The 53,823-nt window shown below is 38.0% G+C and overlaps 2 protein-coding genes across 2 annotated transcripts; one reads left to right on the top strand and one right to left on the bottom strand.

Moving 5' to 3' along the window:
* Positions 1 to 12,921: 12,921 nt before the first annotated feature.
* Positions 12,922 to 17,894, bottom strand: LOC121415633. The gene is made up of 3 exons (XM_041608921.1): positions 17,785 to 17,894; positions 14,345 to 17,091; positions 12,922 to 13,728 (listed from the first exon to the last, which is right to left on the bottom strand). The coding sequence occupies exons 1-3, from the start codon at positions 17,840 to 17,842 to the stop codon at positions 13,210 to 13,212; spliced, it is 3,324 nt and encodes a 1,107-aa protein (XP_041464855.1). The 5' UTR covers positions 17,843 to 17,894; the 3' UTR covers positions 12,922 to 13,209.
* An 11,174-nt stretch (positions 17,895 to 29,068) lies between these two features.
* Positions 29,069 to 53,237, top strand: LOC121415632 (SURP and G-patch domain-containing protein 1-like). The gene is made up of 12 exons (XM_041608920.1): positions 29,069 to 29,193; positions 33,164 to 33,456; positions 34,035 to 34,363; positions 34,929 to 35,114; positions 37,589 to 37,712; positions 44,086 to 44,186; positions 46,113 to 46,411; positions 48,828 to 48,999; positions 49,999 to 50,166; positions 50,813 to 50,897; positions 51,808 to 51,943; positions 52,630 to 53,237. Exons 2-12 carry the CDS (start codon positions 33,218 to 33,220, stop codon positions 52,654 to 52,656), a joined length of 1,866 nt encoding a protein of 621 aa, XP_041464854.1. The 5' UTR covers positions 29,069 to 29,193; positions 33,164 to 33,217; the 3' UTR covers positions 52,657 to 53,237.
* The last annotated feature ends 586 nt before the right edge of the window (positions 53,238 to 53,823 follow it).

Here is a 53,823-nt window from a genome sequence, read left to right as displayed (position 1 = left end):
GATGAAATGATATATACATATATAGACATCTATATGTGTGTGTGTGTGTGTGTGTAAAGTTATACATGTACAACAGCTTTTGGCAACTCTTTTTTATTTAAATATGGTAAAGAAATGGATGAAGAGAACAATGGTAGGCGTAGCTTAAATCAAGGTTCCCCAGAGCTATCTACCCTTTGGAAAAATTGGTGATGCCGAAAAAAATGTCTCTGCCGGGAATCGAACCCGGGCCCCAGCTTTGAACGCCGGTGCCGTAACCACTAGACCACAGAGACGGTTAGTAGCTAGGGCGAGCCCGATCCGATTGACCGTCAGATAGACAGATTTTCGACACTACAGTATACCAATTATATATTCCTCTGTCGGGTGAAGGTGAGTTTTGAACAATGACAAGCCGCCATGCCTCAGCTGGATCAAAGCTATTGCTTCGATACAGTACACATATGGGAGAAGAAATACAAATGTGTAAAGTTATACATGTACAACAGCTTTTGGCAACTCTTTTTTATTTAAATATTGTAAAGAAATGGATGAAGAGAACAATGGTAGGCGTAGCTTAAATCAAGGTTCCCCAGAGCTATCTACCCTTCTCTTCATCCATTTCTTTACAATATTTAAATAAAAAAGAGTTGCCAAAAGCTGTTGTACATGTGTCACTTTACACATTTGTATTTCTTCTCCCATATGTGTACTGTATCGAAGCAATAGCTTTGATCCAGCTGAGGCATGGCGGCTTGTCATTGTTCAAAACTCACCTTCACCCGACAGAGGAATATATAATTGGTATAGTGTCGAAAATCTGTCTATCTGACGGTCAATCGGATCGGGCTCGCCCTAGCTACTAACCGTCTCTGCGGTCTAGTGGTTACGGCACCGGCGTTCAAAGCTGGGGGCCCGGGTTCGATTCCCGGCAGAGACATTTTTTTCGGCATCACCAATTTTTCCAAAGGGTAGATAGCTCTGGGGAACCTTGATTTAAGCTACGCCTACCATTGTTCTCTTCATCCATTTCTTTACAATATATATATATATATATATATATATATACATATATATGTGTGTGTGTGTATAATCTGTATGAAATAAAAAATAACTAAACATTTATCCTATGTGTTCATATTTGTGATAATGTAAATAAAGATGGCTAATTTGTAATGAAAACATGGAGGTTTCATAATTTCAGTCTTAAGTAAGGTCATGGAGAATGTATTTAGGGTTCAGAGGTCAATAACTCATTCCAAAATATCAGTGGAAATTGTTTAAAAAAGGTGATAACCAAATAACACTTCTTCATATACTGCGATACATTTCCAAAAGCAATGAAAAAAAATGAAATGGATTATACAATTTGAAATTTGATGCATCATAATATCTAAATCAATGTTGTCGTGTCTTTTTCTCTCCAGCGATAGTTCATTCATCTTATTAGCTTAATCTTCTGAAAATGGATAGGATAGGTCTAAATCTCATGTCACAGCTTGCATCATCTTAGAGCATTTCCAAACAGCAGAGGGATGACGATGAAGATGAAATGAAGGCCATCATTAGAGGTGCAGCTTTTGTCATAGTAAATGGCATGTATGAATTCCTGTATTATTATCAATTACCTCTCATTGCGAGCTGCCAGAATCTCTTGAGATGCTAATGCTGCATGACAAAACTTCATATCTGCTCTCTAGCTGCCGTAGGTCACCCATGATGCTAAGTCTACTAGGTATCAGTTTTTACAAGGATCATGTATTTGGTCCCGAACAACTGATTGTTATCATGCATAGTAATGAAATTCAAAAGGAGATAATAGCTTACAAGTACACATCCATTGACCTAACAACACTCCTACAGCACCACTTCCAGTTCTTGAGGATCAAGCTGTGCAACATATCAGTAATAATATAGATCCTGGTATGTTATCCATTGACAGAACATTAGGCTTTCATTGAATGGGCCAGATCAAAATCCTGAAAATGTCAGAAGGTTTCCAAAAGTTTGATTACTCTTTGCTGAAGCTGAGACACTTAACTTCATTTACTTTGACCATAGAGCTATTGTAATAGCTCCATGCTATGACAAAACCTGCCGCTCTAATGATTGCCTTATTTAAATTCTTCATCATTGTCCCTGGCTATATGAAAATGTTCTTGGATGAAGCCTTTCTTTTCCATTTACAGATTAAGTTATAGTATATGGTATTGATTGTAGCATTTGAGGTTAGTGAAATATTGCTACAGAGAAATTAGTACCTTGATTTAGATTTATAAATGCATATCTAAATGCTGCTACTTTAGACAACTTCACCATTTCAAATTATTTCATACATGTTTTTTTTTTACACTTTTGGCAATGCGTTACTACAGTATATATTACAGAGTGCTATTGATTTCAATTCCACCTCGAACTTGTATTTTGACATCATCATTGGTCCAGGAATCAACTATTCAATTTCTGTTCATTTTCCACGCAGGTGAGTCTTTTTCCCATCAAAATCACTATATACCTACATGCCACAATCAAGTTATCGACATATTTACTTAAATTTCCAGCAGTTTTTTACAAAGTTCATTGACCTCTAACCCCTAAATACATTTTTCATGGCCATTATTTATCCTTATTTCAAAGCGAAATTATTAAACATCCAAGTTTTCATTACAAATAGCCATCTTTCTTTCTATTATTCACAAAATATGTGAATATAATGGATTAATTTCTTTTTTTTGGGGGGGGATCATAAATGGATATATCAATATTTATTAACTTTGACCTTTGACATTGGATATCAAAGGTGAAGGATAATTCTTTAATATTATTTTGTGCCTTTTTATCTTCTTGCAAAAATTGCTTTTTGACACCAAAATCACCAACATGCAGCGTACGTTTTATCTCAGAGATCCCATTATACGATATATAACCTCTGTAAAAAGGTCATTGACCTTTGACCTTGAACTTTATGGATTAATATGCATTCTGGGTACTTTATTTCATTTTATTTGATCTTCCTGTAAGAAACTCTGCATGTTGACACCAAGATCACTAACCTGCGCCTTTTCATCTCAGAGATACCATTATACCGTATATGGTATATAATGTAAAAAAGGTCATTGACCTTTGAAAGGTTTTGACCTTGAATTTCATTGGTGAATGAGCATTGTATGTACTTAATTTGATTTTATTTGGTCTTCTTGTAAGAGTCCGTGCATTTTGACACTAAGATCATCAACCTGCGCCTTTTCATCTCAGAGATACCATTATATCGTATATGGTATATAATGTAAAAAAGGTCAATGACCTTTGAAAGGCTTTGACCTTGAAAATTTTCGTTTAATGTGCATTCTGGGTACCTAATTTCATTTTATTTGATATTGTGGTATTATTTGTGCATTTTGACACCATTATCACCAACCTGCGCCTTTCCATCTCAGAGATACCATTATACAGTATATATGAAAAGATCTTTGACCTTGAAAAAAAGCACTTTCCCCAACCCGTATTCCTCCTAACTTTTTTTTGGTAAATGTTGACACCCATACCTACTCAAATCAGTCAAAAAAACATTTCCAATAATTTTATTCCAGATGGTTACTAATTACGGGATACTATCTCTCTCGCAAAGAAAGACATAACTTTTTATAAAAGCAAGTGGCACGAAGCGACGTATTACAGTGATAACAATATTGTTTGAAAATCAATTTCTTGCATAATGCACGCGGGTATATTCAGGGCAAAATATAAGGTATGTTTCACTGAGGGACATGTTCGTCAAAAGACGCGATAAGTGTATATTCGATAAGTGTTTGTTCGAAATCTAAGTCGTAATCTTACACGCTCTAATTAAAATGTCCTAGCGACGCCCGTACCTTTCGCGTTGATTGCAAACCAATATTCTTTAGTTATCAAATTATTCTTTTGAAGGGATACATCTTTGTCTTATGGTTGAGCCATTCTAGGAATTAAAGTAAATTCTAGGACCATTATCTATATAGTGATACATATTTCTGCCCTATTTCTGATCGATCTATATATTAAAGGTGCCGTGGCCGAATGGTCTAACGCGCTTGGTTATACATGGAAAAGTCCGGGGTTCGATCCCCGGCGCGGCAGCTATGCCCGTGAGCAGGGCGTTTAATCTACAATGCTCTTTTAGCATGCTTTCAAATAAATGGAAATGCTATATGCATTATTGGTAACTAGGTGTGAACATGTTTTTTTTAAATAAATGAAAATAAAAGGTCAAGTCCACCTCAGAAAAATGTTGATTGTAATCAACAGAGAAAAATCAGACAAGCACAATGCTGAAAATTTCATCAAAATCGGATGTAAAGTAAGAAAGTTATGATATTTCAAAGTTTCGCATATTTTTCACAAAATAGTTATATGAACAAGCCAGTTACATCCAATTGAGAGAGTCGATGATGTCACTCACTATTTCTTTTGTTTTTTATTGTTTGAATTATACAATATTTCAATTTTTACGAATTTGACAATTAGGACCTCCTTGAAGCACAAAATGTTAAAATAATGGAATTCCACATGTTCAGGGAGGAATGAAACTTCATTTCACATGACAATGACAAGAAAATCAAAATATTTCATATTTCATATAATAAAATACAAAAGAAATAGTGAGTGCCCAGTGAGCAAAATATATGGGGCCCATATGGGTTACTTGTGGGCTAATCTGGGCTAAAAATGTGGGCCCCATATGGGTTGCCCATGTGGGCTATGTATGGGCCCATATGGGCACATCTGGGCGCCATGTGTTTTTTGCACCGTATACCCCGTCTGGGGCCATATGGGCCAGGGTTTTGCGTGGGGTAAATATGGGCAGGCCCACATCGTACCCAGTAAACCATATGGGGCCCATTTGGGCTATGTATTGGCCCATATGGGCCCCACTTTGCCAATCTGGGACCCATATGTTCACCCTATGTGGGGCCCATTTGGGCCAAGTGGGTTTAGTGTGGGTTGAATATGTGCAGGCCCACATTGCTCCCATATGGGCCCCATATGAAAACAATACTGTGTTTCATCAATTAAAAAAATTACATTAATTTGTGTCTTTAAGGTGACTTTACAACCCAATACTCTAATCCCTATCATATCCTATAATCATACATGATATTCTAACCCTAAATCCTACTCCTATCCAAATTTTATCCTAATTCTATCCTACACCTAACCACTGAATCTTGTTATTGACTTCTATATATATACAGCGAGTTTGCTATACTTGACAGGCAATGGTTAATAACTATTTTGAATATTTAACCTTGAAAATTTTGTCCTGAAATTAAATGTTTCGATTTTTAATTTTATAGTGATAAATTACATACTTTTCTGAAACTTTTTACGTTGGAATCCTTGCATAAACAGAAACATTTCAATTGTTGTAGCTGTTTTAGCTAAAATTTTGGTCATTTACTGTTGTAATGAATATTCATGACTGCAGTCTAGATCGATCGATCCAGTGATATGCCCATCTCCAGCCCAGCTGATATTCATCTGGTATGGGCCTAGATATATCCCAGATGGGTCCCACATAATTTAGCCCATCTGGGTCCCACTTGGAAATGCCCATCTCCAGCCCAGATGATATTCATCTGGGCCCGTATTCCATAAACGAGATAAGCATGCTTAAGTCAAAAAATCTAAGCATTTTGTCTTATTTTCTGTCTAAGATAAAATTCTTAGCCAAAACGCGTATTCCATAAAGAATTGGCTAAGAATTTTGTCTTAGAATTTGGCTAAGAGGTTTTGCGCAACTAAGACAGATATAGGATGAATGGCTAAGTAACTTTTCTTAAAAATGCAGATTCTGTATTCCATAAATACAACATGGCTAAGAATTTAGCCCTAACTTTAAGACAGCTGTGAGTTGTCTTAATTGTATTAGTTTCAAGGTAATTCAGCCAACAAAATTTTAGAATTTATACCTATATTGCATTTCGAGCTCCTGCCTCATTTTTTAAACCGATTTTCATGAAACTTTGAACACACATTGGTCTTCAGGTAAGGAGGTGGAAGATGTTTTTCTTTTTCAGAAATTGTGTTGCCATGGTAACAGTATATTATGGCCAAAATTTTGCCGTTTAAAATACTTCATTAATTTTCTACCAATTCTCATGAAAGTTGGCTCACACATTGGATTTGAGGAAAAGATGTGCAAGACACATTTATGCAAGTGTCGGAAATTGCGTTTCCATGGTAACGGTATATATTGGCAAAAATTTTGTATAAATCTTGCTGTTCTAACTACTTCCTCAGTTTTTAACCAATTTTCATTAAATGTGGCACAAACATTAGTCTTGATGTGAAGATGTGCAAAACGTATTTTATGCCTACATAAAAAATTGTGTTGCCATGGTAACAAAAAAATACCAAAAATAAATGAAAATCTTTTGATTGAAATACTTTATCAGATTTCAACTGGTCTATTCTCCTAAAAACTTGGCATACACATTAGTCTTGAGTTGAAGCTGTCTAAGACAAATTTTTGCCTGTATTAAAAATCGTGTTGTCATGGTAACGAAATATTATATTGACAAACAATACATATGAAAAGTAATATATGGGACTGAAACACAAAAAACTGTGCAAGTCACTCGGTTTGGGATTGAAATGTTTTGGTAATTAACAAAAATATAGATAAGCTGAATTAAAAATTCTTACCATATTTGTGTGATGAAAGCTCTTCTGTTACTACAATAGTTGTAATTAGTTTCAATAAAATCCAAATATTTAAGAAAAAACAACTTTAGTCACATTTTTGCAAGTTTGTTGCAGTGACCTCTGCAGCAATTTATCATTAAGGAGGTCACTGAAGGTCATAGAATTTGAGACTTTGGCTTAGCCATATCGCCTGACTTGAGACAAATGTCTTAAAGTTTATAGAATATCGTTAGGGAAGATTTCTTAGACAAGCAAAATGCTAAGACAAATTGCTAAGACTTAAGCAAAAAGCTTATCTTGTTTATGGAATACGGGCCCTGGTACATATTGTTGTGTTGGGGTTGGATCTTATGCACTTTTGCTTTCAACCAGACGAATGAGACGAAGCAATGCAAAGCCTATACAGTTCATATATACATTTATTGAAGATGATAAGTAAGTTGATGATGACAAATACATGAGTAAGTCTCATGGTGACTATACTCTCTAAACTCCATTCTCTAATCTATCTGTATGCTGGAACAATCTGTAAAGTAATCTGCATTCTCTAACCAATCTGCATTCTGTAATAATTTATAACCAATCTCTACTCTGATTTGGGTTCAGAAATGAATAACCCCTTATATATTGGTCTGGTCTAGACTCTTTACAACCAAACAGGTGTTGGTTAACCTTGGACGCTTGACCAAAACAATCTGTACGTCTGGATTACTCTGAATTGGGGGAGTTGACCTTTTAGGGAGAACATGAAATGTTGTGAATAAGAAACCCGTAAAATGTGTGTGCGTCAGAAGTTTAGCTGGAAGAAGAATGAGTAATACTTTCTAATGAAAGTTGGAGCTGGTATACTTCCTGTAGAAGTATTGATCATACTTGATATAATATTGAATATGTGAGATATGTCTTATCATCACATAACAATATGGACCCAGATATAACCCAGATGGGCCCCACATATTTTAGCCCACCTGGGTCCCACTTGGAAATGCCCATCTCCAGCCCAGATGATATTCATCTGGTACATATGGGCCCAGATACATCCCAGATGGGTCCCATATATGTTTGCCCATCTGGGTCCCACTTGAAAATGCCCATCTCCAGCCAAGATGGTATTCATCTGGCACATATGGGCCCAGATATATCCCAGATAGGTCCCACATATTTTAGCCCATCTGGGTCCCACTTTGAAAAGCCCATCTCTAGCCCAGATGATATTCATCTGGTACATATGGGCCCAGATTTAACCCAGATGGGTCCCACATATTTTAGCCCATCTGTGTCCCACTTGGAAATGCCCATCTCTAGCCCCGATGATATTCATCTGGTACATATTGGCCCAAATACATCCCAGATGGGTCCCATATATGTTTGCCCATCTAGGTTACACTTGAAAATGCCCATCTCCAGGCCAGATGATATTCATCTGGTCCATATGGGCCCAGATTTAACCCAGATGGGTCCCACATATGTTTGCCAATCTGGGTCTCATTTGAAAATGCCCATCTCCAGGCCAGATGATATTCATCTGGTACATATGGGCCCAGATATAACCCAGTGTGGCCCAATGTGGACCTACCCACTTCTAGCCCATATGGTTTCCATATGGGCCATATGGGTCCCAGATAACCCACATTGGACCCATATGGGGCCCAGATATTTTGCTATCTGGGTAATTATGCCACTTCGCCCATATAGATACCACATGGGGCCCACATGGTTTTATTATGTGGGTTCTAGGTGGGAAACCCATATAGGCCCCATATGGGTTTAATATGTTTCTATCTGGGCTCAGTCGATCCATAATTATGCCACTTCGCCCATATAGATACCACATGGGGCCCATATGGTTTTATTATCTGGGTTCTAGGTGGGAAAACCCATATGGACCCAATATGGTTTGTATATGTTTCTATCTGGGCACGTTCGATCCATAATTATGCCACTTCGCGCATATAGATAACTCATGGGGCCCATATGGTTTTATTATGTGGGTTCTAGGTGGGAAAACCCATATGGGCCCCATATGGGTTTAATATGTTTCTATCTGGGCTCAGTCGATCCATAATTATGCCACTTCGCCCATATAGATACCACATGGGGCCCATATGGTTTTATTATCTGGGTTCTAGGTGGGGAAACCCATATGGGCCCCATCTGGGTTTTATATGTTTCTATCTGGGCTCAGTCTATCCATAATTATGCCACTTCGCCCATATAGATACCACATGGGGCCCATATGGTTTTATTATGTGGGTTCTAGGTTGGGAAACTCATATGGGCCCCATCTGGGTTTTATATGTTTCTATCTGGGCTCGGTCAACCCTGAAATAAGACCACATCGCCCATATAGATACCACATGGGGCCCATATGGTTTTTCTTATTTGGTTTATAGGTGGAACAAACCATATGGGCCACATATGGGTTTTACATTGTACACATGGGCCCCAGTAGGCCAACATGATTCCCATATGGGCCCCAGATACTTTGCTATCTGGGTGATGTCATCAGTTCCCCATTTGCATACTGACAGAGATCATGTGCATATAACTGTTTTGTGAAATGAAGCGAAACTTTAAAATGCCATAACTTTTTTATTTTACATCCGATTTTGATGAAATTTTCAGTGTTATGCTTGTTGAAATTCTCTCTTTTTATTCAAATCAAGTTTTTGTTGGGATGGACTTGTCCTTTAAGTAAACAATGTCTCATGAAGGTCCTTGCAAAACGTTTACGAAGTGAGATATGAAGGGGTTTTATTATTTCTTATCATGCATTTTGGTTATCGAGTTGTAGAAAAGCATTGATAACAAAACAATTCAAATAAGTAAATGGATTTGCCCTTTCATCTTATCGGAAATCGTCCTTCACATATCTTTACCTAGGCCCCTGAAACACATACGTTGGGTTTGCGCATGTCCATGGTTTGAGGCGGACTCCGACGCCGGCTTTGGAGCCGCCTTCACGCCAGACTCTGCAATTTGGAGACGCCTCGAGATCATGGTCCTAGGTCCCCCCCCCCCGGGCTGCCACGTAAAATCAAAAGTAATGTCATTTGACGCCAATCCCCCAAATTGCCTTCATATTACAGTGACCCCCCCCCCCCTTTCATTCATTATTTTGGTAGTGACACATTTTTCTCTTCGTGTCACATTTTTCAGGGCCAAAATTATCTTCGATTAGGGGTGAAGCCCCCCCCCCCACATTATTTTTTGCTCGTCAAATTTCTCGGTCGAACCCCCTCCTTGGAAAAAAGCTAGATCCGCCCCTTGGATATGGGGAATTAAATGTGTTACGATACTGCAACAAATAACAAGTAAAATTAAAGTTTAATTTCCTCTTTTTTTATTACAGGAAATAATTAAGTTTACACAAACGAATCATAAATAATAATAGTCTTACGTCACTTGAAATCAGTTCTGGTGTTATTCAAAATTTATGGTCCAAATGATAAAATCCCAGTTGGCTGGCGAAAATTCACAATGATGGCGATGATGAAACTGATGTTGAGGCACGATGAATAACAAGAGTCACTGTAACGAGTTGAAATGTCCGTGAAGACGATGTTGATGATGATTAACAGTCAAATCCAGCAAATCATGGGTTGAAAAGCGTTCATTAAACAGGTTGATGATCTCGATGAGAACTGAGAATTCCTCTCTCGAAATAACAGCAGACAGTTCATTGATGGTGCGCAAATAATTCCACAGAAGATAATTATTCCAGGTGTCTGCTCTGGCATAAAGTCTGGCGCGAAACTCTTAGCTCTGATCTGATCTGGTGAAGTGATCTGGTATGATATGATGTGATGATGTCCTTGAAGAATCTGCCAGCTTTATATACTAATTACAACTATTCTAGATCATTCTGAAATTCACTATTCTAGAGGCTTGTATATAGTATTCACTATTATGGAAGGTTCTAGTATTGTCTTTTAAAAAAACATTCTCCTTTCAGGAGCAATCACACTCTGGAAGACTCTTGAATGACCTCATTGAAATCAACAACATAGCTAATTCTATTGTTTGGCAGTCTCTCTTCACAAATAACAATAATCCTTGGCCTTTAAATAGGCAGAGGCCTGCTTAACAAAAGCTTTTACAAACTTGTTGTGGAATGTTCTTGATCATTCCAAAATATTCTTAAAGGGGGATATTACTAAATAACTGAATGTAATTGCTTGTACAATTCTTCTTAAATGTAACAAATGCATTAAAGAAAATCGCAAGCAAAATCACTAAATGTAGTTTATACACCCTTTGCGTTCATTATACATCGTAGAGCGATCCATCCGTGTCGTTTGAAGCATTTTATGTAACAGTCACCATTGTAATTATTGATTTTGTACAGGTACTGCATATACTGTTTTGATTTTTAAACCGTACATAAGAAACAAACCAAACATATCATAAGCTACTACCATACATCACAAGCGAACGACAAAATGCGGGGAGTACAAAAACACGATTCAACGCATTAAACAACACAGAGAAAATCACAGGTAAAGGTAATTCATCAACTTTTCTTTATTTAATTCCCCACCACCATGTTTTATTAATTCATAAATTTCAAAAATACACAATTCATTCCATAATAAAATGACCAGCGAGCATTGCCCTGGGAAGTGGAGGGGGGATGGGTGCGGAGGAGGGTGCTAGGAACCACCATATTTTTCTCGGGGTGCTGAGTATGTTATACACCAAAGTCAGCACCCCATGGGAATCAGGTCAGAGTATGCTCAAATGTTAGAAAATATGTGACCAAATTATCTTCCCCCCCCCTTTTTTTTTTGGGGGGGGGGGGACCAGCACCCGCTCTTAACAACTCGTTCCCCGGGGGGACTTACATTGACGAGTGGATACCATGCGCGACCAAAAAAACACGTAAAAAATAATGTCTTTTTCCTTTTTCACGATAGGGCACGTTACGTACGTAACGTGATAAGGGTGTCAAAAACACAAAATAATGAGAAAAGGGTATCTATTTCGCTAAGAAAATTACGTGTTTAGGGTCGAATTTGCGGGGATGATAAAACAAAATTAAAATGTTTTATAAAGGATGTCCCTTTTGCTCCAACACTTCGTGTTTAGAGTCTGATTTGCGCGAGGTGTAGAAGGTGGGTCGTACTAAACCAAAAGGGGCAAAGCCGACGACCGAAAGGACCAACTATAAAACATTCCTGTACTTGTTTAGGGGTTCATTTCAGGGAATATTTGCCAAGAGTATCGTTTTTTTCCAATACTTGTTAAGGGTTGGGTTTCACACGCCAATACTTGTTAAGGGGTGCATTTTCAGAATATGGAAATTACGTGTTTAGGGTGCTTTTCGAGACCCCATGGTCGCGAATGGTATCCACTCGTGAATGGAAGTGGCCCCCCCCCCCGGACTCGTTCCCAAGCCCCTGTAAGCGAGTGAAGAATCCAGGGGGAATACCAAGCATGAATGTAATACATCCCAGCAAACTCGATAGGAGAGGGGAACTGAGACCCCTTACTCTACGTAGATCACATTATGATAATATAAATGAAAATATACACAAATAGTTTCTGTAAGAGTATGTTGTTTTTTCACGTCTGCATTCGTGTCTGTGTAATGATATAGCTATAATGCGCAGTCTGACATTGGTGTCTGTGTAATCATTCGTTTCCGTAGACATGATAGACCCAATGATGTAGCACTAAAGCGCCGTCTGACATTTGTGTCCGTGTAGAGAGGAATTCGTGGAGGAATTCGGCTCGTTTTCAGAAGTTCGAACGGCCGAATACCCTTTGCAACAAAAATTCATTCGGGTCACCTTTGGGATGTATATTCAGATGGCATTCGGTTTGATTAGGGGAGGCATTCAGAATATGCTGGGCAAATTCGGTCCGAACTTTGCACATTTGGCCATAATCATTCCGATTCGAGTCGTCATTCGGCTGTTGGGCCACATTCGCCTTGATTCTAGGCACCTTCGGTTCAATTCTTGCCACTATTCGGGTGGCATTCGGCTTTATTCGGGATGGCCAAAATTGATTCGTGTCAATTCTTGGCGTTTCAGCGCTGAATCGGGACTTATTCTGGACCAATTTGCCTCTATTCGGGGAGCTTCCTGAATCAGAGATGAATGAGAACCGAATCCACCGAAGCCATCCGAATCAGGCCACATTCGGGCAAAATCGGCCAGAATTTATTTGGAAGAAATCGGTTCTGGTGTAACCCTAGTATAGCTTAATCGAGCGTCGTCTGACATTCGTGTCTGTGTAATGATGCAGCAATAAAGCGCCGTCTGGCACGTAATTCTGTGTAATGAAATAACAATAAAGCGTCGTCTGACATTCGTGTCTGTGTTAAAAAGCGCCGTCCGACATTCTTTTCTCTACATGTTGCCATTACGATTAGAGTCTCATCCTGCTTGTACGTTCTCTCAATTTATAAATGTGTAGCCCAATGATACAATGAAACTGCGTCGAAGCACGCAACATCCCCACCACAACATAATTACTCAGTCTTTCTTAAATGTCCGGCCACATTATTTTTATGGATCCCAATTCCCAAACCTGTTTGACCTACATCTTTCTTCCAAACTTCGCTGTCAGCTCATCCATGAGTTGACTGGACATTGGAATCGGTATGTCTTTTCGTGCCGAAGTGGAGGGAGGCGGGGACTCGAAGACCGGCATCGGTTTTTCATAGGCCGAGGAATCTGCCTCAATCAGGTCTGGATTCACATCACGTACAGAATAGCTAGATGAAGTCTCTGTCATAGAGATGGACGTACCCGGAGTTCCCTTCTTCGTGGACGACACAGAAGACAAGGTCCGTGTTGATTCGGAAGTTTTGATGGATGACGATTGTTCTGCCGACAGGGATCGCAAAAACTGACATGGGCAGGTGAATGAGGCACAAGGGTTGCACGAGCATGAGTCTTGCCACATCTTAAAGACACGCTTGTTACAGATGAAAGCGATAAAGATGTAGACTCCTTGGAGAGAGTTGAGGATGATGAAGATATACCAGAGAGCTGTAACGTTGGCAAAGGCAGCAATGAAACCAAAGATCCATGTGAATCCAAGTAGTGTTGACATCTGCGGTAAGATGGGAAAATAAGCAAACGTTTACATGGAGTTAATAGGGCAGTGACAGCGCTTCATGGAACAGTGGATTTGCTATTCCCTCTGATTTTTCAAGCAGAGACAAAGTGTGGTGAAGAGAGGGGGAAGAATCAGAAGTAGAAGAGCATAAAAAGAAAGGTGTGGTCATATACCTAATTCTCCAGCAACCGTTCTTTATTTCGGTAAAAGAACGTCTCTGGTGTTGGGGCATCCATTCACATTATCATGAGTTACGGCTTATTACTCAGAACACTACTACTGTGACTTCGGTTAATGCTAATGCTACAGTTTGAATCTGTAGATTGTATTTCTTGCAGTCGTTGGTTTATCTGGGATTGTGCGTTTTCTATATAGAAGTGAGTTTTTGTTTACAATATGTCTCTAAGTCCAAATGTCCGGTTATTACAGCTCTAATCAATAGTAAATGTTTTTGCCATACCGATAAGAATTTTAGACTTTACGCGATTTTTTTCATTAATCTTAAATACTTAGCGATTTTCATGTTAATTTCCCCCATTTGTATCGAACGAGACGTCGCTAAGTCAACGTGGAATTAAAGTAAGATTAACAACACGTGAAGCAATCATACCTTCAGATAGACAACACCTTCAGTCGTCAGCTTCGATGACTTTCTCTTCGTGGTTTGGTTTGTCCTTTTACGAAGACCAGCAACAACGAGAGCAAAGAGAATTCCATTAAGGATCAGACTAAGGGCCATGGGTACACCAAACACATAGAGGTTCATGAAGCCATTACCAATCCAGCAGGATTTGATTGTACCGTAAGTCAGTGCAACATGGGGCAACTTACAGAGGTGCACTATCACACAGGGTATGACTATGAGCAATGGTGATCCCCACGCAAAGACAAGAAACACTACCAGTAGTCTCTGACCTTCGGATGTTTTCTTGACCTTTTGAGTTAGTCCAAACCTGCGATAGAGGTCAAATGCAAGGGCCATTGAATGTGCAAAGACGACAAGCCACAGGTAGTGTCCGAGTACGGCAAAGCATGTGCACGAGATTGGGTTCGATTTCGCCATACCACTGAAGAGCAACATTAACTGTGCCAATGTCAAGGAAACGCATGTACTCATTACTAACTGACTACAAACAGATTTTCGAAGGCTTCCAAACTTGACGTAGGTGACAAAGGTAAACACAAGACAAGCAATCGACAGAAGACAACCAATAAAACTTGTTATCGACTGCCCTTTTGAAAATGTTATTAGGTAATATTCACGGGTGGTGTTTCCAGTACTGTCTAGGAAGGAACAGACTTGAATGGAGTCGTTGTTCGCCAATTTGTAATCGTCTTGATCAAAAACAATACCGAGTGGTTTATACAAAACTGAACCATTTTTTAAGATGACAAAATCATCGACCTCTAACGTTATCATCGCACATCGTGACGCGTTCTCACGCATACAAACATAAAGCTCTGCATCTACATTGCTGGAATTATCAGAATACCATCGAAATCTTTGAGTCAAGAGAGAATCTTCAATCGCGTAAGAGGTATTAGTCTCGCTCACCCAAAAAATTGTCCTTGAAGAATAACCCATAATCTGAAATTCATTAAACCGGATAGAGTTGTTACATATCTGATCTCCTCTTCTAACACATCCTACTTGCACATTGACTTCTGATAAACGGCATGTCAGGTCTCCCGAATTCCCAGTCCCTGGGACAACCCACTGGACCATCTTAGATGGTTGTCTGAACGGCACAAAGCCCAGCATGGGCAAATCAAAAGTGAGAGTGACAACTTGTAAGCAGATTCCCATACGAGAAGAGCTCTCATTCCTCCACGTCGCGCTTACCTCTCGAACTTTAATATTTGGGGAATGGTTGCTATGTAGGGTGAACCACGACACTGATTCATTTGCAATGGGCCACGAAGGGCCACAGAACGATTTTCCTACGACTTCATGCTCGCAACTCACTATGGCAGTAGAAGGTATTAGACTCTCATTCAAACATCTCATGTCACCTTTGGTTGAATCGACGATACATGATCTATCTAAAAGTTTATAGCCTGTAGGGCAGGAGAGTTCAATACACATTTGCAGAGATGGGTCAAAGACCTGTGTGTTGTTGCAAGCTACTGGCACTATTTCTTGTAAGGATGGCGCTTCATGAAGTGACGTAAAATCAATCAAAACTGATATAGGGGGTAAGGGGTGTACTGAAGACTCCTCCCCGGACTCCTCGATGAATGTATCTACCCACAGAGGGTCAAAGTCTGTAGAAGGCGGAGCCTGGGGTGGAGCCTGGGGCGGAGCCTGGGGCGGAGCCTGGGGTGGAGCCTGGGGTGGAGCCTGGGGCGGAGCCTGGGGCGGAGCATAACCGCCACCAAAGGTGTCAAGAATGCTTAGAAAAGAATCATTTGCATTTTCCCAAATTATATCTGTTATATTGACTTGTGAAATCTGGCTGTACTTGGCATTCTCTTGAACCTGCGTAGTCAATGGCTCCCTGATGGAGACTGTCTGCTGATGATCTGTACAAGGTATTACTTCACCCACTGATGAATGAAGTATGGATATATTGTACTGGTCAGACGTGTTATCACATAGAAAACAGTGAGGATTTCTGTATATACTGCCATCTTGGAGAGAAATGAACGTTGCTACATAGGAACGACAAGCACGTTGGATAGCAAATGAGGCTTCTCCGTCATCGGTTTTCCGACAAGTACCAAACTCTGTGACGGAACATACTCTCACATCCGGTAGACCAGATGTTGGAGGCACGAAGAACCAATCAGTACAATTCTTCATCAATATTGTAACACGCTCTTGAAAGGTCGCATTTGGGGGTATCTCCGGGACTTGAGTGCTACATTCCACAAAGAAAGACCAAGGAATGACATCATGGAGATTTATCCTGTTACATTTAGCACAGTATGGATTCTTGAAACTAATGGATGACACGAAAGATACAGGAGCTAGGGTGAAGAAGTCAGACTCAGTTGCAAATCCTTCGCAGTATTCCTGTACCAAGGCGTTGTTCCAGTCTGATGCACACTTGTCGATCATCAGAAACGCTGTATCGTTGCCCGAAGAATATGAGTGAGGAGGGATCATACAAGCCAGCTGATCAGAATCGATATTCTCGGTTGCATTGGCAAACTGGCTAAGAGGAGATGCATTGGTGCACGTTATCAGGAAATCGGGACAACAATCGTTGAAGAAGAAACAAGGCGGATCACAATGGCATGTAACATCCGAGGGAGGGTTGACTGAAGTGCATCCACTTTGTGGGTTACAGAGAGAGTTGGACTCGCAAACAGGGACGGTCAAGCCTTCTATTGTGACGTTTACGAATCCTTCTTCTGTTAGGGATAAAAAGACAAAATGAATTATTAATAAAAACTTATCATTATAAGCATACAAAATGCTTAAACTAATACCGCTTCAATTTAAAGATTTAAGTCTGTCTCAAGCTTGGGTTAGAGTTCAATATTACAACAGTGTGGTGCCAGTTTATATATATATATATATATCTTTTCGTCTGATAACTCTTTGTGAAAATCTGAATTTTAGAGATCTTGTATCTCTAAAATTCAGATTTTCACAAGAAGTTGGCCTTTAAACACTTCTCTTACAATTCTATTTAGAAACTGCATATCAGAAAGCTATAGAGACAAAAAATCGTATCTTTTAACAGAGGCAGTGCCAGGTAATTTTATGGAAGTCAAGTAGCACTCATGTTTTTCGATTGAATTATTCATTATTATATAGTTTCCAGACGAAAATGAATTATTTAAATGAAGAGAAATTAAATGAAATCACTATGACATGGTGATACAAAACTATAGCAAGTATCAATGAAAAAATTCCCCTTAAAGTATAGAATACATTTTTATTGTCTTCTATCTCGTGACCTGCATGGCTCTAGATTCACATTAATAAAATGCAGGATTGACTAATGCATTTTACTTTCAAATTCAATGCAATATGATATCGAAATTCTTAATGAGTACTTTAAGATGTTTTGAAATCTATAGTGATGACCTGGAACTCACCGCTGGGTATAAAAAACACCACTAGGAGCAAGAACCCTAGACAAACCTTTGCTGCCATGTTGAATCGAAGAATGAAATAATTTGAATGTTCTTGAATATATCGATATGATCTTGTCAAAGAACATACTCTAAAATATAATGAGGAAGCAGTGAACAGTCGCTTTTTTATATCTACTTCTCACCTCTGACAAAGGAAGGGATTTTTACTTCATGTTCCCCGTTCATTGTCTGGAAAAGAAAGGAGCCGGCACTGAAGTAAAAAATAATAATACAGATCTAACCCAAGATATTCAGAGCGAGTGTGCAATATGAAAAGAACTATGAAAACATTTCACACGGATCGATCCCTACAACCACACAATCAATCATTACCGCCAAGATATTTCGTTTCTTATAAACGCGCGCTCGTTCCAGGTGTCCATTTTTCATGTATTTCGTAACTGCACGAAATAAGTGTATAGTCCCCGGTTTTACTGTATTCATGGAAATAGATTTCATATTTTGATTTATTATACTTAATAGTTTCATTGTGTGACTTTGTGTTTACAATCATCTACTTATGCATTTGCTTTTATTCATTTATTTATTTATTCATTTATTAAAACATCTTTATACAGGTAAAATGTTCAGATAAAATACACTGTTTTTCAACATACGGTCCTGTTACATAAAAATATCAAACAACAATAAAAATGCATACAAACTTAAAATACTGGGTATGCTTAATTTGCAATAAAAGTTGCACAAAAAATAGAGCAGGAAGATAAAGAGAGGTAAAATAGAGATAGTGTGGTTAAGTATATGGCAGAAATAGAGGGGGAGAGAGAGAGAGAAAGAGAGAGAGGGGAAAGGAAGGAGTGCAACAACATAATACAGAATTAACTATACAATTAACTCTAAAATAAGATATGGATGAAAAATCAGTCTACTGTCAATTTAAAAAACACTTGTTTTTGTACGACCTCTTGAAATGTAGGAGGTTAGAAATATTCTGGAGTTCATTTTGCAAGGAGTTCCATGTCTTTATTGCACTAAATTTAAAGGATTGCTTGAAACGTTTAATATTTGGCTTAGGTAATACAGCATTCAGTGAATCAGCATTACGTGTATACATTCCATGTCTATCAATAAATATAGTTCAATATCATTACAGAGTCTAATAGGGGCAATCCATGTATACATTGGTAAGCTAAAATACATTAAAAAAATAATCCCTCCTTGTATCAAAAGATTGCCATTTCAGTTTCTTCATTAAATCTGTACAACTAATAGAAAAATCATATTCTTTCATTACAATACGTGTATGGCAAGCCGTTTGTACCATAAAGGCGATAAACCGAGTTTATCGCCGATAAACTCGGTTTTTCGGTCGATAAACAGAATTTATCGACCTATCGACCGAAAAACCAAGTTTTTCACCGATAAACTCAGTTTTTCGGCGATAAACTCAGACTCGATAAACTTAGTTTATCGCCGAAAAACTAAGTTTATCGCTGATAAACTTAGTTTATCGCCGAAAAACTAAGTTTATCGCTGATAAACTTAGTTTTTCGCTCGATAAACTCAGTTTTTCGATTAACTCGGTTTGTCGAGCGAAAAACTCAGTTTATAGAATGGGCGCTAATGCTTTCGTCCCTGAAAAAGAATATGAATTTGGAGATATCCATTACAAAAGAATTCTTTAAATGCAGTACCCCTCATTTGCAAGTGCTCCATATCTCAATGAAATTTCCTTTGCAAGTGGTGTCTGAAATCAGAAAATACTTGGAAAGTTCCAATTCTTAAAACAGTTGGAACAAGTAGTGGTTATTTTTATATAATTTCTTTTTTCCCCATTAATTAGTCCTCCAGACTATTTTAGATGAAAATCACAATTTTTCTGGGAACAAGGTAACATAACGTTTTTGACAATTAACTGTCAGTAACTGTAAGTTAAAGCTAACTTGAGCTTATTTCGTTTTATACCTTAATGAAAATCAATCAAATTATGAAACTATTTTTCTTTAACCTTATCTCCACTGGGGAGGGGGTCAAATTGACCCCCCCCCTGTACAAAATTTTCCACTTTCACCCAACTGCCGCTGATTGCGTGGCAATTTTCAGTGACTTCTTCTGGGGAAGTATCCCGCATCTTTTGAAACAAATTTTGCGAAAATTTGACCACAGGTCACGGTCACGTGACATTTCATAGGCGCATGTCAGACTAAATTTGACAAAAACCTGCATTTTCCATACGTTTGTGTGCAAAACAGCATTTCAATCTTCTGAGTTATCGCTCGATAAACTATCGAAAAACTAAGTTTATCGAGTGATAAACTCTGTTTATCAAGTGAAAAACTTAGTTTATCGCGAAAAACTCTGTTTATCGGCCATGTAGTGGGCGATAATTTAGTTTTTCGCCGATAAACAGAGTTTATCTCGATAAACTCTGTTTATCACTCGATAAACTTAGTTTATCAAGAAAAACTCTGTTTATCGGCGATAAACTAAGTTTTTCGACGATAAACAGAGTTTCTCGCGATAAACACAGTTTATCACTGTCTTGATTATCACCGATAAACTCAGTTTTTCGGCGATAAACTCAGTTTATCAAGTGATAAACTGATTTTTTTTTTATAAACATAGTTTATCGAAATAGCTCTGTTTATCGCTGAAAAACTCTGTTTATCGCCGATAAACAGAGTTTATCTCGATAAACTCAGTTTATTACTTGATTAACTTAGATTCGAGAAAAACTCTGTTTATCGGCGATAAACTTAGTTTTTTGACGATAAACAGAGTTTCTCGCGATAAACTCAGTTTATCACTTGATAAACTGAGTTTATCGGTGAAAACTTAGTTTTTCGGTCGACAAACTCTGTTTATCGACCATAAACTCGGTTTATCGCCTTTATGGTACAAACGGCTTGCCATATACGTGCCGCTCGCCTTTGCAGTCTTATATTTTTCAATGAACAATAACCCCAAACGGAACGAGCATAATCTATACATGGCTGAATAGCTGTTTTATAAAGTATTAAGTAAATCTGGTTTAAGAGTTGAACTTAAATGTCTTAAAGCATGTAACTTAAATGATATTGATCTATATACAAAGATGTTTGACATGAACATTCCATATGAGATTATTATCAACCTCAACACCTCTAAATATCTTACAGAATTGGCTTGTTTAATTGAGTTGCTCACCATTAAGGTTTTTATCCAATTTTCCTCTGTTTTTAATAACGAGTTGAAATAAGCATAATACTTGTTTTAGTAATATTGATCTTTAAACAATTGTCATTATACCTTTTATCAATTTCATGTAAACATACCTGTAAATCGCGTTGAATATTACTTAACTTAGAATCGGAAATATACAAAATAACATCATAAGCAAAAATATTACAAACAGCAGTCGAAATGCATTGTACAATATCATTTATAAATTCAAAAAATAAATCCGGGCCTAACAAGTACTCCCCCTGTGGAATCCCAACTGTTAAATCAATAGGGTTTGACTGTTTACCATGACATCTAATTGCTTCCGGTTTGTTAAGTAACTTTTGAACCACAAAAAATTCTGTACCAAATATCCCATACTTTTCTAGTTTAAATAACAACATTTCATGATTAATTGTGTCAAAACATTTAGATATATTTAAAAAACAAGCGCCTACCATTTTGTGATTATTAAGTGCATCATACCAGCCATCTCTAACACGATGGAGACAAGTTACTGTATAGAGTGATGTTTTAAAAAAGAAGACTGATCAGAAGTTATCAAATCATTGTCAATTAAATAAGAATGAAGACATTTTCCCATAATTTTGGCAAGATGGCATACAACTGAAATCGGTCTGTAATTTGAACATGAATCCTTTGACCCCTTTCTTTTATAAATAGGTGTTACTCTTGAATACTCTCAGTCATCAAATACGATTCAAATTTTTTAAGAGTAATTAAAAATACAAGTCAACGACGAAAGTATGACAGATGGTGATATATTAAGAAGTTTACTATCAAAATCTAAAATGTCGAAGTTGCTGCTGCAACTAAGATTAGATAAAAGCTTGAAAACCTCACTCTCGGATATAATTTTCATATCAAAAGTATGAATACATTTTGGGTTCTTCCAATTCAGTAGTTTGCATTGATTAAAAGAATTAGTAATATTTTGTCCAACATTAGCAAAGTATTCGTTTAGGTTTTCAGGACTTAGGTCATTATGAACAGAGTTTGCAGCTGAATTACCAGTAATAGCCATATTACGTTCTTTCCGAAGCTTTTTAGAGTCATTTTTAAACTAAGATGAGATTTCAATAAAGTATTTCTTTTTTTGCTTCACGAATAGACGAGAGAAATTTATTTCTGACTTTACGATATTCATCTTTAAAGTCATCGTTATCATCAGATTTGTCTTTAAGGTAGTCGCGTTTATATATAAGTTCGAGAATATCATTAGTCATCCAAGGATTATATCTATTCTTTATACTTCTTTAATAGGAGCGTGTTGATTACATATTGATAACAATGCTTCCTTCCATTTGAACCATATCTGATCATTAATAACTAAATTGTCATAATCAATACCATTAAAATTGCATAAAATATCATTAAGAAAAGGAGATTGATCAAATTGTTTGAAATCTCTAAACCTGATTGTTTTATGTTGCAGTTAATTCATGAACATCAAAGTTAATGCAAGTAAAGATTAAATAATGGTCGCTCAACCCAATTTTAGCAACATCACATAAAACATGTAGGTCAGGTATTGTAAAAATCAGATCAATACATTTAGAAGACCAAGATGTAGTACGTGTTGGTTTGGTTAATATTTGTGTAAGAGAACGTTCAACAGTAGGCCCTATATAATGGATTGTCAAAAAGTGCATCACCAAATTGATAATCGATATTGAAATCACCCAAAATTGTTATTTCTTTGTCTTCCTTAGTCACATCCGAAAGAAAGTCTGAAAAGTGAGTGTAAAAAATATCAGCAGCATCGGGAGGGCGGTATATACAGCATATAAATGAATTATGTTTCTTTAAAGTTAATTCAAGTAAAACAGTTAGTGGCGATATCTTTTCTTTCAATTACATGCACAGAGTCTTTAACAAAAATGCATACGCCACCCCCACGTCTAGCTTCTCGATCACACCTAGAAACTGTATACCCTTGAATAACGATTTCATTATCTGCAATGTTTGTGTTTAACCAAGATTCAGATAAACAAAGAACATCCAAATTTAATTTTGATACTAGAAATCGTATTTCTTCAATTTTAGGAACGAGACTCCTGCAATTAATGTAAGCGAATGTGAGCCCATTGAATTTCTTCGAACGATCGCTACAAATATCATATTCATTTTTACTGTTTGGGACCTTGGCAATAACTTGAGGTTTGTTTACATGCCGTCTAAAATCATTAGCACTGGCACTCTCTTCTTGGCCAGGGGCGGATCCAGCTTTCGCCAATAGGGGGGGGGGGGCGAAAATATTTTCATTAACATTTTTCTCGATTGGCCGCTATAAGCTGATTTTTTTTTCAGGGGTAGTCCTAATTAACTAAAGACTGAATTTTTAAGAACATGTTAATGTTTATTGTAAAAAAAAAACAAGATAAGGTATCTCATGTGGTCGAGCGCGAAGCTCGAGCTCACATTCTTTGATATTTTATGTCCTTAGACCGGAAGATTCTGAGGAAATTTTATAATTATGAAAAAAAGACAATGCAACTAAACAATGCGAGCGCGAAGCGCGAGCCAAAATTTTATTATAGTAATGTGAAAAGGGACTCAGTTAGGACTGTTCTTTGGTGATTAATGAGGAGGATAAAGTATCACCAATCAAATAATGAGAGTGCGAAGCGCGAGCTCAAAATTTTTGATATTCCGACCTGAGAACTGGACAGTCTAAGCGCGTTTGTATTTGAATAAAAAACAAGCTGTGTGTTCACAAACATTTAAACAATACGAGCGCAAAGCACGAGGTTGATTTTGTTTATATACTGACATAATAAAGAAGCATTTTGACAAATTTTGGTAAGAATTTTTTAAAGAGGATAGGTTACTCACAAATCACACAATGCGAACAATTTGTGTAAATCAAACAAAATAATGAAAGCTTGATGTGCGAGCTAAAATATTGTGTGCAAATTGATTTCAGAACTGGATATATAAGTGCCATTAATCGTCTTGAATGAAATTCATTCACAGGCAATGTGAGCGCGAAGCGCGAGCGAAAATTTTAATATAAAGTAAAGTCTATTTTCCAATCCTTCCCCTCACCGTTTTCTTGTTTCCTTTTGGGTCGGGCCGACCATTACGAGGCTGTAAATTACACATCATGGGTATGATACCTCTTTTTTTTTTTTTACTTTTCTTTCTGTTTTTCATAGTTTCTATTTAGTTAAAGAGTACACTTTTTCTGCAGGTTGTCATAGGGGGGGGGGGCGGGACCGGCTCGGCCCCCTCCTTGATCCGCGCCTGCAGCTTGATCTTTATTCCAAACGTGCACAATCATGATCGCATGCAAAATAATGCACGAACTGCATTTTTCATGATTTACAAAACATGATCGAACAGAGTATCCCATTTTTAGGTCTGAAATCTCGAATATTTTTTGCATCAATTGTTTAGTTCTATGATACCGTTTATTTCAATAAGTGGTAAGAATGTCATTGGTCGGAATTATGTCAAAAAAAAATCAGCTCGCATTTCATGCTCGCATTATCGAAAAGTTGAAATATGTGTGATCTTACTAACACCAAATCATCCTTAACAGGTCCCTTTTTGATCAAGCCAGAACCCATATTAAAACTTTCTACTCGCGCTTCGCGCTCACAGTAATTTACATACGCATCTTGTTCATGTTCACAAACATTGCCCAGAATATTTGATTTTTAGGACAAAATACATTAGATTCCAAAAAAATTCTAATTCAAATAGGGCTTATGAGATTATTAAATTTTTAAATATTGTTTTATAAGAATAAAGCTATATGACGGTTAGGACATCGGCGTCCCCCCTCCCCACCAATTTTTCACGACCAAGAAAATGGGGAAAAATAAGAAAGATAAAGTGTGAAATATAGGCCTATAATTTTTCAAATGTTATGTCAAAATCTATCACAAACTTTGATTTTTTTTAATTTACATGTGAAAATATTTGCTCCGAAGCTTCTTATTAACTTAACTCGATATTCCGTATCAAGTCCCCTCTTTTCGTCTCATTACGCCACTGAGACAACCCCTTCAAAGAAACAAACAAAAATCAACTTTGAGCGGTCGATCGGGGAAAATTTGGGTGAAAAAAATTCGGCCCCCTCCCTATTGGCGGGAGTTGTACGCCCCTGCTATTGACGGCATTTGTACATTACAAATTTTAATTGTACCTCTCAATAGGGGGAGAGGGGTACGGGCCAGCTGCCCCGCCCCCCCCCCCTGGATGCGCGTTTCCGTTTTACACCCTGGCGAAGGCATTTTCCGGAAAAGTAGCTAAAAAGCGACTAGTGAAGAGTCTACGTCTACGTTTGTTTACATTATCAGCTGGGCGCGCGATCCAAAGTCCGCACCGAATGCAGCTGCATGAGCTTATACTTTCCAGGTTCGATCATTTGCCTTGCCGACTTGCTGATGTCTGTCTTTCTCTCTATCTGTCTATATATCTATCTCTCAAATTCTATCTCTATCTATCTATGTAACTGCAGTATATATCTATCTAATAATCTTCTCTGTCTCTCTCATTCTTTATCTAACATCTATCTATCTCAAATCTCTCTATCCATCCATCTGTCTGTCTTTCTCTATTTTTTATCTCTCTCTACCTACCTATGTAACTACAGTATCTATCTGTTAATTTGTCGCTCTTCTCTCTCATTCTTGATCTATCTGACATCTATCTATCTCTCAAATTCTCTATCTATCTCTCTATCCATCTGTCTGTCTTTCTCTATTTCTCTCTATCTATTTATCTATCTATTTTTTAAACTTATCTATCTGTTAATTTGTTAATATTCTTTGTCTCTCTCCCTCTTTATCTATCTAACATCTATCTATCTCTATCTATCCATCTGTCTGTCTTTCTCTACTTCTCTCTATCTATCTATCTATGTATCTATCTATCTGTTAATTTGTCTATCTTCTCTTTCTCTCTCATTCTTTATCTTTCTATCTATCTAACATCTATCTATCTGTCTCTCAAATTCTCTATCTCTCTCCCCCTCGAGCATTTTCTCTCTTTCTCTTTGTCCGTCCATATTTCTATCTACAACATCTCTCTCTCTCTCTCTCTTTCTATCTATCTATCCACCTCTCTCTCTCTCTCTATTTCTATCTATCTATCTATCTGTCTATCTTGTCTCTATTTATTTATCAGTCTTCTATCTATCTTTCGGCAGCTTCTAAGTGTATCAATCCATCAAACTTCAATTTGTCTTTCCATTATAAGTATCTGTTTATTTTGATTTTGTCTGTCATTCTATTCATTTAGTTAATAATTTATTTTTATAAAAAAAAACTATCATAAACAACGCGACTGCAAAAGCATGTTCGGATTTCACTCCTGACTGCCGCTCTTTCTGTACATGAAGTGCCGAGGAACTCTGTGCTCTGATCAGTAACTGTGCAAATTGCATGCGGTGGTGGACTCGCCTGTGTCGCACGCTGCATGCAACCAGCGACGTGTGTAGACTCTTCACTAGTCGCTTTTTGGCTACTTTTCCGGAAAATGCCTTCGCCAGGGTGTAAAACGGAAACGCGCCCCCTGGATCCGCCAGTGGTGGTGTCCCCAAAACAATGATACTTTTTTATATTGAAAACTACTTGAACGTCTGATTTTTGTATATATAGTGTTCTTTTTTGCCCTTTCTTAAACCACCTTTCGGATTTGATTTTTAAAGGGATGATCCGGACTGCAAGTATTTATAACTTAATGAGTAGAATTCACTGAGCAAAATGCCGAAAATTTCATCAAAATCGGATAACATATAACAAACTTATTACATTTTAAAGTTTGGCAATAATTTGTGAAAACAGTCGTCATGAATATTTATTAGGTGGGCTGATGATGTCACATCCCCACTTGTTCTGTATTTTATTATATGAAATTAGGTTTATTCAATTTTTTTCCTCCAAGATCAAGAAAAATGGGAATGACAACTGATTTAGTGCATTAGATATTTATTGCTGCAACTTATTTCATTATACGGGAGACATATTATTCACACAAGTATGAAATAATGAAAAAATTATGATTTTATCTAATAGCATAAGAAAACGGAAAGTGGGGATGTTACATCATCAGCCCACCTAATGAATATTCATGACGACTGTTTCCACAAAATATTGCTAAACTTTGAATTTTAATAACTTTATTTTGTTAGCCGATTTTGATGAAATTTTCGGCATTTTGCTTATACCCTTTTTACACAGGCTAAAATTTCCTTAACCCCGTACTATATAGGTGGGGTTAAATTGCCATTTAGCCCCACCTGTAGTACGGGGTTAAGCTTAGCCCACTTTCTTTTTACACAGCATTTTTGCAAAGTGGGCTAACCCCACCTATAGTACGGGATTATTTGGCCCTGCAAAAAAGCAGGGTTATCCCAGCAATTGCGGTGCTAAGAGCGATAGTACGGGGTTAATATCGCTAGACGCTAGTGTAAAACGAAAGTGGGCTAAGCTTAACCCCGTACTATAGGTGGGGCTAAATAGCAATTTAGCCCCACCTATATATAGTACGGGGTTAAGGAAATTTTAGCGTGTGTAAAAGTTTTTGTAAAAAGTGTACGAGTGAAGTACTTGTACTACGAATGATCGACAAAAACCACTATAGTCCGGGGTTAGCGAGTTTCGTGTGTAAAAAGCAAGCATTCCTTATCCGGGGTTAGCGATAACAATTTGGCATGTGTGAAAAGGAAAAAAATAGTACGGGGTTAAGGATAGTACGGGGTTAGCGATAGTCCGGGGTTAAGAAAATCCTGTGTAAAAAGGGTATTAGTGAATTCTACTCTATGTATTAAGATCATATTTTCAGCCCGGACCGTCCCTTTAATAATTGCCCCTTTTTTGACTAGTGTCATTTCACCAGTAACATAGGCTTACTTACCATAGTTTTGTTTATAAACAGTGTTTTAATCTCAGTATATGACTTAGGAAGTTCCCTAACGGATAGTCACATTTTTCATTTCGATGAGAATCTCTTTTGTTTGATTTGTCTTTTAGCTTTACCCGCCATTTTTTAGACTGAGTTTTAACAGAAAAAAAGTGAACATATTTTCATTCTATTCAAACAGTGCTATATAACAGATTCATTGTCATTCTTATATAGGCCTAAAACTGTTCCCTTTTCTGTTTGATCAGCTGTGACGGCACCATGAATTTTAAAGGGGTGGAGGAAAAAGACTGAGGGGCCTATATAAATGATGCAAGTCTAAGCGCGAGCTCAAATGTTTATTCATTTTCTATATTCTGTCCTTAAAAATATTCAGTCGCCTCCAGGCGCGGTTCTAAAAGTTTTGGGGGCTTGAAAATTTTTGACCTTGGTACGGTTCAATACAATGAAAATAACATAATGTGGGTTACCTTATACCATGGACCTACTATAGCAGCTGAGTCCCCCTCCCCCATACAAAATGTTTCTAATATCACCTTGTGAAAGGACAAGTCCACCCAAACAAAAAGTTTATTTTAATAATAAGAGAAAAATCTAATAAGCAAAAACTCTCAAATTTCATCAAAATCGGATGTAAAATAAGAAAATTACGATATTTTAAAGTTTCGCTTTATTTCACAAAATAGTTGTATGCACATCTTTCATGACGTCATCCACTTTTGTATTTTATTATATGAAATATAAAATATTCTGATTTTCTCCTCATTGTTAAGTAAAACAACAATAATTCCTCCCTGAACATATTGAATTAGCATTGTTTAATGCTATATGGTTCAGTCAAGTTGTTCCATATTGTCAAATTTGTAAAAAATGAAATATTGTATAATTCAAACAATAAAATACAAAAGAAATAGTGAGTGAGGGACATCATATCATTGACTGTATCATTTGCATGTCACTGAGTTGTGCATATCACTGTTTTTTTTTAATAAGCAAAAGCTTTAAAATGTCATAACTTTCTTATGAATTGAATATTGTATCAATACACGCATTTGGCCAAATATATATACTTTTTTCTTTGTGGTTGATTTTTTTTCTTCTTCATTCAATCTTCTTCTTCTCTTCCAACTTCAGAACTACATGTACCGGTATGTCTCTCTTTAGTCATCATTTTAAGGACACCATATACACGATAATACTACTGTTTCTTTACAAGTTCATTCGGGCTCTGCTCAGTCCTGAAAACGACGGGAAATATTTGAAATATTTAGGCCTTCCTACTCCTCTTTTTGGTGAAATATAGTGTGATTCATGGTATGCAATTTCTGTGTTGAATATTGAACATGGTTTTAGTCTAAAATTAAGCTTAGATCTGTACCTTTTTCTAGTATGTTTTATTGGACAAACTGTGTACACGAAATACCGACGGCGCGCGGTGCCCTAGCTAGGGCCAGGCGCTTCGCTAACCCAGGAAGCTCCGGCCTCGAGGGCCGAAGCGGGCCGGTGCTCCATGGGTTAGGCTCTTGCTACGAAGCCAGGGGTCCGTTTCTCAACACCGTCATAAGTCTAACTTCTTGACTAAATCGGAGATAGTGAGCTACTTGTCCGCTAACCGTTTCACGAAGCCCTCTTTACCAAGATCGGGTACAACAACCTCACTAAATATTTATGACACCTCCGAACCGGTCACAACTTCTTTCTTAATGACGTAGTGGCATCACGTGGGTAGACTATGACATGCAAAAGTGCCTAGAAATGTGAAAATTATAATCTTACGTAATCAATCAAAGATGTTGAAATTACATCTAAAAACAAGTTGGATAATGCATTCTATGATCATTGTAATACAAAGAATCTACAAAAACTGTTGGAAATACTCCACAAAACCATTCATTTTGAAATAGTAAAATAATTTATTTGATAAAGACTCTACCACGTCAGGCCATCCATAAATGGACTCGTATTTGTCGTTTTCAGACCCCTATTAACATTTTGATAAATTCTATCTCTAATTTATGCATAGAATTTGTCAAATAATAAGTTTCAGTATCTAAGATTTAAAAGAAAATTGTTAAACTATATTTTGATGATTTTTGGAATCATAAAATACCGTATAATTATCATCATTTTACAACGAAAACCGTTATGGTTTTACTTTCGCAAACTATTAAAATTTGATATCCCGGGGGTACCCATCTCAACGTCCACATGTGATTTTTTAGCCACGAGATCAATTATTCATAATTCCATTTTCTCAGCAATTGAATGCTCAAGTCTTTATGGTCTAAGTATGTATGGTGCATAATATACCTGTGCTATTATTCTTAAAAGATGAAATTCCCAATTTATCACAATATTTGCAATTTTGTTATAATTTTTCTTTTTGAAAATTATGCTATTTTGTGACTAAGGCTACGTCTCGTCTCCTCTTTTTACCGATAATATCGATATCAAGGTATTTTAGTTAGAAGCATTTCGAGAAACGGGTTTAGTAAGATTGGAACTAACTCCGTGGTTGGTGGATAAAGATATGACTAACTTGTCAAGGTGTTGAGAAACGGGCCCCAGGTCTTCCTTCTCAATCTCATTGACCCACACATACAGTAGAGGCGCACGGCCAATATGGGAAACTCTCCGGCGCTAATGCAGTTTCGCACCGGCCGATTACCAGCACACCTAATTACCAATAATTGTTACCAAATGTCATGACAAGTCTCTCAGTCACATTTCGATGTCAATATATCCACCACTTTTCAAAATATTGTGATCGGGAATGGCTGTATTTTTCGTCTTCGATCTCAACGTCGTTGATCGACATCGCTTCGCGGATCGCTTGGATTCACTGTGCACCGTAATGTTGATACGAACTGAAGTTCGCAACCAAATCGTGCGAACATAGATTCGCATGCGGCATGCTGGCAGTTTGTTCACCACATTTTCGCATGATTTGGTTGCTAACTTCAGTTCATATCAACATTACGGTGTACGGTGAATCCAAGCGATCTGCGAAGCGATGTCTACGCCGTGTCGATCAAGTATCAACGACGTTGAGATCGAAGCCGAAATACAGCCATTCCCGATCACGATATTTTGAAAAGTGGTGGATATATTGACATCGAAATGTGACTGAGAGACTTGTCATGACATTTGGGAACAAATATTGGTGATTAGGTATGCTGGTAACCGGCCGGTGCGAAACTGCATTAGCGCCCTCTCTCCAATAGGGGAGACAATCTCCCACATTGGAGACTTGCTTTGCAAAAGGACAAAAGAAACAACACCAACAAAAGCATGATTTTTTCCACCCAAAATTTTGTCTCACTGAGCTGAGGTCAGAAGCCCATTTGTTTTGTGTGTGATTGACAACAAAAATCCTTATCAAAACAAAAGTAGACGGTGAATTTTTAAAGTAGACGGTGAAAAGGGGTAATTTTTCATGAGGAATCTGCTTATCACATTTTTATTTGCCGCCAAGCCAAGGTAATCCTTTTGCCGCAAATGTAAACAAAGGAAATTGGTCTCCAAAACTGGAGACTGTCTCTGAAATTGGATACCCAAATTCTTCACAAAAGTCTCTGATATTGGAGATAATCTCCCACATTGGAGACAGTCTCCAATATTGGCCATGCGCCCCTACTGACATAGGAAGGAAGCCAAAACCTGAAACTTTCACCCCCAGGATTTCTACTTCTAAAAAAAAGTAAAAGATCTAGCCCTAAATCATGTACTAGGTTAGACAGCTGGCAGCCGTCTGTTTCGAGGAGTTTTTAAACATTTTGTTTTATTTCTCCTCGTACACAGACGGCTCGCTATCGTGCAGCCACCATTAGGGGACTTACAATGCAAAATCCCCCTGCCGGGGCTCTTCAATTTTTGTCTTTAAAAAAAAAGTTTAATGAATCAAAATTTTGAAAATTAACACGACAGAAATGCAAATTAAAATTCCCTCTTGGCATTAATTGCCAAAAAACGGGGAAAAATCAAGTTAAAAGGAACAAAAACAGTGACTTACCTCGGCTATTGCGCAACTTCACTTCCTGTTTTATCTGAACTTATAGTACATAAACATATGGCCATTGAGTCCCCTGTACAGATCGCGCTAGAGCTTTGGTCTCTGTATTTGGTGAGTGAAGCCAACAGAGTTCAGCTGAGCAACCAACATGACAGAGACCAAAGCTTTTGGTCTAGTAGATGTACGGTAGAGTTCATTTCCGACATTTCTATGCTCTTGTTGTTATTTTTGAACAAGAATTCATCAAGAAAATGAGAGAAATATTGTGAAAAGACTGAAGAGACTTGCCCGATGTTTACGCCGCCATCTTGTTTCCAATTGTTCTTCGCCAACGTTACCCGACGCACGCGTCTTTAACGTTGGTGAAAAAATAAGGAATAAATCATCGGTAACAGATATTTCTTGGAATATGCGCAGTATCAAAAGAAAGATAAGAGTCTAACGAAAAACGTGGGCCATCGTTTAAGATAGTATGATATGTCATTTAGACCTAAAATAAAAATATAGACAAAACACTATAGGGCCGAATTGCGCGACAGGATTACACATGCAGGCTCGCACTAACACACTACTGTCTGTAAATGGGGATTATAGTAAAATATCAGAAATTGTTCAATAAATCCACAGAAATGACGGTTATTCCTGTGTAGCATATTGGCAGCCATCTGTTTCGAGGAGTTTTTTAACATTAAAAAAAAAAATTCTCCTCGTACACAGAGTGCTCATGATCATGCAGTCGCCATTAGCAGAGATGCCAAGTTCAAAGACCAGCTATGCGTGAGATTTTCTGTGAATCTGAGTGAGATCACAGACATTGTGTACAATGTATATGGGGATAGGCTATGATAGTTGCATGAGACAGAGATTTGAGGGGATGAACAAGAGTCCAAAATCCTTGAGTCTCACGCATAATGCGTGAGACTTGGTAGCTCTGCATTAGGGGGTTAAAAAATGCAAAATCCACCTGATGGGGCTCATTGATTTTTGTCTTTATTTCATAAAGATATATGGTAGAACTAATTGGGCAGGACATCTCACGCAAAATGCAGTTACTAAAATGGAAAGAAAATATAGAAATGGCTTCATGCGTCACATCTGCCCTGAGTAGTTGCAAGGCAATTGAACAATGCGCTGTGGGCCTGTGGCAAATGTCTTTGGCCAACAGCAGTGCTGATCAGACATTTCTGTATTTTATTATACATGTTAATGTTTACAATTTAGCAATGATTTTTTTAACTGGAGAATTTTAAAAACCTTGCAATCTCCTGCCAGGTTTTATGATTGGTCAACCTTTACACCAGGAGTGAGCAGTACCACTTGACTCTGATGACCATGGCATTTTCTTTCAAGCATGGTGCAGACAAAGGGGCTGCCAAGGCCAGTTTCCAGGATAAAATGAAGAGCTTGAGTGATCAGGAGCGGATGCTTTTACAAAAGAGACAGGAAATTGAGAGGAAGATGGCCCAGAAGAAGAAAGAAGCAGCGGCAGCAGCAGCCTCCCAAGCTGCCGCTGGAGCAAAAACAAAGACACCTCCTGGAGGGGCTACTTCAGCTTTAGCCCGATTGTAAGTTGTGTGCCTTGTCATTCGTGTTATTCTTTGATTTTTTTTCTGACCTTCACAAAAAAAAGTGATAATGATCTGTAATGATAAAAAATCTGACATTATTTCTATTTCTACTTGTAGATGACAAGATGCAGATTTAGTCTACATGTATTTCACTCAGATTCAAAATACTTTTGCTCAGACTCTAGTTTAATTGTTAACTTCCCAAACAAAATAATCTTTCCTTGATGGGTAATATAAGATTCTTTTTTTTAATGGTTAGAAATAAAAAATCTACTACTTTTTGCTTGTAAAAGTATAAATGATTTGGGTTTGAAATGCATGTTTTCATAGGCACATGAATTGTTGCAGAGATAGATGAGTTGTGTGGCTGTACATGTATGATTGACCACAAGCTAAAAAAGGCTTAGAAGTACCTTTTTTAAGACAATGCTCTTTAAAAGAAATGATTTACTGTGTAAGACTGTTTTCATATGGAAAAAGGCTGAGAAACAGTAATGCACTTACTTTATTATAAATATTTGTGAAATGCATTGTTCTTATTCTAAATATGGAAATGCAATTGTGTTTGATATTAGTAACCAATCGCGGAAGACAGCGGTCACATCAAATACGAATGCCACTCAATCCAAACCACCAGCTGCTCCTAGTCCTACCCAAAATACATTCTCAAACGATGGCAGCTTCATGGCTCAGTTCATGAAAATGCAGCAAGAACAACAGAAGAAGAAAGCAGAATCAATGGCAGCGATAAGTCAGCAGCCCCCTCCACCGCCTCCTCCTGCCACACACTCCGCGCCGCCAGCCCAGCAGAGCTTCTACCCACCGTTGGGTGCACAGATGAGACACTTTGCAGAAGAGAAGGCAACACTGGAGAGTATACCTTTGCCACCCACCCCGGAAGCAGGTACAGATACATAATTTGCAGAAATGTGTTTCTTCAAAGCTCTAGAAGTTACACATGAAAGTTTGAAATGAAATACAGTTTAGGAAATAATTCCTAGACCACTTTCCTACTCAGCTTCTGTATGGTGTCCTTTAATGATTATTTCCTGAGCTGTATAGTTTCTCAGGATTGTTTGTATTTTTGTATTTGATTTCAAAAGTACATTTGTTGATTATGCACATATGTGATGCCAATCTTTTGATGATTAATTGCAGGCATAAACGACAGCTGAATCTTGAAACGGTCTAGGAAAAGGCATGCATGTAGATGCCATCTCCTATGAAGTCTATCACAAACTTTTTAATGTTTTCGTTAATTAGGCAGTTCGAAATACTAATGGAATATTGTGCTATTTCATTTCTGTCTATGAGTCTATATATATTGCTCTATTACTCTGTCTCTGTCACTTGGCTCTTCTCCCGTTCCATGTCCAATTCTGATTTTCCCACTCCCCCCTTTCTTCCTTTCCTCATGGTATTACATATATCTTATCTTAATTTGCCCTTTTCTTCCTCTCTTTTTCCAGTGCCCCAAACCAGCAAAGCCAAGTCACCCACCAGCCCTGTACCCCCAAACAGACCCAGCACTTCTGCAGTCCGGGCCAAGATTAGAGAACAGCGGGAGAGGCAGATAGCCAATGTCTTTGGTGATTCCAGCTCTGACGAGGAGGATGAAGGACAGGGAGTGTCCGAAAAACAGGCTTCTGATGTTGGTAAGTTGATTGTCCTCAATACAGGCTTGAGATGATTCGACAATCCCCACATTTCTATATTTTTTAGATCTGGTAAAGTAAAAATTAAGGACATATTGGTCATTTCATTGGGTCGGCACATTTTTATGACATTCTGAAAGCTAAAAAAAAATTGTGTCTCATTTTAATTAGGCAAATTCTTGCCGATAATTACTTCAGCAAAAATTGGAGTGTCACTCAGGCTTACTAATCAAACATGTATTGCAATTTCAGACCTGTCAGTCTCTTGCCAATGATATTTAAATGCAGTGTCCATGTAATGTTTAAAAAACAATTTTATTGAGATTTCAAATTCAAACATGGATTACTATGGTAGGGGACCTTCCTCACATTGACACAGCAAACCTTAGCCACATCTGAATTGAAATTCATTGTGATTTGAAATAGTTGATTCTACATAATACCTTAACATGGACATTGTGAATTATGTGCCATCAGTCAAATGGATTGACCTATACATATTTGTCAAATATATACATTGAAATTTCTTGGAAACTCTGTTCTTAAAAAGCTGGTACACTTGTTATATGTACTCAGTTATATTATGGGTCTGATGAGTCTTTCGCCTTTTTTCCGCCTGATACTCAATTGTAATAAAAAAATTTGTGGCAGGGGTTTTCATGTCATCTCTTTAAATGCATTGATCAGAGATCTTGTGTGAAGATAAGCACTGTTGGTTTGAGAACATGTTGAAATTAATTTGCGGTTTTGCCAGATCCACAATCAACCATAGATTGATTCACTTTTCCAAATTTTGTATTGATTTATATACATGTAATACAGTGCGTATCAAAAAAAAGTTTACACTTTTAAAAAATCCTGTAAAATTATACATTTGTAATATCCTGAAGATTGTTCCACATTTTAACATTGGTACAGGTCCATTAAAGCTAATGACGATATAACTGTCGAAAAATATTTCCGCTTGAGTAAGCACCACTCACTTTTGAAAAGTTAGTGAAAAATGATTTGCGCAGAAATTTGAAAAAGTTATGCGAATAAAAGTAGCCCTTAATCATGAAGAACACATGGAATTTAGCTAGTAAAATTGATTTTAAGATATCTTCTACATTGTTTGACTTGTTTCCTTGCCCAAAACACTTCGAAGAGTGCATTTTGCCCCACCCCACTCCCCCACACACCGAGGCCATCGTGACGATATTTGCTTTACACTGAGCTGTGATTTACATGGAATGGTTTAAGCTTGATTTTCATTTTGTTAATCATTGCTAAGCTTGGGAAAAGTGTGGAGAAACAAGTATTAAATGAAAAATGATATGTAAACCAACTTTCAATGACAAAAACTTAGTGAAAAAATGCTGGAGATGTCTGATATAAACTTTTGTTCAGATTCAGTTATGTCCTCAGATCCAGCTGGCACAAATAGGGTAAAGGTTGTGCTTATTGAGTGTTGAAATTTCAATTTGGGTGGCAAAATTGTCACAAAATGCTTGAATGTATCCGTTTTATTCCAATTGCCTAAAAGTGCAAGGAAAATGTATGATAAATCTTTTGTAGTGTCAGTTTGATTTCGTCCTTTCGACTTGACACAGCATGAAAACAAGCATTTCTGCGCAAACAGATTTCTGCGAGCTTTACAGAAATGGACAGTGCTCACTCAAGTGTAACATTCTGACAAAACTTTTACTTTCATTGGATAGATGAGACCCAAACCCAAGATTATATGTGAAAAAATTACCCACGTGTTGTGTATTTTTTAATTCCCAGGACTTTTTCAAAGTGTAAACTTTTTTGATACGCACTGTATATATGTGTAATTTATGAAACCTAGCCTTATTGTTATGTAGTAAATGCATCTGTAAGGCATGTAGACAAGCTTTTAGTTGTTTTGTTAAGATGAATTTTGCTCAACAGGGTTTATCATGTTGTAAAGAGCTGAAATAGACATTCAAACTGTAACATTCCCATCATTTATGGTCTGTATAAAGAGGCAGGCTTTATTTTTATTTGATGGGGGGGGGGGTATAGCAAATTTCTCATTTTCAGTGCATGTGTTGAAAATTCATTGAATAAGTGTGTCTTTTTTATAGATAAAATGATGGGCCTTAATAGCTCCCCGTCTAATCCTGGTCCTGATCCATATATTCAGAGATTTAGAATGATATTAATTTCAAAGAAAGCACTAAACACCCACAAAATGAAAATATAAGTGTCAACATAGAAGCTCTTCATTCCCCACCCCCTCATCCTTCATCCCACTATTTGAAATGAAAAATTCAAACCAAAGAGTATTATAACTTGGCCAGCCATCTGTCTTCTCTTCTGAACCATTCTCCCAACTTCCAAAGCCCTAGTCTTTACAAGTAAGGTAGTAGAGTGGTGTGAGAGAGAGCCCTCGATTTATGGGAGGAGAGGGTCAATAGGGCCCCCCTCCCAGCTCACAGTGCAACAGATACTCATAGAAGCATATTAAGTCTCTCCGCCAGAGGACGTGGATCTGAAGGAGCTGGTGGACCGTATCGCCAGGCAGGTAGCTGAGGGAGGGGACGCAGTGGAGGCCGTTCTTCTGAGCACCTACCGGGACATACCAAAATATAGGTAAATTTCAAGTACTTAAACACCCCTCCCAAAAAGTTACTCTCCTCAATCATTGATATAGAATATGGATGATTCAATAAAAAATTGTTTTTAAAATCTGAATTAACTCATCAACATAAAAGTGATATGGACGATGCAATGAATATTTAAGGTTAAAAAAAATCTAAATTCAGTATTCAGTTGACATGGATGATTCAGTGAAAGTTGTGTATTTACTACACTGCGCTATACTTACCTATACCATCTCATCAAATTGCTATTCGTTACCCTGACTCGAATAGCCACCGGTAAAAAACTCCCCGAAAGAGGCTAACTGCAAACAGATAGCCTGGGAAACCCGTCACGGGACGAGACCCATAAAACCCCCTCGCCACATATAAGCCTCCTCTTTCGTTACCGCGACGTCGTTGAGTACACTCGAAACGTTTAGCCACCGCGCAATTTTTTTTTATGAATCACGATGTCTGAAGAAATAACTGAATTAAACATTATTAATTCCAAAGCCTCCCCCAACCCAAAAGATCTCAATTAAAAGGGGAGATCAACTCGGTCAAGATAAAGCCGAGGGCCTTTATCTCGGTCAAGACAAAGCCGAGAAATAATAACAGCACGATGATAAGGCGGCCAAGATAAAGCCGAAGAATAGGAAGTCTAACACTTATAACCCGGCCAAGACAACGCCGGCTAATGACACTACACAATCAGACACCCAGCCCCTTAGGCGGGAGGTAGACAAGGGTACGGATAAATCGGAAGAGCCTGTTTACACTCCTTCCGATCGGGGTAGCTCCTCATCAAAGACTAGGGCGGGCAAGAAGAAGCCTCGCGATGAATACTCGTGTTCTAATGACAATCAGGCTCGAGTTAACGACCCACTACAACCCCTATATTTCTTATAAGAAGCTTCGACTGGCCCGGGATTGTGACCGGTCAGTCCATTCATTGCCAGACCCCGCCGAGACGGGTCATCATCAGTTATCTATAGTACAGTCCACCAGGTTGGTGTATCATCGTACTTGTAGAATTGTGCAGGAGTTCATACAGTGCTGTGGAATTAAGATCTATTCTACGTACATGCGGTTTAAAATAATAATAATAATAAAGAGGAAGTATTAACAATTGTAGTAGTTGGATCTTGGAAGCCTTGCAGGCGGTCCTCCCCCATCGGGTGCTGCAATCGACCCATCCCGAGCCGCCCGAGACAATGGGCTAATGAAAACTCGACTCATTCTAGACCATAATTCAATGCTCTAGACGTAGAGAGAGAGGCCTAGATCGCCTCATACAGATCGCGGAGTTGGGGCTAATGATAACTCGCCTCGTACTAGCCGTAGATAATAGGAGTTTTCTATCGTGGGAGAATCTGATTCGGAATTCGATTACCACCGACCCAATTCATTAGAAGAGATTGGGGGCGATTTCCCCCCATCAAATTCTTATAGCAGCTCCTTGCATTCCCTGAAAGCTGCCCAGAAAATGGGATTCGATCGAAGAGATTCACCATTAGGGGTACGAGAGAGTTCTGGCTTACTCAAACGCGATACTCCGACTAGTGGGAACATGCATTTTAAATACTGCCCTCATCTTCGGGCCGAAAACAGTATACCAGTAGCGTAGCGAATAATGAGCGAGAGAGAAGTCAATCTTCCGCCTGAACTCGTCCGTCTGCGATCAAGATGGACGCTCCGTATATAGATCCTGCTTTCGGGACGTCCGCTCCCAGATAAGCAACACTCTCGGCTTATACCCATCAGTAAAGAAGTCTCGAACTTTTATCGGTTTGCCGCTCAAGACTTTGAGGATTTTTTGTGCATCCCTTCGGCCCCGGACGTTGCTTTCCGTGTCGGGGATGCGGGAGCGAGGTAGACTAGATCGGGCCGTAACCCTCACCGCGGCACTGGTTACCACTCAGCCGACTATCAGCTTACAGTTTGCAGCGCTGGACGTGGCCGTGGCCGCCCGGAGCGGTATGGTTTTCGCGATGTACTAGGGGTATCTGATATCCGCTCGTAGTGAGGCTGAGCGGCTTGGACTGAGTCTCTACCAATGACAAGAACTTATTGCTAGAGTCACAAAATCGCTGATCTCCAGTATGAGCAAGCAGCAATCAACACTGCTATGCACAAGGGCAAGGAGGGCTAAAGACTAGATGCTCTCAAGATGATTGAGAAAGGGGCAGCTACTGAGCTGGACTTCTCATTCTCAATAAGTTTCCTTGCAAAGGTAAGGACTTGTTTCATGGACACTTTCAAGAAGTATTGCACAAATCTTTTTCAGCCAGCACCACAGCTGACAAGACATTTTATAAGCTCTCCTCGAGTAGACCTAGTCCAGGGCCAGACCAGAGACCTCCATACGCTAGCTCTAGCTCCATACCCTAGACCTATAATGAACTTAAAGGGTCATCCCCCTCTTCCCTCGCTCTGGTAGTGACGCCAGGAATGAAAGGGGCCGCTGGGAAAGTCATAGGAATCCTCATGGTGGGGGACGGGGCCGCCAGGCGTTCTTTCAATGCACCAATTTCAGGGCCCCCACTCATAACCGGGACTTATGACAATCTAACACTAACCCTTCCCCACAAGCAGTAGGGAGAAGACTATTTCTTTGCCTTTTCATTATTTGAAATCTGTTCCAAGCCCACAGCAATATGTAATATTGAGGTGTTCATGTGCCCAAAAAAAAAAAAAAAAAAAAAAAAAAAAAAAAATCCTTTCATATCAGAAGAACATAGAAAGGAGGAAATAGTGGTGATGGATGAGGTTGTCAAAATCATACCAGGCAAATCATACAGGCATAATGGTAAAACTTGCCAAACTTGGGTTACTTACAAAGTTGCGTTCACTTGTATAGAATGTAGACCTAGTAATATTCTTGATAATTTTGTGGCATCTGAGGTATATATCTACACTATTTTTGGCTTATAAAGCAATGACAGAAGTAAGTTGTAGATGTGGTTTATGGAGTGGTCCTTGGATGCTCAGACAGTCTTGAGATCTCAAACCAAGGCCTGAGGGTGGTGAACCCTTAAGAATTGCTGCTATTGTCCATCAGTTTCTACCACACTTGCCATAATGATATCAGCTTCTCCTTGGAAATATTTATGACATAAATCTACTGTGTGTTCCAATGATAAAGATTCCCATACAATCCCAGAGTTCTCAATCAGGGATTGTGATTAAGATAATATTTTAATGTTCGTAATAGAAATCTGAGTTTAGAAATATTCCAAAATTCTTTTACCCAATTTATTGTGAGCCCGGCAGCCACTGTGCAGCTCCAGACCGATGAGGCTCTATACTCTAAATGTTGAACGCCGAACAGGGTGGTAGCAAATACCCCCCCCCCACACCTGTTTGTGAGAAGTACATTCTACCAACTGATCCAACTAACTGGTTCTGAAAGTGTACAAGGGGTGGTCAATTTTTTGCCTACATCAAATTGAAGGCCAATATGGTATCTCATATATTTTGCCTGCAACTTTCATTAGGAATTGGTTAATGATATTAAATCAGTTCTTGTTTAGCACATATCACATTATTTCCAAAGACCTGGATATTATTACCCTGGGTTTTCGAGGAATAAAGTCCTGCCAGGTACCCATTCATCTCTCTTGGATTGAGTGCTGCGCAATGTGGATTAAAAAAAAAAAAAAAAAAAATTTGCTGAAGGTAATTATGCCATGACTGGGATACGAGCCCACGACCCTCTGTTACAAAGTTGGAAGACTAATCCACAGGGCCACAAAGCCCCACATCATCTGTACGATATTCATTACTATGCAAATGTCATTGGTTTGATCATGAAGCCCTTGTCTGATATCAAAAAGTCGCTATGGACCTTGCAGCAATCCAACAACTATCAAAGGGTTGAGCAAGTGCTGTTTAAAGAGGTTTCCATCCAAAATAACTGTTTGAAAAGGATAGAAAAGACAATTCTAGATTTGTTAGGGATTCCACCAGAAAGGTTATATCTTATGATATGACAGGTTTGTTCTCAAACCAGGGCCCTGTCTTACAAAGAGTTACGATTGATCCAATCAATCTTCCAATTAATCGTAACTATATTGAAATCCATCAGTGTCATAAAATTTTTTCTACAGGAAATTTGCATAATGTCATTTGTAAACGAGAAGCTCACTGAAATTTTAAGATAACAATGAATGCATGAATATACATCATAATTAGAACACTCATGATTCTAGACTCCAGAGATACTTCAGATGGTGTGGCAGTTTACAAATTGATCCAATTTCTGCCTCTTTAAGTCAGATAGCAGATTTATTTCCTTTATTATTTGATGAAGGTTTATCAGTCTCTTTTATAAGGGGTTACTGGTCAACCATAGCAGCCATTCATTCAGGCTTCTATAATAGGGAAACTACCTCAATTCAGCTGTCCTTACCAGACTAACAAGATCCTTAACAGATTCCTCCCAGCCGAAGACTCTTCCCCAATTGGAACCTGCCAAGAGTCCTTCGGTGCCCTAGCCAAATTCCCCTTTAAACCCATACATAATTGCTCCCTTCTTGATCTTTCCATTAAGACAGCCTTCTTGTTGACTATAGCTTCAAGTCTAAGACGTAGTTTGCTTCATGCACCACGGTGAGACCGGGTCATATTCGTTGGGAGAAGGACAGAGTCCGCTTGATCCCTAGACCTGATTTCCTAGCTAAGAAAAAGAAACCCCTAAATCCTGTGATGTTGTTCTTCCAACCATTAGGGGGATATCATGGCTGAATGGATAACGCACTTGACTAGCGTCCTTGGAGTCCCAGGTTCAAGTCCTGGGGTGAACAATGTGATTTTACAGTCTCTCGTCAGTTTCCGAAGATAGGTTATGTTGTCCTGTACGTGCCTTAAAGTGGTACATTGATTAAAGTACATTCGCACTTCCCACCAACTGTTCATTAGTTCAATAGAACCTCACAGCCCTGTTAATCCAATTACAATATCTCGAAGGTTAGTGCAGGGGATCAGGTCAGATGGAGAAAATGCCATTTTATCAGGATCCTTTAGAGCCCACGATTCACGGGGCATAGCAGCATCTTGCGCTTTTCAGGGTACCTCTTTGGAGGAGATCCTCCAGGCATCCTATTGGACCTATTCAATACCTTTGTATCTTATTACTTATTTGATGTAATAGCCAAGACACAGGTTTTGCCTTGGCGGTTCTTGTCTTGTCCTAATTTTTCCTAGGCTATTTCCAGTTGATATATTTCATTAACGTGGTTGATGATTCTTATCCCTTTATTACAAGAGTAGCTTCTCCAGTTGGGAGACTACTCCATTTTATAGTAAATCAGTTTCTTTATCATTGTTATGCCTACTTGTCTGGAAAGGGTCTCGTTTCTGCCCCTCCTCCAGTTTTTCCGTGCTATTCTAGCAATTTGATGAGATGGTATAGGTAAGTATAGCGCAGTGTAGTAAATCAGAATGCTCAGTAGTGAGCATATTATTTACTAACAAGCTATACTTACCTATAGCTCCCCACCCGTCCTCCCCAGCAGACCTCGCCCCTCCTTGGCAACGAAAGAGGAGGCTTATATGTGGCGAGGGGGTTTTATGGGTCTCGTCCCGTGACGGGTTTCCCAGGCTATCTGTTTGCAGTTAGCCTCTTTCGGGGAGTTTTTTACCGGTGGCTATTCGAGTCAGGGTAACGAATAGCAATTTGATGAGATGGTATAGGTAAGTATAGCTTGTTAGTAAATAATATGCTCACTACTGAGCATTCTGTTTTTTCATTTCAAGGCCCATTTGATAAACACAAATAAAACATCCAAAGACAGAAGATAATATTTTGTGAACTGGGCACTTGAGAGGAAACAAAATATAAGATTTAGCACACATCACCACACAGAAATCCAAATTTTGATCTTGATTTTTTTTAGACTAAATTGTTGAACTCTGGATATATTGTTCTGAAATCAGGTATGTCAGACCCCCAATTTACTAAAATATGGGATTTCATTTATGAATCCAATGCAAATCATGCTTTAATCAAAGTTCATGAATGTATGATTATTTTTACTCTTACTGATTAACCACAATTCATCTTGTATATAAAAAAAATTTGCTAATGATTTCCATTGAAATGACAAATTAATAGTCTTTTTATGGATCAAATTAGCTAAGTCTTTTGATGGTGAATTTTTTTTTTTTTTCTGTAGGAGGGTTTAATCCTCAAACTTGTTTTGTCAACTAGACTATGGATGACTATATGACACCTCTTACTATAAGGATTCATTCATTCTGGTAAACAGTTGAAACAAACTGATGTTTTTAGTATTCACAATGTTGAATTTCTTTATTGATGTTATCATTAAAGTAATAACTTCAAGGGAATCAATCTTCATTTGTTCTCATGATCAATACAGGTTCATGCATGACAAGAGCAGCCCTGCCCATGGATACTACAAGACCAAACTAGCTGTGTTTCGTCTAGCAGCTAGGGCCTCCTCCCGTGTTGCACCACCAGGTAAAAGCAGACTTTATACAAGGCTCGACATTAGCGGTGGCCCGGGCCACCAAAAAATCATCTCGGGCAACCATTATTGAAAAACCCACGCCTATGTTAAGTTTTGGTGGCCCGAATCGGGCAACCAATAATTTTCAAAGTAGCGCAATTTTTCTCCCGATTTTGCATGCATTTATCAACTTTCTACAGTTCAAATTGCAAGAAAATTTGTCATGCGCCTTTTTTGTTAATCTACACACAAAGATTGCATAGTCATGACAGTATGTAGGCCTACAGCTAGCATACAGTAACTATTATTCAGCCGGCTGTCTGGGTGAGCTTTGCATGCATGAAACCACTGCAGCTAGCCGTGCGCTTGCAGACTATTCAGACTCAGGGAGCTGCGATACGAAATGTTACTAAGAATCTTCCCCAGAACTTTGAAAATCTACGTCAAAGTCACATTTTACACCAATGAAATGCCCTTCTACAGTCCATATTACTGAAACCTGATTATTTGCAAGCATTAAAAGGAGGAATTATGACCTCTCTTTTGACTCAAAAAGACCGATTTCCAAATGCATTAATACACATAAAACACATAGGTGAGTACATCACAGTCCCACATGTGCATTTGTATGTATGTTGATATTTGGTTTATTTCGACGCTGTGTCTCTTCTAGCCAAAAATGAATAGACAGCTTCTTTCTTTCTTGTTTATAAATGACTTCTTAAACCACTCTTAAGGAAGTAAATACTTTGGGAAGGCATTTCATTGATATGAAATGTGAATTTTTTCCATCATTTTGTCAAATATAGGGAAGGAATTTTCTCACTGTTTTTTCCAGATAAATTTTTGCCGTTTTATTTTTTTTATTTTTTTTTTTTTACAGTGGTTAAACCATTTATACACCCCTTCCCATTGAATATGCCTGATAAAAAAATGTTTCTACTGAAATATAATAATTTTCCCCATTTTTTGATAATTTTGTCTTCTTCATTTTTCTTACATTTTCTTTGTTTTTTTTTTCTCAATTTTGTTTCCCTCTTCTTTGTTTGTGGCTTCATTTTTTCTTTTGTTTTATTTCACTTATTCATTTTTACAATTTTTTTTTTCAATATACTCTTCTAATTTCTTTTTTTATTTCCCCCTTTTACACATTGTTCTAATTCTGCAGCATATTTTTCTGTGATTTTCTGCTATAATATGCTGGAAAAGAGAAAATAAACTGGATTTGGGGCCTGCATAATCTAGGTTTTATGAATTACCACAAGATAAGCAAAGTAGTATAACAGCAAGCACGATTTACATATGTACAAAGAATAGTGGTACGTGGTAGTGACTGCATAATATTTTAGTTTGTTTTATGCCCTATTCATTTATGATTAATGTTTTTCTTAATATTTTTTGGGCCACCAAACTTTACTTATGGGCCACCAAAAAAAAAATTTGAAGGTTTTGGTGGCCCAAACGGGCCACCACCAAAAAAGTTAATGTGGAGCCTTGCTATATATCCAGATTTTAAGAACACTTCTTGTTCAGTTGTAATTGTAGCAGAGCATCATGGCTCAGACCTTGTTTTTAAGCCTTGGTATGACTGGCATTGCTAACTGTAAGGGATCCAGTTTCTTTGGTGTATCTTTGCTTTGATACAGGGTACTTCTATTTATTTTTTTTTGGGGGGAGGGGTGAAATTTTGGAGTGGAGATAGTTATCTGGAAATGAATGTAAGATTCAAGTGAAGCAAGAACTGACTAATCATTCCACCTGTGACCACTTTCATACAGTTACTTAGCACTTAATGTGTCATAGTGTGATTCCACCTTATTGCATGGAATCTATCTTATGTCATATGTAGCTTGATAGTGGCATTCAAGAGCAAAATCATGTAATATGATGAGAATTTTAAGATTGGATAACTCAGTATGTTCCCTCTTTTTGGTTAGCCCCGGCTCCTCCACCACCATCAGCACCCATGTCGGCAGCATCTCCTATGTCAGCAGCAGCAGCTGCGGCGGCAGCGGCTGCAGCGTCCATCTCTCAGCAACTTGGGATGCCATCCTCCTCGGGGGCTGAGGCAGCGCCGGTGAGGAAGAAGAGAAGCCGATGGGGTGAAACGCCGGAGGATGCGCCACCCGTGAAGCAGCCAGCCCAAGGCCTGCTGAAGCCAGTCAATCCTGTTGGTATGATAGGGACATCAGAACTGAGTGAAGATCAGCAGAGACAGCTCAAAGAACAACAAGAGGTAGACTACAGCAAGATCATGATAAAGAAAGAGTGATTACCGTAAAGGCTTTAGTATTCAACCCGTTTGGAGAGTTTCCTCAAATATATAGAAATATGGAATTTACCTTAATTTCAGACCCGTCTTATTTCCAAGAGCAAATGCTGGTCATTCTTTTTGCGTTATTTTTTTCTTCAACCCGTCAACTATGCATGCGGGCAATCAAATAATACGGCGATGGTTTTTGTCTCACCTGCGAAGCAAAGTGAGACTATAGGCGCCGCTTTTCTGACGGCGACGGCGGCGGCGGCGGCGGCGGCGTCAACATCAAATCTTAACCTGAGGTTAAGTTTTTGAAATGACATCATAACTTAGAAAGTATATGGACCTAGTTAATAAAACTTGGCCATAAGGTTAATCAAGTATTACTGAACATCCTATTAGAGTTTCATGTCACATGACCAAGGTCAAAGGTCATTTAGGGTCAATGAACTTAGACCATGTTGGACGAATCAACATCGAAATCTTAACCTGAGGTTAAGTTTTTGAAATGTCATCATAACTTAGAAAATATATGGACCTAGTTCATGAAACTTGGACATAAGGTTAATCAAGTATCAATGAACATCCTGCATGAGTTTCACGTCACATGACCAAGGTCAAAGGTCATTTAGGGTCAATGAACTTTGGACGAATTGGGGATATCTGTTGAATTCCCATCATAACTTTGAAAGTTTATGGATCTGATTCATGAAACTTGGACATAATAGTAATCAAGCATCACTGAACATTTTGTGCAAGTTTCAGGTCACATGATCAAGGTCAAAGGTCATTTAGGGTCAATGAACTTTGGCCGAATTGGGGATATCTGTTGAATTTCCATCATAACTTTGAAAGTTTATGGATCTGATTCATGAAACTTGGACATAATAGTAATCAAGCATCACTGAACATTTTGTGCAAGTTTCAGGTCTCATGATTAAGGTCAAAGGTCATTTAGGGTCAATGAACTTTGGCCGAATCGGGGGTATCTGTTGAATTACCATCATAACTTTGAAAGTTTATTGGTCTAGTTCGTTAAACTTGGACATTAGAGTAACCAAGTATCACTGAACATCCTGTGCGTGTTTCAGGTCACATGTCCAAGGTCAAAGGTCAATGAACTTTAGCTGAATTAGGTGTATCTGTTGAATTACCATCATAACTTTGAAAGTTTATGGATCTGATTCATGAAACTTGTACATAAGAGTAATCAAGTATCACTGAACATCCTGTTCCAGTTTCAGGTCACATGATCAAGGTCAAAGGTCATGTAAGGTCAATGAACTTTGGCCATGTTGGGGTTTTTCGTTGAATAACCATCATATCTCTGTAAGTTTATTGGTCTAGTTCATAAAAAGAGGACATAAGAGTAACCATGTATCACTGAACATCTTGTGCGAGTTAGAGTAGTATGCAAAGTCAGCACTGCTGCTATATTGAACCGCGTGATGCAGGTGAGACGGCCAGAGGCATTCCACTTGTTGAAACTAGTATTCAACCTAGCAATGAAAGATGACCCAGTCTCTCAATCTGTTCTTGTTCTCAATCTGTTCTTAATATTTGGGGAATTTGTCCAAATCTTTGAATTATGCCGGGTTGAATACTAGTGCCCAAACTGTATTGACATTTGCGATCTTTTCTATGAGTATTTTCATCATTAGAAAAGAACCACATTGACCAAAATTGCAACCCCCTCCCTTGTAAAGTAAAAATTATTGCAATTAATCATAACTTTTAATCATAATCGTCCTCTTTCTCAGCTGATGAACCCTTGTGAAAGTTTTACAGAGACTGTGATAGTCCTTTTTAGACTATGGAACTTACTCTTCATTACTTTAATACCTTGTGCTGTAGTGTTTCTGAATTTAGATTATTGTTGCAAACTGCCTTGGTACATCAAATATGTATTTAGATCAGGCGAAAGATAATGAATGTTCATCGTTGCTCTAAAATAGTGCCTCTTCATTTTTAGAATTGAATGAATTGTTCTGTGATATGGTGTAGAATATCCTAATCAGATCTTCTCTTGTTCTATACATGGCAGTGGTCTTGTACCATACATTGTTAGGACTTGTGTGTAGGAAATCTCAAGAATTGATGTGAAGATTTCTTTACATACTTTCCACTTCCTATTATTGTTTTCCTGTATATGGGATCAGGAAGAGAGTGTTTTTTCTGTTGGTTTCTACATCTTTTTGTTCAGAAGGATGCCTTGACTATTCGACTCTATTTGACAGTACTGAAGGCTGTTTGAGTCTTTATGAAAAGAACCATGAATGACCCTCTACATAGCTTCTATAGCAATGCCAGTGAATCTAGGAGAATAACATAAGTTCTTAGTAGGTTCAGAGTTTTTCATTACTAATCTTGCCTTTGTATTGAATTTTTGTTAAAGATGCAAATGTTATATGAGATGGTGATCAAAACCCAGAAAAGAGAAGCAGAGCTGATGATGCAACAGAAAGGCAAAGATCCGGCCAGGAAGTATGAGTATGACAGTGATGAGGATACAGAGGGAGGGACCTGGGAACACAAGGCAAGAGCGAAAGAAATGGACGAAACACGAAGTGAGTCTTGATCTTTACTGTTGCTGCAACTACTGCTCTTCTACTGCTATTCTTTAATTTTTATTCTATAAAGCCTGATGCACACCACACGATCTGGTTTCGATTGAACAAAAATAATAGCTGGATTCATACAGTGTTTTTTTCGCCAGAGGATACAAAGCACAACTATTATTACCCTGGCTTTAGCTCAAGCTACCACTTTATCAGTGGCGCTCAGTGCATTCAAGGAATTAAATCCTACCGGGTATCTATTCACCTCACCAGGGTTGAGTGCAGCACAGTGTGGATCAGTATCGTGCTGGAGGAAATTACGCCATGGCTTGGACTCAAACCCATGACCCTCTGTTTCAAATTCCAGAGGCTAATCCACTGGGCCACAATGTTCCACATAGGAAAGTCTGTAATAACAATTTCTATAACATCCCCACTTGTACAATCTTAACAATTAAAGTTTCAAATTGTGGTATGAAAACTAAAATTGAAATTACATGCTTTTGAGAGCTGCAATATGAAACCAATTTGAACTTTACAATGACCACATGGCTTGTAGCAAAACAGAGTTTTGATTTTCATAATCCTTGTGTTAATCCAAACTTCAAATGAGATGATAAAAATTGTTTTCACATTGATATGCAAAATACAATTCGCTCCGAAATCAGGTTGCAGTCAGATCATAATAGTGTGTGACAGGATTTACTTGGGCTATTATTACTACTGCTGCTGCTACCGTCACTGCTCTTTCTGTTATTACTACTACTATTAGTACTATTAATAAAATCAATACCTCCACTACTACTACTTTACAGAACTACAACAAACCTACAGACAACTAGTTTTATTATTTACCAGGGAAGAGTATGTTATGTTATGGTTGCTTAACTTGATGTTTAACAGAGAACAAAGAGTTACTCTCTATTCCTGTATACTAGTACTTCTCTGCATGTTATCTTCTGTCTCTTAACTCTTCACCTATGCGTATATTTCAATTGACAACGACAGAGAAAGCAGAGCTGTTAACGAGTATAAACAGAGGGAAGCACTTCATCGGTGACTTCTTGCCTCCGGAGGAACTTGAGAAGTTCATGGAAACCTTGCACGCTCTCCAGGAAGGCCGGACACCAGACTACTCGGAATACAAGGAATTCAAGATCCAAGCAGATAACATCGGTGAGTTGTATTTCTGGGCCATGCAGTATTTTAAAATTCATTGATCTTCTTTTAATCTGGACACTGATTATCTGAAGTTAAGTTCCTTTTGATTTTCGGTGAAATTGCGTACCCCCTTCAGGGATGAACCTTAATTCAAAAGTTTCATCTTTCTCATTGTTACCTCATGGAAAATAAGAGCTGTTCTTTGATGAAAAAAAATTACATCAGAAATTAAGAGAGCTCCAGTTGATGAAAATATAGAAATATATTACCAGGTGAGTAAGTTTGATAACCAGTTCAGATCAAAACTTGCTCTTGGATTGAAACAAAATTAATTTCTCTGTAGATTACCTAGCCTCCATATTTATGACCTCTGCTTGCTTTTATATCTATATTGTAAGTTGATTTTTATTGAGTTGCTGGACTCCATATATAAAAGAAATATATTTTTCAGATTTTGTTCTTTCTCAGACAGCAGGAAAATACTTCCTGAAAATTTGAGTTAGAGTGGTCTTTTCGGGACCAAACGCCGACCCATGTTTAGTACATGGTCTACCGTTGAGCCTCTGCATTGATTAATTCTCCACCATGGAAACGTTCAGAAGGAATTTCAAAATATACTTCAACATTTCAGCTCATCTATATCTTTGATTTCCCGTGACAGGTTTTCAGATGCTGCAGAAGATGGGTTGGAGTGAAGGAGAGGGTTTGGGCAATGAGAAACAGGGTATTACTGCACCTGTTAGGAGGTAAGCTTAAAGAGAAATGCCAGTTGTTGTTGTAACGAATATCCTATAAAATGACCACCCAAGTGTTTGTATGTATAATTTAAAAATATGTGACAAATGACTCTGGAAGAATATGTGTATTTGCTGAGAAATTAGCACAATAAACACATAATCCCATCAAATCAAATGTCAGTTATTGTCCCATGCAATATCAGTACACTGCCCTACATTTGCTTTTCTGTGTTATTGATCATAAAGTGTTATCACTTATTCAGTTAAGATTTCATGATCTAGCTCTACGATAGTAAGGTGAAAATTAACCTTGATTGAAAAAAATTCTCTTGGAATGATTATTTGCTGCAACTACATTATTTTACCTTTAATATGGAAAATATTTGTGGTAATTGTGAATTGGTCAAATTCTTTTTTAATCTAATGCATGTTTGGGACCATCCTTTGTTAACTTTCTGTTTAAACAGTTTGCATCACAATAAGTCTTATTGCTACTTCTCGCATTTCATTTCCTTATACCCACTTTATCTAACATCACTTTTTCTGTCCAATATAAAATAAAGGTCACCTGGGGACTGTTTGATAAAAGCTGTTTATGATTTATGCATGATGTGACATGGTACATTGTCTTGGGCTGAACTATATACTACAAATTTCACCTGGAATGCCTTTTTACTATTTGTTTTTTAAACAAGGTATACGGTAGTGATTGGTAAGCATAGACAAGTTTCCTTTAACAAGCATATGATCAGTGACCCTTTCATCATAACATGGTTTTCTTTGGTATTTGCAAATGGATAAACTTTTCCAAATGTTACCAAAGTATTCAATGTGTACTGATTTATTTATCTTCATTTGAATATTTACATTTGATTACTAAACACTGCATTTTATATTTGCCTTGGTTTTTTTTTTCCAGGGGAGATCGCGTAGTTGAAGGAGTGGGTTTTGGCGTTGAGAGGCCAGAGAAACTCAACAGAGATGATGCCAGCGATGAATATACAGCCTTTAGGAAAAGGATGATGCTTGCTTACCGCTTCAGACCTAATCCACTGGTGAGAAAATAGTGTTCAAATTTGGGAATATGCTTCTTATCCCCAACACAAAATATTTCTAAGATGTTGTTTGTCATGATACAAATGAGTATGTTTCTATATTTGTATGTGGATAACAATTTTATTAAGGACCATATTGGAAGCTAAAATAATTATGCATTTTAGAGAGATATGGAGAATCAGAATACAATGCAAATTGCATGCATTTTCAGTGTTTACCAGCAAAGTTTGTTTGCCTTAAAAACTCAACATTTTTGGTCTTGAAAGTGGACTTCATTGTGCTTGTCTGAAGCCTGACTTTCAGGCCTTGGATGAAGAATTCAAAGAGGTTACATCATTTTTTAATGGGGCAATTAAAGGAAAGGGAAGCCGATACTCTCTTTTGGGGGCATCCAAGGAATTAAAAAGGGGCATCAATAGTAAAATTTACTTTCATTGGGACACATGCACTTGATTACTACAGGGCACCAAGGCCTCGGGTCCGAAGGGCACCTTTTTTTGGCCTTAAGTCTACAAATATATTGCAGGGGCATCAAGGTCATTTTGAGGACACTGAAGGCCAAAGCCTTGGGTTAATTCAATCCTAGAATTCTATGACATAGTTGATCACATGATTTTATGTTCATCCAAGCTGTGTATGGTATTTCACACATTTTTTCTCCTTTTTTTTCCATTTTCTTTGACAGAATAATCCAAGGAGACCTTACTACTGAGCTTGTAAATGGAGAGGTCCTTTGAAAATTATGAGATCTTTTTTTCATCATACAATTATCACTTGATCTTGGATTTCCTGCTCTGAAAGTTCTTACTGATGTAATCTCCAGTTCTATATGCACTAAAAAGTAGCATTATGAATAGAGGCACATCATCACGGTCTCTATGGTCTATGAATATCCAATTAGCTGAACTTTTTAAAGTCTTGATTAAAGCTGGTTTAACAGAAGCAGACCTATGAAAACAGCTTATTGTGTAAGTGAAAGTTACACTTAGGGAATTAGACATGGCTATTCTCAAGTGTGTTTATATTTGTCCAGTGCTGCTGCATTTTTTTACAACAAATTAACCCTTACCTAGAAGTGGGGGGGGGTCAATTTGACAACATATTTTGTCACTATATTTTTTTTATCGCGCCACTCCTGGACTTTTTATTTTAAGACTTGCGCATCTTTTGAGACCAAATTTGCGAACCCCAGGTACGCGATTCCTAAATTACGCCACATTTCGTAAGTGCATGTCAGACCCCAAATTGCTCAAAAACGTGATTCCGTGTACAAAGTCAAAGCAAATTATATTTTTCAACCAAAAATCATATATGTGTGATTATTTTTACTTTTGTTACTTTTAAACGTATTTATTTTATGCTATTATCGCAAAAGGGTCCCCGACAAAGTTCATCGGAAAAAGCAATGAAAAAAAAGTTTGAAAAAACAAAGAAATACACAAGAATTTAAAAAGTAATAAAATACATAAGAAATTAGTTACATTTTATGAAGTGATTTAAAGGCAAAAACAACACAAAAAAGACAAATTGAGGTCAAATTTCATACGCTTATTTGCATAATTAATTAATTAAAAGATACAAACAATTTTTGTGACAATTTTACTATACAGTCTTGTAGTTTACATCCGGCGCTACGCGCGTGCAAATTTCTGCGGCGATCGCGAAATCAGCGGCCAAGATCTGAGAGGGAGGTCAAATTGACCCCCCCCCCTTCCCAGTATTCCCTGGTCTGAAATAGACAAGTTAAAATAGGGTTAATGCTCTAGTAATTTTGCACAGACAATCGAATACCATTGATGAAATTGCAGAATTGAATAGAGATTATTTTCATTTATAATCTATCCTATTTCTATCTAGACACCATTGTTCAACTGTAAGT

This window comes from Lytechinus variegatus, chromosome 5, assembly GCF_018143015.1.
Source record: "Lytechinus variegatus isolate NC3 chromosome 5, Lvar_3.0, whole genome shotgun sequence".
In the NCBI taxonomy this organism is placed as follows: domain Eukaryota; kingdom Metazoa; phylum Echinodermata; class Echinoidea; order Temnopleuroida; family Toxopneustidae; genus Lytechinus; species Lytechinus variegatus.
Note: the sequence above shows the minus strand (reverse complement) of the source record. Positions and strands in the feature narration are given on the sequence as shown.

What these genes read in the sequence shown, in the direction of transcription:
- LOC121415633 (XM_041608921.1), bottom strand. Translation starts at nt 17,842, where the DNA reads ATGGCAGCAAAGGTTTGTCTAGGGTTCTTGCTCCTAGTGGTGTTTTTT. An exon ending in GGTGTTTTTTATACCCAGCG is followed by an intron (nt 17,092 to 17,784) that starts GTGAGTTCCAGG and finishes TATCCCTAACAG; the next exon opens with AAGAAGGATTCGTAAACGTC. An exon ending in AAGGTGTTGTCTATCTGAAG is followed by an intron (nt 13,729 to 14,344) that starts GTATGATTGCTT and finishes ATCTTACCGCAG; the next exon opens with ATGTCAACACTACTTGGATT.
- LOC121415632 (XM_041608920.1), top strand. Translation starts at nt 33,218, where the DNA reads ATGACCATGGCATTTTCTTTCAAGCATGGTGCAGACAAAGGGGCTGCC. An exon ending in AAAACAGGCTTCTGATGTTG is followed by an intron (nt 35,115 to 37,588) that starts GTAAGTTGATTG and finishes AAGCATATTAAG; the next exon opens with TCTCTCCGCCAGAGGACGTG. An exon ending in AGCTCAAAGAACAACAAGAG is followed by an intron (nt 46,412 to 48,827) that starts GTAGACTACAGC and finishes TTTTTGTTAAAG; the next exon opens with ATGCAAATGTTATATGAGAT.